Source organism: Plecotus auritus (genome assembly GCF_963455305.1).
Source record: "Plecotus auritus genome assembly, chromosome: 1".
In the NCBI taxonomy this organism is placed as follows: Eukaryota; Metazoa; Chordata; class Mammalia; order Chiroptera; family Vespertilionidae; genus Plecotus; species Plecotus auritus.
The window spans coordinates 238,680,988-238,753,076 of NC_137770.1; positions in this window are offsets into that span (position 1 = coordinate 238,680,988).

The window sequence follows — 72,089 nt, forward strand, 5'->3', positions numbered from 1 at the left end:
GATGTGAACATGGAGCTCACTTCCAGGGCCCACGCTCCTGACCACGATGCTATGCTGTCTCTTTGTGGCAATAATCGGCTATGATTTTGCTTTATGAATCATGCCTGGCCCTAAATTATGGTGGTTCTTGATGGGATAGTGAACATTTTGGACAATTCTGAAGTTAAAAGAGACCCAGGACAGTTTGGACTTGATACATTCATATCACCTCTTGGGTAGTCTGCAGTCTGAGGGAATCAGCCTGAATTTTTGAACTCAGAATTATGTTTTCATAGCCATTAATTCACTTCACAAGAAATGTGTAAGCAGGGGCTGTCTATCTGTACATTCCCAACAAGGGCAGAATGGAGCTCAAGCACAGGAGCCATATTATAAGGAAATTTATTTATCAAAACTTTGGGGTTTCTGGGGACAGATAAATAGTAATACAGCTCTCTCTCTCTCTCTCTCTCTCTCTCTCTCTCTCTCTCTCTCTCTCTCTGTGTGTGTGTGTGTGTTCTAAAAATGTTTTGGATTATCTGTACATACAACCAGAAGTGTTTTCTTTTGTTTCATTTTCCCCCAGTGGCTACTTTGATAAAATCAAGAAGGAGTAAGATAAAAATCACTATCCTTAGAAAAACTCAAACTTTGGTTCATTTCAATTCAATTTCATATACAATTGTTTAGCACCTATGTGCCGGGTTCTCTGCTGGGCAATAGGGAAAACAAGAAATACAGCACAACCCTTCCCTCAAGGATCTTAAAATCGCATAGATATAAAAAGTAACTTTTCTACTCTAACACCAATGCTGTGGCAGGATTAGAAACAGATGCTATGAAAATAAAACAGAAGCCACAGCTCATTCTGGTCGGGTGGAGGGATGGCCATTTGTTTGCTTATTAATAATTTTTCAAAGGATATTTAGAAACACATTCAGCTAACTACAATAAAGGAAAGCATGACATGCACAGGGTGGGGCAAAAGTAGGTTTATAATTGTTTGTATGGAAAATAAGACAATCTTGAGTGAAACACAGAGTTTTATACCTTATTATAAGTTATTAATTATTGTATTATTTTCCATATGAACAACTGTAAACCTACTTTTGCCCCACCCTATATAGTAGTTCCAACTGTGAGAACTCCAAAGAAGGTGTGATTAATTTTTTCCTGGAGAAGTAAGGAAAAACTTCAAGGACGCAGTGATGTTTAAGCCGAGAGTTAAGGACATATGGTGGTTTTAGGCAACAATGTGACAATGTCACTTTGAAGCAAAGGGAACTTGTGCAAAAGGTCTAAGATAAAAAATATCACAGCAAATAGAGTAACTGTGCTCTACAGAAAAAAAAAAAAGAGCTCTCATTAAGTCTTTGCTGGAAGTGGGATTTGGAGTCCAATCGTTGCATATAATTCCAAAACATTTACTGAGAATTTATTATGCACGACCACCTTGCAAAGTGACAGGGACAGAATGATACATAAGACGTGCTTCCTCTTCCTGAAGGGTTCCAGTGAATACAGGGTTGTCAGTAGGACACTTGCTCTCATAGAGGTATGATGCAGGGTACAGTAGAGCCACTCCATTCAACCTGGGGGTAAGGGATGGCTGCTCTAAAGATGTGATATTTGAACTGGGTCTTAAAGATGAACAGGAGTTGCCCATGGGACAAAAGGGAAAGATTATTTCAGACAAAAGGAGCATGCCCAGCCAGTGTGGTTCAGTGGTTGAACACTGACCCATGAACCAAGACGTTGTTGGTTCAATTCCAGGTCAGGGCACATGACCTGGTTGTGAGCTCAATTCCCAGCAGGGGGTATGCAGGAGGCAGCCAATTGTTGTTTCTCTCTCATAGATGTTTCTCTCTCCCCCTCTCTCTCTAAAATGGATAAAATGTGCAAAAATACAATGATATGAAACATTGTAACAAGTTTCTGGAAAAGTAGAGTTTAGCATTGATCAAGAGAGGAGTAAGTGGACATAAAACTGGAGAGGTATGCCAGGGTCATACAATGGAGAGCTTTATATTAAATGCATAAATGTTGTGACTTCCTTCTGTGGGCAGGGAGAGCCATGAGATTTATAAGCAGGGAGGTATCATAACCAAACTTGCTCTCCCATTAAAACAGTGTTGGAGAAAACATTGGAGATGTTAAGGTCCTATTAGGAGGTGATGGCAATGATAACTGGAGAAGAGATGGGTAGTATCAAGTAAGATTATGTGGGTTATGAGGTAGCAGAAGCTATGGAATTGAGAATATTTCAGAGGCAGAACCAACATGGAATCATGACCACCTAGGTTAGGTGAGGGCAAGGAGGTTGATAGGATGATTATTAGTTTCTGGATTGGGCCATTAGAGGAAGAGTGAGGACAGTAACCAAGACAGAGCAGATGCTGTTGAAAGAGAAAGATGATGACAGGAAGAAGTGGCGGCTGATGTTGTCAAGCAGGAATACTACAGGAGAAAGCAATCCATTCAGGCTTTTGATAATACCAATCTATCAGACAAATCTGCCATCTGTCCACATTTGCTTTGTGTTTCTTCTAAAATAAAAGAGCAATCAATCTTGACATTCACCCCAGCTCCCACGCTTGGCTATCCCTCCTACCTGGAAAGCTCATCGCAAAACTGGGTCAGATTAAAACAAATCAATCAAGTTCTGTCTGCCAAGTTAACATCTCTGTAGGAAGTTAATTGACCCTGCTTCTAACACAAGCCCACATGACAGATGAGAAATGAGGGAAGATGGGATATAGCCAGCCGTTCATGATGCAAACAATATGGACAGGGCCTCCCTTTAGAAACGGGTTTTCTGGACAGCAGGGGATCCATGGAGCAAATCTGTAGGGAAGTTCAGAGGGTCAACAGGTATCTGAGGATGAGGAGAGCAGGCTTGCAGCCACAGCTGTCATGACAACTCCAGGCAAGCAATCGCACTCAGACAAAGACAGGCAAAACCTGGAGGGAACACCCTCTCTATCCTTAGAAAAACTCAAACTTTGAAAAAGAGGAGCACAGAGAAAAAGGGGTGAAATTGCACTTGACTTGCAATCATAAGGTCTGGCTTCATGGACACTTTGCTTAACCGATCTGAAATTTGTTAACTCGTCAGTAAAAGGAGGTTATAATACCTAACACACCTTTTACCAATCAGACAATAGGAGACAAGTTACCTAATCTTTCAAAGCCTCTGTTTTGTCATCAGTAAAATGGGCTGACATCTATGTTTTCTTACAAGACTGTTCTAATAAGTAAAGATAGTAATTTAAGGGAAGGTGCTTGGCAGAATAAAAATTGGTAAACATATTCCAGGGTCAGCGGGATCTTGAATCAGCAATTAAAAGATAAAAGTTCTCATTTTAACTCTACTATGTCCTAAATTTGGGATCTATCAAATTGCTTCATTTTTCTGGACCTTAACACGAAGAGTTGGGGATAGATGGTCCTTACATTCCCTGTAGCTCAAACATTTTATGATTTAGGGATACTGGTCAGCCCACTTGGATTTTGGGGTTATCTGAGAAGTTCCTGATAGCCTAGAAGGAATGCAAGATTCAGCCATAAAATCTGAATTCAATTTCCTTTCCAGCTTCTTCGTAACCATGTGACCGTGGGAAATTTACACAATCTCTCAGAGCCTCAGCTTTCTCTTCTGTAAAATGGATCTTAAATATCATGTGTAAAAGTGTTTCATTAGACATAAAGAGCTAAATAAATATATACTACTTATTGCCATCTTGGCTGAATTGCAATCTGAATCAACCCCCACAGCCCAACAACCTTCCTCATGATCTTCAAAATCCAAATAAATAGCAAACCAGCCTCTGACAAAGTGTAAGTGGAACATACTTGCCTGGTGTTCCAACAAACCTAAAAGATGGAGCCACTGTTATAGACTGGATGTTTCTGATCCCCCAAATGCCTATATTGAAATTCTAACCCCCAATGTGATGGTATCAAGAGCTGGGGCTTCTGAGAAGTAAGCAGTGTAGATGAGGTCATGGTGAGATTCACGCCCTTCTAAGAAGAGGAAGACTCAGGAGCTCCCTCTCTCTGCCATGGGAGGACACAGGGGGAAGGTAGCCGTCTGCAAGCCAGGGAAGAGAGCCCTCACCAAAAAGTGAATCTACTTGCACCCAAACTTGGAATTCCCAGCCTCAAGAACTGTGAGAAATCACATGTGTTATTTAAGGCACCCAGTCTATGGTGTTTTGTTACAGCTGCCTGAGCTGACTGACAGCCACTGTCGGCCAGGGCAGACACCTTTTCCCAACCACAGCCCGTCAGCTACAGAAATGCTTTGTTTACAAGGAGTTTCACCTGATCTCTTATATTTAAGTATCCACCCCCCATCTTCTCTCACCTTTCATTTGATAAGGTACGAGCCTCCCTCTAATAAATGGGCCCCTTTCAAATATCTCATAAACTCCATCTTTCCCCAAAGCCTAATGCTGACCAGGAAGGTGACACTCTCTCTCCACCCTCTGGGGTTCCTGATTGCCTGGTGGATGGGCCTAAGAGATCATTCAGAGCCTGGCTCCCTCACACACCCACCATGGGAGTCGGCTGAAGCACACAGGCTTCCAGATCAGAAGAACCTAGCACAGAGCCTGCTTACACAGCCAGTGAGCCACCAACACTCATTGAATTAATGAATTAAAGACTGGCTACCACTCACTTCCTATTTGACCTTGAACTATTAATTGACTTTTCATCATTAGAGTTTGCTCATTTGCAGAAGAGATTGTTAATAGCTACTACATAGTTGTTCTGATTGAATGGACTAGAACAGCGATTTTCACCTGGTGAATTGCAAGACTTTAAAATATGCAATAATGACTACTTAGTCAGGAGCACTGACCTATCTTCCCTTAAATTGTCAATTTTTTTAAAAAAAATGACAACAGCCAACACAATAATAGCTGTCTGGTGTGAGTGAATCAAAATTATACCTATTTTTTGTGAGATTGGCAAAAAAATACATATTTTTGGTATGCCGCAGAATTTTCGTAATGAGTTTGTGTGCCATGAGATGAAAAAGGTTGAAAATTGCTGGACTAGAGTGTATCAAGTATAGCATGTTGTCTGGGACGTATTAAATGTTTGATAATTGGTAATTAGGAGTATTAGTGAAGCACATTATGCCCCAGCCAAGTTGAAAAGTTTGACATTTCTCAAGCCGGCCTCATCCTCTCAGTCCATTATTCTCCCTTGGCAATGCTGGGAGAGTGTTATGCCTCTCCACCTGTCACACCGTACTTCGTCTGAGAGCTAATTAAGCACACAGTTTCACTTCTCTGCTAAACACTCAGGCCCCATGAACGAGGCCTATGTCCATTTAATCTCTGTATCTCACTTGGTCTAGCATAGTGCCTGGCCCAACGCCAAACTTTGTGTAAATGTTTGAATGAATGGAGGAATGGATGAGCATAGATGACATCTGCTGAGGGCTGGTGTCCGTTTCAGCAAATGTCCTTAATGAACTTCTTGGGGGGAGGGGAGGGGAAGCTCCAGCACTGTCCTCTGGGTCTGACTTGGAAGGAGATAGAAACTCTGGGACCCCACACCGAGGACATGTATATGGCACCCGTGTCTGAGGCAAATTGCAAAGCAAAAGAAATGCCATGGAAGAAATCAAAGCATCCTTTGTACAAAGGAAGGGGAAAAAAGGAAAGAAAAACACGGGCAGCTGAAAAACTAGGCCGCATGGTTCTAATTCCATTTCATTAATATCTCTTTGGTTGTGCTCTTGGTAAGGTGTAAACTGTGATCTAGATAATGCAAACTGTGGCCACAGTTGCAAAATTCTGAGAGGGCTCATTCATATCACCTCCCCCCAACAAAACCTCCCACCAAGGCAGTTAAACTCATCACACCTAACAGCTTTTCCAGGCTACGTGTACACCTGCTTTTCTTCTTCATAATACTTGTTAAGAATTCATAAACACACAAAGGCTTCACTCGCAGCTCTGTAAAAAGGGTTTCTTACCCACGCCATGTTTGGAGATGCCCGGGGAAATGCAGCACTGTCCTTGGCTGCTCTCAGAGGTGTCTGCCCTCAAAAGGTCAGCATGAAATAGAAGCTGATTGGCTGGGGGCTTCAGCAGCAGCTCCGACCCAACCCGTGACTGGGAGGAGCATCACAGCTCATCCTCCTGGAATGACCCGCCTCCTCCAATCAACTTCCTGTACGCACCCAAGAACTGCCCATGTTAGCAACGTTCCCAGCCAGCTTATTTGTTACTTGACTGGAAAGCGAAATCCTTCCTCTCTCCTCCTACCGTCCAAATAACCCTTCAATCACGAAGTTTTTTCTGCTTCCTTATTGGCTTCTTACTTTCAGGCAGCCCATTGCAAAGTATACTTCATCTCCAAAGAACACCTGAGCTCTGCTCCACAGCCTTGCAAGCTGTAGCAGGCCCTTGAACTCCCAGGAGCCTACCCCAGGCCCGTTCTCACAGTGATGGCAGAAAGGCATGAGAGGGAAGAATTGTCAAAGGCCACCTGAGACAGAGACATAGAATGGCCACAGGGTACTTCTACCATATTCTTGTGGAAATAAATGAAGACCACCCAAGTGAGAGCAAGCAAAGGCTAATTGATATAGCAAGGGAGGCACTGGTCAGACTCCAAGGCAGGTAGAGGGGGAGGAAAGCATTGTAGAGGGGAAAAGGAGAGTTTCAGGTCTGTCCTCATTGGAGGCTGTTGGCATGGGAAAGCTGTGGTGGACTAACTAGAAGAGGGGAACCCCATGTGAGTGGTTAGGGGTGCATATATAGCTTTCCCTGGTTGGCCCTATTTTGGAAGTGGGAGTGAACATTAGGAAAACTGTCAGTTATTCATCAAGTCCTGGCCATTTGGGGCCACTTGTTAGCGAGGTTATGGCTTGGCTTCCCGGACTCACTGCTGCAGACCGTGGTCTGACTTCCTGGTTACCACAGGTAGTGGGCTTCCTGGGCTGGTTGCTGCAGGTTGCAGGTCAGTCTGTTTTTATGTAGAGTATGGCCATGGTCCAGTTGCATTCAGTCTCTCATTTTGTTGACAAAGCAAGTCACAACATTAGTTCATATTCAAGGCTGGGAAAATAGACTCTGTTGTTATGGAAGAAGCTACAAAGCTACATTGCAAAGGATGTGGATACAAGGGCATCATTAACTGAGTTCATTAAGGCAGTCAGCTTAAAACAAGTGTCTAGGATGTGCTGAGGGACTGGACATGAATTATGAAAAAAGGGATGAGTCATGGATGACTCCAAGTACTTTCACTCTAAGTAACTAGAAGAATAGAGTCCTAAAATATAAAGGCAGGGGGTAGACAACATTTCCATTTTGGACTTACTAGTAATACCTGCAAGGCTATTAGACAAGTGGTGATATCAACTGAATATCCAAGTCCAGAGGGAGTCTTAGTCAGTTTGGGCTGCTATAATATAGTGCCTTAGACTGGATGGCTTATCCCATATTAAATTGTCCCCTCGGGAGTTTGACCACCCAGGAATTCAGCCGCCCACTATGATGTGCACTGACCATCAAGGGGCAGCACAGAATGAAGGAAGGCCCCAGCTGGCAGCCAGCAGCCAGGGGAAGGAAGGCCCCGATTGGCCCTGAACACCGACCAGGCCTGGGGACTCTTCCCATGCACGATTTCATGCACTAGGCCTCTAGTAAATAACATGAATTTATTCATTGCAGTACTGGAAGCTGAAAATCTGAGATCAAGGTGCTAGCAAGATCAGGTTCTGGTGAGAGCCCTCTTCCCTGTTTGCAGGCTTCTCATTATATCCTCACGTGGCATTAAGAGGGCAAGAGAATTTTCTAGGGTCCCATTTATAAGAGCATTAATACCATTTATAAGGGATCCACCTTCATCAACTTAATCACCTCCCAAAGGCCCATCTCCTAATACCATCACATTCCAAGTTGGGGTTTCACATGAATTTGGGGGAGTTGGGGGCAGGACACAAGTATTTAGTCTGTTGCAGGAAGTAAAATAATTTATAGGCCTTGAAAATTAGAGAGATGCAGCGAAGCAGGCTAAGATGTGACCAGTACATCAGTAGGGATCCAAGAGAGGGTGGCATCCCAGAAACAAAGGGACCATGATCATTTAAGAAGGGCATGATTGATAGGACCAATTTGTGTCAAATGCAGAACAAGACGAGGGCAGTGAGTGACCATTGGATATGACAACATGGAGATCAATAGTGACTTTGACATTGGTGACCTCCTAAGATTGTTTCTAGACTTTACTCTTTGTCTTTACTCCCGTTACCTAGGAAGCCAATAGCCCCTTTCTCCTGGAAGATGGCAATTGACTTAGAACTGGCCTTGCAGATCTATCTTTGCCTTCCTCCCAACCACCGCCCGCACCGAAGCACAGCTAATCCTAGCTGCCGCCACCACCCCACTTAGATCCCTGTGATAGCTTCTCATTTCTTATGGAACAAAGCCCAAGCCCTTAATATCCGCTGTCTGTCTCTTCAACCCTTCACTCCACTCCCACCATAATGGCCTTCTCTTACTTCCTGGGGTGCTCTTCTCCCTGCCACTAAAACATCTTTTCATATGTCATTCCTTCTCCCTGTACCACTCTGCCTCCTCAACCCCAACACATGAGCTGTGTGTGTGCATGTATGCAGACATGCATATGCCTTAAGTCACAGCATCCTTCCTCATGTTTAAAAGGGAAGCAGCACATGAAGATCTAGACTCAGTTATGTCCCCTACTTGTCCATTTCCTCATTCCCCACATATCCTGAATTGAAGATAAAAGTTTTTGCAGAACTTTTCAACATTATTGTTACATCATTCCTCCATTTAATATCTGCCTCCCTGTACGTCTATTGGCTCCTTGAAGGCTGCTTTATCCCCTGACTCAAAACAGAGGCTAATTAATATTTTTAAATAAATAAATGAATTTTGGATGAACTCTATGTGATATACATTATTGTTCCCTTTTTCAGATGAGGAAATTAATACTTAGCATGGTCAAGATTTTGCTCAGGATTGTAACCCAGTTCTGCCAGACTGCCAAACCCTAGCTCCTACCCTCTAACTTTTCTTGTGTGTGTGTGTGTGTGTGTGTGTGTGTGTGTGTGTGTGGTGTTCACCACTAGCTGGAGTTTCTTAAGGGCAGGGTTTATATTTTATTCCTCTCTTAGTTAGAGACTATCCCTGCTTTGTTAGTACTATAGTGTCTAGAAATATTGACTAAACTGAGTTGTAGAGAATTGAATTTCAGAGATTTGAGCTGAACTAAGCAAACATACAAGCCTTGTAAAAATATGTTTAGGTTTATCTTAGGAACTTTATATTTGGTTTATAATGGCAACTTCTGCCTCCTCCTCCTCCTCCTCCTCCTCCTCCTCCTCCTCCTCCTCCTTCTCCCTTCATCACTATGGTTTCTTCAGGGAAATATTATTTTGCATCCACACTTACAGCCAGTTGCTTCTGGCAGACGTTACCTCCTGCCTTTTCTTGCTCACCTCAAGCACTCTTTGTGTGTGTCTGGTAGAGAGGAGTCAGCCCATTACAAAGCAATAGAAATTGTGTGAATGCTTTCAGCTCAAGAGTCGGTGTACTTCTGGGAAGCAGGGCTCTCAAGCTCCTGCAGACGGCAAACCACTTTGGCGAAACAGAGGATGCCCACGAACCACCAACCACCCTCATTCCCATGGGGGGCAGCCCCAAATGAAACCACACCCCAGGAAATGAAAGGCTGGTACTGCCTCTGATGAGCTGCAGATGAGACAATGTCTGCTTTTATTAAATAACATAAACAAATGACTTAATTCCAGAAACCAAACCATAGACTTAATAATGAAATAATCAAGCACTAATGCCACAGCCCACAGAGCACCTGATTCTCCAACTGTGGATTACCAGGTGGTCCCCCAAAAGACTTCAAGAATAATTAAGGTGGTCATGATGGTGATAAAAACAATAAAGAAAAATATAACAATTCACTTTGAATATGGCAGTAAAACGTATAAAGAAGCTCACATTTGCTCTCTTAGATCTCACAGAGGAATAGCGAACAGGAAATGATGACCATTCTAGCACAGGGGAGGGCTCAGAATGGTTGGGTTATAGGCCCAATGCTTCATGGTCAAGAAGTGACAAAGCCAGGACCACAAACTCTAAATGCCACTAAATCATTGACATACACTTAAAGTCATCTTGCTGGTTTGGGACTGTGGTAGACTGAATTATTGTTCCCAGTGTTTTACCTGTTATAGAATTATGCATCTGAATCCTTTACCATATCACTTTCTTCCCTCTCACTATATGTGGGCTATAATTGCCAGTTTTCTTGATGTCTGGCTGGCTATGTACTATAACTTGCTTTGGCCAATGAAATGTTCATGAACATGGAAGCAGTAGGGCTCTCTTGAACTCCTATCATTCACTGTGAGAGGAGGCCCAAGCATCTGGTGGAAAGTGTTTGAAAAGACATTTGGAATAGACTGAATTCAACCTGTATGGGTAGCCAAACCCAGATCAATTCGTCCAGGTCTACCTAAGATCAGCCAAAGACCAGACAACTTGCAGACCCATAAGGGGGAAAAAAATAAATGCTTGTTGTTTTAAGCCAATGAATTTGGGGGTTGTTTGTTATGAAGCATTATTTAAGCAAAAACTAAATAATACAGGGACTATGTGTCATTTTCTGAGAGGAAATTGGCTGAAAAGTGATGGAGCAGTCACAATGAGCAGAGAAATGACCACAGGCTTTGCAATCAAAACTCCAAGAATGAGGATTCAAATCCCAGTTCAGGAACACCTCAGCTGTGTGACTTTGAGAAAATTATCTGACAGTCTGAGCCTTCTTTTCCTAATCTACTAATTGATATATGAATATCTAGTTCATAGAGTAGCCTAATGGATAAAATGAGGCATATTATGTAAAAAACAAAAAAACAGAACAATTATGGTAACCATAATTGCCCACAATTGTTACTTTCCTTCTCAGATCTGAGTAAAACTTCTGCTTTTTTTTCTGTTTTTCTTTTTTCACAACATATGCTAGATTGTGGGCAATTTGAGGTTAGCAAAGATGTCTTTAGTTCAACATGCTACTTTTTGACACTAGGATTTAATCAGCATTTGTTTAAGTGGGGAGGGGGAGCGGAGGATAATGGAAAGAAAGGAAAAAAGAAGGAAAGAAGGGATTCACGTGCACCTAAGGTTCAGCATTCATAAATTGGTATTAATGCTTGATAATCCAATTATAAATTATGTCTCCCACAGATCAAAGGCCCTTTTGTACTTCTGTGACTGTAAAACAGATATTCAAGAAGATACCGCAATTTTCAAGTTCAAGTTCGAAAAGTCCAAAACTACCACCCTCATCCACCAAACCAGTTCTCTGTCCCTTAAATTCAGCATGTTTTTCTGCCCAAGGTCTCTGATGCTATCTCCTACGTGAACAGAAAAGCAAAGCTCTAGGCCCAGGATAGAGAAAACTATCCCAGGAGTCCAGGTCAGAATCTGCCTACTGTCTGTTATGTCCAAAATCAAAGAAGGTGACTGAAGAAGCAATGTCCAGCTAGAGTAAAAACAAACCAAAGTTAGGGAGGATGCTCAGTTCAACCAATGATCCAAAAGAAGGCAAGAGGAAGTTCCCAGTATGAAAATTCATAGGAGGGGCAATAATAATGACAATGACTGCCTTTTTAAAAATCTGTTTTTTGCATTGGGTAGTATGTTCAGTGCTTCAGTAGGGTGCCTATGAGTTTGTTCACTGCACTGTACTTAGCACATGTAAATGGCATGCAGAGCTCAGTGTATAGACTCATTCATGGCCTCTATACATTATTGTATGTTCTCTACATGCTTTACCTCATTTCATTCCTGCAACAAGCCTCTGAGGGTAGATTTTGTTGCCCTCTTTTACCCAGGTCTGGATACTATCAATGAGGTTAAATAACTTACCCATGTCTACATTATTACTAAAGAGAGGAGCCAGGATTCAAATGTGGGTCTGCCTTGCTTCCTGCTTTTCCCACCATTCCACTGTGTTTCTCCTTAATTTATTGATTGTTAGTGATGTGTTTTAGAGCAGAGAGGAAGTTGAGAAGCTTTTACAGTTTGTAGTATTCCACCAGGACTTGAGCAATTTTCCCGGAATGAAATGGGAGCTTCTAGAAGAAGACAGAACTCTTTGAGGCCAAGGCGACACCATTTAATAAACTGCTGGATTAGCCTCTGAAATGGATCAGACAATAAGAACGCTGTGATGAAAACAGTGTGAACAAGCTTCACATCCTCCCGAAGGGTCAGCCTCCTCATGAAGAGTAGTCAGACAGGGACACCCTGGTCAATTGTTAACTCAATTTCTGATAAGAATTGATTTCCCACCATGACAGTGTCAGAAATTATCACTTCCAGCTTTAATGATCAACCCATATTCACTCGGCCCCTTCATCTTATCATGAGGCTTTACTTGGATTTGAACATAAATATAATAATTAACAAAGAACCCAAGTAAAAAACCACCCAGTTATTTATTGACCATGGGAAGCAAGTTTTTTCATAAAGTGATTTAGAAGAAAATTGTAAAGGTAATGCTACAAGGCTACAAGCCTGAAAGAGAGTGAACAGAGTCAAAACCTACCCAGTTTAGCAAATTCTGGCCTCCATCACCACCTCATTCTTAGAGGCAGCTTGACCTAGGAAGAAAAACAGACTTTGGAATCTGGGACACCTGACCTTTAATCTCGCTTCTCTTTAAATTAGAATGATGATGTCTATCTCTGTTACTGTAATTTAAGGATTTATGCAAAATTACTCATAAAGGGCCCAGCACATGATGTATGGTTCATAATGTACATTCCATAAAAGTCATTTTGCTTTCCTCTGACCTCAGGTGTCTGTGAGTAGTTGGCCCTGGAAACCTGCTCTTAGAATCTCAATTTACATAAATCCATCAACACTTGATTGTAAGCAATTTGAAGGCAGTTCCTTTGGGTTATATCCAACACAAAATATACCCCCTCTGTAATAGATACTCAGTATTTGTTTAACTAAGTCATTATTTAATTAGTTGACAAGAATATATGGAGTGATTAGGGGAGGACATGTTAAATTTAAATGAGTTTTAAATCTTAATATTAAAGAGATAAAATTATAAGGTAGAATTCAGAGGTCATCTGGAAAAGAAAAGATGAAAGAACATTGGGCTTTCCCAATGTTCCACTATTTGGGAAGATGATGTCTAATTCCTCTTCTCAGGAACCATATTATTGGTCATTTAAGCCAGTGCTAGGAAAGGCTAATGTGATTAAGATGCTTATCAATTCCTTCTCTGCGTTCCCTAGAGGCAGGACTACTTACTACTGTCTGACATCATCTTCGCCTGCCAACAGTCATTATTAATTGGACCATGGAAGGATACCAACCCAAGGATCAGAGAGAGTCTGGGTTAACCAGCTACAGAATCCATATCATAACATCAAATATACTCAAGAATTAAGTCTCCCATTTTGAGATTGTCAATATTAGGGCCACATGTGCTAAGAAACAAACAGAAGGCTAGCTTTTGACAGTGGTGGTGGGGTAGGAAGAAAGAATAAATAAAATGTGCAAGGGAACAGAGATGGGTGTCCATTGATTTCTAAAGACAAGGAGAGCAATGGAATTGTTGGCTAGTTTTTGGAAGCCTTATAGTTCTCAATATCCATACTTTACAATAGTTACAGATATTTGGAGGCCAGGTTAATATCGATTTAAATGTCATGTTATAACCCTTCCCAAGAATTAGGTCAAAAAATTTCAGTTTCCTATCTTGGAAGGGTAGACTTTTGCAGAGCAAAACTAAGAGTTTTATTCATCAGCATTGCATTTGAACACCCATTCTGCACAGTAATCAGGATTCATGCCCAGGTACAGGAGATATTTTCAGATCCCCTCTATTACCCAATATGCATATTTCTTGCTTGAAAATCTACAATTATCAAACAAGAGGTATTATGGCTTACAAAGTTTCATAAAAATGAAATAATACCAGGAAAAGGGTTATAGAGATATAATACCAGTTGAAACCAATAATACCAGATTTTAGTGTAAATGCACCCACTTGTGTTACCCCTAAAGTTACTGAAGGAAAAAGAGGCTTTTAAGGAAGATGTATGGGAATTCAAATAAAAAAACACTGTTACTTCACAAATGTGTCCTACTTGGTGATGCAAGAGTTTGAAGATACTGTTTCTTCTCTGGAGCTTATAATTGCACAGGGGAGAGGGAGCCGAGTGAGATACTAGAGAGAAAGCAACCCTCAGTGTCAACCACACCCAAGGGAGCATCTTATTCCCATGGCTTTCAGGACTTGGAAGAGAGCTAACATGCAAGTCAGAGACAGAAAGAGGAAGAGAAACCAACAGGCAACTGTAGGTAGAAAAAGACTGCTTGGTTGACAGGTCTCTGATAAATTGCATCAGTGGCCCCAATTCTTGGCCCCACCCTAGTTCCATATACTTGGGTGGTGTCCACTGTAGGTGAGGGCACTCCCCACCTCTTGACTTTGGGCTCAGCTTTGCGATTTGCTTTAATCAAGGGATTGAGAAGGAAAGGTGGTGTGCTGACGTTGAATTTAGGCTTAAGTGGTCTTGTGTGCTTCCACTTGTTCTCCTGCTTCTCTGTCATTGCCATGCCAAGAACATACCTGGGCTGGCTGGAGCAGGAGGAGAGAGATGCATGGAGAAGAGCCACCAGCAGCCAAGTCCAGCCCAGACCAACCAACCCCCAATCAATTCACAGACTATGAGAAACAATGAATGGTTATTGTTTAGGATTCACTTGTTTCACACAATGTCTAACTGATACTGTCTTTACTTCAAAATGTTTTTTTGTATAATACAATCAGAGGTACAGCCCTGGATGATTTGGCTCAGTGGCTAAAGCATCGGCTCAAGGACTGAAGAGTCCCGGATTCCGTTCTCATCAAGGGCATGCACCTCCGTTGCAGGCTCAATTTCTGAGTCTGGTCAGGATACGCACAGGAGGCAACCAATGATGTATCGCTCTCACATCAATGTTTCTCTCTCTGTGTCTCTCCCCCTCCTTTCCACTCTCTCTAAAAATCAATGGAAAAAAATATTTTCAGGTGAGGATTAACAACAACAACAACAAAAATCAGAGGTACAATAAGACCCTCCAACAACACAAAAATAAAACAGGAGCAGAAAATTAAAGAGAGGTGAGAGGAGAAAGACATGGGTGAGTAGCAGACCTCTGAATTTTTCTTTGGGGTCAAATATTCTAGCCATTGCAATACAGAAGGAAAAAGGAGGCCAGAACCCACAGATATTTCCAATGTTCCAGAGAACATTCAACTGAAGTGTGGGTGCAATGGGAAGACAACAGGCCTTGGAATAAAAACATGGGTTCTCAATTGCTATGTAAATGTTCTGAGCTCTTTTTTTTCTCACCAGCTGAAACAAGAAAATGATACTCTCCTTTTTGTAGTATAGATGTGGGGATTAGAAACAATAGTGTAATAGATGAAAATAGCACTTGGCAGCTAAGCAGTAAATGATAGGTACTAGTATTAGTAATATACTAGTTAAGTATTAGCGTACTCTTTTTCCCCAAGATCTGGTTGATTTCTCTCCCTACACACCCCTATTCCCAGATCCTTTGACTTATTCCTGATCTGGTGAACACCCCAATCTGACCCTTCTCATCCTGCCTCTGACAATGACGGGAATGATGATAACATGAACGTACCTGAAATTGTAAAAATAATCACAGTTAACATTTATGGAGATGCTTACCAGGCAGGAAGCGAAGCTTTTTATTTACATTACATATTTTTCTCTGTATATTGGCCCCACCACTTTATCAGCATCTCCATTTACAGATGAAAACACTGAGAATCAGAGACACTAATTACCTTTTCCAAGATTACTGCCATGAAAGAATTTAAACCCAGGGTTTGATGATGCCTCTCCACAGCTACCCCCCTGCACCTCCCAGACCCTCAGAATGTTTCCATACCTTGTTAGGTTCACAACTGGGTACCCTCTGTCTCTATCTGAGTCACCAATTTCTCAGTGGTCAGGTGTGACACATGGATTGGGGTAGATGCTCTTGACCCCTAAACTAAGAGCCCAGTGACAGTTTCAACCCAGCTAAAGGGGACTGACAGAAAGATCCTATACTCCTTTCTTAGGGAAGTCAGTGAAGAACAATCCCCACCTCCCATTGGTTTCTCACCCCCCTCTCCCCCACAGAACCAGCCTGCATAGGGTACCTTGGGGCTGTGCACGGACATATACTCTCTGCTCTCAGGCACGTCTATCCTCTCTTCAATTAGTCAGATGACAGTTCAGCAACTCCATCAGTGCTTTCCAGGTCACACTTTGGGAAGACTAACAATGAATTAAAATTTCATTTTAGACCCTTAATGGCCCAATCAATAATTTAGGGAGCAAAGAAAACATTTTTCTGGGAAAGCATTAGCTTAAAACTGAAAAGTAGATGCTCATCTTTTGGAAATGACACAATTTTAACAAGGGTTGGGTAAAGGGAGCAGAGGCGGACAAGTGCCTTTCATATGTTCCTACTCTTCCTTCCTTCTCTCTCGCTCTTGCTCTCAACCCTCCCCTTGTTCTCTCCTTATTCCTTTTTTCTCCTCTTTCCTCTGTCCTGTCTAGTCTTCCCTTTTCTTCTCCCCTGCTACTGCTATTACTATTTCATATTTCTTCATTCTTCTCAATATTGTGCTTGTTGGTATAATAATTCATTAATACTCTAACAAATCTGTAGCTATGAATTATTTTTTTCTTGGAAACAGCTCAATACCATTACCCACTAATGTTGCTTAATTCCATTTTGAAGTATTAGTCACATTTAAAATCCAAGATCCATCTTAAGGAAATTGCTATGACTCAAATCAAAATTTTATTTTTTTTAATGTGCTTGGCTGAGTAAAAATATTTAATTTTAAAAAATGTGAAAACAGACAAAAATTCTGAGAGTTTCAAAGCTGTATTTGAGAATTCACATGGTGGTTCATAACATATCCAACTTGTTAAACCTTTGAACTGATTTCCAAGAAAGTACTTCAAAATACATTTCTCTCTCTCTCTCTCTCTCTCTCTCTCTCTCTCTCTCTCTCTCGTCTCTGTCTCTCATTTGTTGCTGATTGCAGGCACACTAAAACATGCTCAAAAAATCCATTTGGTTCTGGAACAAGCAACACTTCAAACAAAGTAACCTGACAAAGAGTGTTTCCTCAGAAGTTGTTCAACTGGGCTGATTTTTAGTGCAAAGCACACAGCCCAGGGACCCAAATGCCCCACACTTTTCCAGCTACTCAATGATGAGTCACCCAAGCAATGGAAAATAAAGACAGAAATTAAGCTTGTGAAAGAAAGTGAGCACTGTGGTAGTCCCTGATAAGAACACAGAGGGCAGAGGATGAGCAAATATTAAAGAAGAGGTCATTTGTCCCCTCTCTTCCTAGAGAAAAATAAGGCATTTGGGCAGATTGGCGATGTGAGCTGCACCACTCCCCACATCCCATCAGTACCATGGCCAACCCCTGCAAATCCCTCTAAAGCAGTGGTTCTCAACCTTTCTAATACTGCGACCCTTTAATACAGTTCCTCATGTTGTGGTGAACCCCAACCTTAAAATTATTTTCGTTGCTACTTCATAACTGTAATTTTGCTACTGTTATGAATCGTAATGTAAATATCTGTGTTTTCCGATGGTCTTAGGCGACCCTGCTAGCAGTTCTCAACTTGTGGGTCATGACCTACAGGTTGAGAACCACTGCTGTAGAGCCTAAGACCATCGGAAATTAGAGATTAGAGTTGTCACAGGAGAAAATCCCTAATTGGAACTCTGGGACTAGGTGATCTTCAACCTTTTTCAGATTTACAAAAGTCTTTAAAACTAGATTATTTGCTCAGGTTTACCTGGCAAAAATAAAGGTGGGAACCCAGTAACCTGATTTCTAGATATGCCTCTCCAGGTCCTACCCCCAATCCTTCTGCACCTTGTGGCATCCCCATGAGGAGGAGCCAGGCACACGCTCAACTGTCCCCTGCAGGCACTGCCCTAGGAGACAGTCCCATTGATGTGCCATCCACTTCTACCCAAATTCCTCGGTCCGTGTTCAGTCAGTTCCCTAGATAGTGGCTCTCCAACCTTAGCTGCATCAGAATCACCTGGATGCCCAGGAAAACACAAATGGTTCCACCCCTACCCCAGAGTTTCAGATTCAATAGGTCTAGGTGGGCCTAAGAACATGCATTTCTGACAAGTGCTGTGAGACAATTCTCCAAGAGTCTCTTGCACTTCTTCACACCTTGCAAACAGAGGCACTGGCGTCCTTTATTCTGGACTATTTTTCAAGGATGTTTGTACAGTGAAGAACTTTAGAAAATGGAGATAGTAAAAGGCAGGCTTGTTTTACTGTCCTGCATAACAAAGATACTGTCGCTCTCCAGGCAAAGTTCAGACAGACTTACTGTCCATTATAAAACATGAGGATCCCTCAAGCTCATAAATTTTTTTTTTCTAGAATGCAAACCACTGTGCGTGTGACATTACCTGGCCCTCTTGACATTGCCCTCGGAGAATTAAAGCACATAGGGACTGATGTAAGCACCTTATATATTACATATTTTAATTTTTTGTAAGGTTTTTATCTATACCTTCTTTCTAGTACATTCGTTGAGTTCTAGGACTTATACTGTCTTCACTCTTCTTTTGTTCCCAGGACTTAATAAACATTTAAGGTGCTCAATAAACATTTGTTGAACGAATGAATAAATGCAGAAGAAACAAATGAAAAATTACCCACTTAGGTTAGCACAACTTTTAATTCCATTTTATAAATGTGAAAACAGACATTGAGAGAGTCTGAGTAATTTGGCCAAAATCACAGAGCTAAGAAATTGCAAAATTGGGATTTGAACTTAAGCCTTCTGACTCTGCCACCTAAACTTGTTACACTTTATTTAGACCCCAAATGGCCCTGCCCCCAACTTATCCCCTCATTTAATTCTCCAGATCTGATCTGATTCCAACATTATTACTTTTTTTCAAAATCAAGTTGTCTCCTATCGACAAAGAATGCAACTGCTGAGGAAGTTAAAGGAAGTTGATATAAACTCTATTCATCACCCCCAGTGTAGGTTCCAAAAATAATCTTGAGCACCTTTAGAATTGGTGGCTTAATCTCTAGAAACTATTCACTTAAACAGAAACTACACTTATTTCCAATATATAAGTATCAAAAGCCAGTATCCTTAACTTAGGGTCATACCTAGGTTCTCCTTAAGGATAATGCTTTGAATAGTGACTGTCCTCTTATCTGGCAATTCTATCAGGATGCCAGCTAGCAAGAAACCTCCTGTGCCCACATCCCTTGCCAAGACAGCTCAGAGCTTATTGGAAAAACAAAGAAGGAGCTATACCTCCCACAGCAGCATTTGGACCCACGTAATTCAGATTCACAACCAGTGTAGAATCATTAAGAGAACACTGTACTGTTTACAGTTCTCAGCATTTGGGACATTCTTCTTTGTTCATTATATTCAATTAGAAACTTGAATGAAGGTTTCCATTAAGCAAACACTGATCTCTTTTCCCATGTTTATTGTGGAACAGAAGCCAACAGGACTCTTTAATTTCCTTCCAAGTTTTGTATATGAGTTGCATTGTTGAGAATGGGGTTTGGTAATATAATTGTTCTCCCTCTGTGAGTTTGGGCCCCATGGTCGCAGAGAGTATATAACTCAACCAAAACTATCTCTGGAAAAACATTATAATTTTCAATGTAATTTCTCTTAGAGTTTGGAGATACATTTGTAGAATTTTGTGAAAATCAAAATACACTTTCTGTACGTTGGCTTTATAAATCATCAAAATGTGTGGTGAATAGAACCTCACTTTGGAAAATCAAGAAATCTGGATTCCTGTCTCAGTTCCACTTACAAACTGGAGGACATAGGGGAAGCTATTTAACTTCTCTGAGATGAGGTTTTCTCACGAGTGAGAAATGGATTTATAATAGTGGTGCTAACTCCCTCCTAAAATATTATCAATATCAAATAAGATGATATTAATAAAAATGCTGGTAATGTTTATTATGTAGCAATAACAGTCACTAAGCAAGTCTCACTGAAGGTAATCTTCAAAGACACACCTAATTTATAATCTGACGCTCCAGAAACGCTTCATTACAATAGTCTAATGTCTCATTGGAACATTTAATCCATCAACAAAGAGCATAACAGGGACAGTTTCTATTTAATCATGTGAGAAATAATGGTAATAAGAAGGTTACACTGGAAACATCCGCTCTTGGGGTGGGAGGAGGGGCGTACTATGCTTTAGTTTTTAAATTCACAGCAATGGATTCTTCCCTCTTGTGTGGCATTTCACAATGTTTCTGCCCTGGGAAAGGGGCCGGGCAGGGGCTGCCGAAAGAGGGACAAATTGGAAAGGTCTCATTTCTTTTCAATTACAATAGCCAGACTCCAAGGACATTATTCACAATGGGAAGTACACAGAGACACTCCCCCCAGAAACACTTTAATTATGGGCTGCTGGCATGTGTCCAAGAGGGAGCTGGCCATGGGAGGCCTGGAGGTTGGAGCAAGGCTTTCAACCAGCCAGATTCAGAAAAGGGAATACCCGGGTGGGGTGGGAGGATGGGGGGGAGGGGGGGGGAGGGGAAGGGCCACAAAGTAATTACCATCATCAAGAGCAATTGCCACCAGGCTGTGGAGTTGGGCTCCGTGGTTCACAAACAGGCAATTCCTTTTGTGCAGACACTCGTGTTGACCCCCTCGCACAGAAGCTCCGGAGGAAGAAAGCAGGGGATAACCTTTTCCTCCTTAATCATCAACATTTAGCAGGGTAAATGTCACCTGCCGTCTGACTTTTCATTAACAGCATAAAATCCTGGGATGCAGTCCTGCGCTTAGAGACGAACTTAAAAAAAAAAAAAAATGATTCCCTCTCCTCCTTTCCTTTTTTTGTTTTAAAAATCATTTCATTTACACACACACACACACACACACACACACACACATGCACACACACATCCACCCTCCCCAGGGGGGATTGCTAGAGGTGGCAAGCCAGCGACCTCCTCATCAGACATTTCTTAAGGTAGAATTATTGGGAGAAAATTGGGTAACCACACTAACGAGGAGACTCCACTGAACTATCGTTGGGAGATTTTAAAATAGCTTATCAGAGATTGAACGTGAAGGAAAGACCCTGAGGATTGTCATTTAAGAAGCCGCAGGTTAAACGGAATGGGGAAGATTTCCTTGGGCTCATTAGGACTTGAAATCACAAGTGTTTAAGGATCTGAGACGCACACCAAGGGAACAAGCCTGCCTTTGGTTCTGCCGGAGAGGGATTAGCTGGAATTAACAAGAGCACCACTAGGGATTTCTCTCCAGCTCAACTCAAATGACAGAGTTACCCTGACACCCAAATCTTAGGGAACAGTTAACCTGGTTTTGCCACCCCGTACGCCTGCCACAGAGGAGCGTGTACGTCTGGCATTTTCTCTCCGCAGAGCAGAATGTCACTAGGAGATTACTGAGATGAAAACACATCCTCCCTGCACCTGTCACAGAATCATGTCGTGGTGAGAAAAATTACCTGGTGGTACCTGGTTCTGAGGATGTCTCCATTTTATTCCCCAGCCTGCCAGTCACTTATTTGTAGCTCCAGGAGCAAATTCCCCCAGGCCGGGTTAATGGTTGGGGGTGGGGGTGGGAAGCCATCAGTCTACTATTAGCTTCAGCACGCGTTTCAGCAGGCTGATTCAGTCTGTCTAAGTTGACAGTCACACAGCTTAAGACAAGGACCAGGTCCAAACTCCAGTCTTAAGTGGTCCTTATGTGAGGCTGGGTGAGAGCTTTACAATGCACTAGACACACTCATCAGTAGATGGTATTAAAGAGAAAAAGGGCTCTCCACGAACTGGTATGCTGAGGGGAATGAATGGCCCTGATTAAACAAAATTTCAAGCCTTGGTTTCAATTTTGCAGAGTTGTAGATTTGGCATTGGGGTTTGCCATTAGGAAACCTGGCTTTGAATCCTAGCTCCACCACAAACTGCAGGACTCTGGCCCAGTCTCCCAAGCTCTGGAACTCCGTCTCTCAGTAATGGAGATGATTGAGGACCCACCTCTTAGGATGAGGATAGGCACCAGCCTACATGTATTTCAAACACACCGGAGGATACGCAGACAAAGGTATTTCACTGAATGAACACTCAAAGCAAGATTACCCTGATGGCAGTTTATTAAATAACAATAATGCTTAAGTAAAATCGGGGAATGGAATTTTCTTTTTCTCATCAGTTAATCCTCTATTCAAAATGAACATAGTGGAGAAAATGCATGTTTTGATTCATTAAATATCCCCAGTAGTTGGGCTACAGTTTACTCTAGGTAATCCTATTAGAGAGTAGAGTGTATCTAATCTGTATTCTCTGCAGAAAGCAACCGGCTATCTTCAAAAATAAATAAATAAATAAATAAATAAATAAATAAATAAATAAATAAATAAAAAGATGCATTCAAACTTTATCAAGGGAGCACAGAATTGAAGAGGTTTAAGAAGCCAAACTTCAGATGTGGCTGGTGAGTGACAAAGACTCTCTCCTTGATCAAACTTTTATAAGGTTCCTCTGAGCTCCATCACCAACAAGGCCTGGACCTTGGTTCCTGGCCTGCCTTTGGCCTGCTTAGCCCAGTTTGGGCAAAAATCCTGCTAAATCAATTTGTGAGAATCCTCCACCTTGACATCCGGTCACCCTTGACTTCAAGTTCCTCCCCCTTCATCTTTGATGTAGAAGTCCTTGGCCTGCCTTCAGCTAGAATCCTGCTAGGTCAGTTTTATCTCCCTTCACTTGATCCCCATAACCTCCTGGGAACATGAAGTGTTATTATGCCCATGCTACAGATGAGGAAACTGGGGCTCAGGTAAGCCCAGGGCCTTTCTCAAGGATTATGCATCTTCTAAGTGGTGAGACTCATGTCTGGCTTGATCTTTTCATGCCATTCAGCTGGCTCTCTTGTAAACTGGGAATCCTGCTAGGTCAGTTTAGCAAAAAAAATCCCTATCCTTAATGTCACCTCTTATGAATATTCTCTCCACTGACCCCCTCTTGGCTATAAATCCCCAGCTGTCCTTGTATTCAGAGTTGAGCCCCATGTCTCTCTCCTACTGTAGTAGTCATGAACCCTAAACAATAATCTTGAATAAAGTCTTCCTCATCCTTTTAACAAGTATCTGGACAGTTTTTCTCTAACATGTGAAAGAAGGAAGCTTCACAGGATCAAGAACACAAACACCTTTTTTCCAAAATCATCTATTCTGCCACCTGAGTACCACCATGACATCCTGGATGTCTCTCAGGTTCTCCTGGTCTTTACAACACTTGCTCCCAATTCCATGTCCTGGATGGAAGCATCAGATTATCTTGGATTAGGTTACCTGCCCAATCCCCAGGTACCAAGTGATGGAAGGAGGGCCAATATTCCTTCTAGATTCCATGGGCAGAGATAAATGTGTGGGGTGCTTCCCAAAATAGAAAGGAGGATTAGATTCTGAGCAGCAGAAATATCAATTCTCTACTGTGACTAGCTACTGGGTGCAGTCCATGTGTGGGATACATTTTATATCTCCTTTCATTTGATCCTCATAACCACCTTGGGAAGATGAGGTATTATCACGCCCATACTAAAACTCTCCAGGGAGGGCACAGAACTCTTTTAGGTTGGCATCACCCTCGGGTCAAACCAATCTCCACTGGTGCTTGGCAAATAGGAATCATAAATATTCATGGAGGACGCTGGGTCTCAGGTAAATGCAGGGCCTTTCTCAAGGATTATGCATCTTCTAAGTGGTGAGGCCCTGTCTGGCTTGATCTTTACATTCCATAGCTGGTTCCCTTGTAAATTGGGTTAACCATAGGGCCCAGGGCTAAACGGAATAGCTTATCAGAAAAGAAACTTGTGAACCAATACCAGAGGAAAAGAGAGTGATGAGAAATAAAATCGGGGTCTTCTTTTTCCTCTGTGAATACAAGGCAGGGTGCCTCCTCTGCTTCTGTGTGCCCCATACAGAGCAAAAGCGTTGTCTCCTGTGGGCATGCATGCTCTGGTGACTCATTGCCCACAGCTGCAGAAGCTGCACCCTGCCCCTGAATGAGGAGGCTGTGCCTTATGGTCTCTGTGCTGTTGAACCTCACTGCCCTGGAGATGCTCAAGCTCCCCGCACCATGAATATTTATGATTCCTATTTGCCAAGCACCAATGGAGATCGGTTTGACCTGAGGGCGATGCCAATCTAAAAGGGCTCTGCCCCCTCCCTGGAGAGTTTTCTTTCCTGCCAGCTGATGACATTAAAAAACAATAATGGAAATTACTGATTGTGAACTTTATTTCTTAACATTTTAACCATTTTTATTCATATGGGGCTAGACAATTATAGTTTGAATTTCACATCTAAAAATCTTTCATACACCATTATAAAAAAAAATGTTTCCTCAACCCTCTGGGCAGGGTAAAATAGTAAAGCATAAAGATTAAAAATAAAAGCCGGGCTAGAATCTGTGGCTGCCTATTAACTGAGTATCTCAGAGAAAATTACTTAATCTCTGTGTGCCTCATTTTCTCCATCTGTAAAATGGGAATAGTGAAAGTATTGGCTTCATGGGGCTATTATGAGAACTTTGCACAGTACCTGCCCTCAGATAAGCACTAAATAAAGGGGAGTTATTATCATTTTTATTTTACAAATGAGAACTTGGGGAAATTAAGTAGCTTGCCAAGATCATAGACAGAAACAAAGGCTGAAACCTGGTCTTTTGATTCCTAACACAGGACATTTCCCATCACATCTTATATTACCTACCCAACTTCCTGCTGGATTTTACACACACATACTGCCTTGCTGATTCATGTTTATTCTTGCATCCACTATGGATTATTATTATTTTTATGTTTTTATTGATTTGAGAGAGAGAGAAAGGAGGAGGAATAGAGAGAAACATTGATTGGCTGACTCCTGTATGTCCACTACTGGGGATCAAGCCCATAACCCAAGCATGTGCCCTGACTGAGAATTGAACCAGTAGACCTCTTGGTTCATGGATCCACACTCAACCATTGTGCCACACTGGCTGGGTTCCATTATGATTATTAAAGACTAGAGGCCCAGTGCACGAAATTCGTGCACTCGGGGGGGGGGGGTGGGTCCCTCAGCCTGGTCTGCACCCTCTCGCAGTCCAGGAACCCTCGGGGGATGTCCCTCTGATGACTTAGGCCTGCTCCGCACATGTGCTCCCACAAGGAGCGGGCCTAAGACGTCAGCCAAAATCTTTAGCGCTGCCACGAAGGCTTGTGGCCCAGCAGCACTCCCCTGTGGGAGCACACTGACCACCACAGGGGCAACGCCTGCGATGAGCATCTGCCCCCTGGTGGTCAGTGCACATCATAGCGACAGGTTGTTCTACAGTTCCATCTATTTGCCTATTAGCTTTTTATTATATAGGATAATAAGAAATTCTGCTCTGGGCCCCACAGGATTACAACCACTGGACAGACATAGGTGTTGTCTTTCATTGAGAGCCACCTTAGCTGGGCACGTCTCCAACATCTCTCCTTTTCCTTAGTGCTCTATTAATAATGTGTATTCCCAGGTCTGCATTCAAGAATTTCTATTTTTGTGTGGCCTTATTAATGCATTCTTAACATTTACCCACTGGGCAAAGTAGGACTTCCTTGCTTGAGGGGTGCTGTCACTCAATATAGGATTCTTTATCCAAGTACAAAATATCACCGTGATCCATAGATTCATGAAAATAACTTAGGAAAAGAAGCTCAGAGAAAAGACACAAATGCAATGCCTGAGAAATGGGAGATGCTTACATCTTCCTGTAGGAAAAAAATCCAATTACCAGCAAAGGCCAAAAGATGGGCAATTTCTAAGCTGCATCAGAAAGAGTTTAGAAATAAAGGAGTGAGATATTATCCTCCCTTTGTACGCCACACCGAAGTCCAGCTACATCCAGTATGTGCCCTGAGAAAACTAGGTAACTTTATCAAATTGTCAAAATTATTAGCTCATTGATTTTAATTCTTATTTTTTTATATACATAAGGAAAATAAGTTCATAATGTGACTGTACTTTCCCTCTAGAATGCAGCAGTGATGCCCACCCATGCAGGACTGGAGCTCAGATACAGAGGGCTCAGCTCCACCTCCCGATGTTTCCTTTTGAGGCTGAATAATATCATGGAAAGAGCATGAGCCTTGAGGTCAGGCATACCTAGACTTCATTCCTGACTCAGCCGTTCAGTAGCTGCCATGGGTTGCTTCTTCTGTCAGAGCCTCTGTTTTACCATCTGTAAAAGGGAACTAATTATGCCTATCTCATAGGATTGTATAGATTAAATGAGCAGTAACCAACTTTGAATCCATAAATGTTAGTTTTATTCCAAATATTAGAACTTGTAGCAGATGTATTCTGTATTTATGAAATGCATTATCTTTTCCCAAAATCCTTTAATTATTTTACTGTATGATCACAACCCCAGGAGTAAAGTAAGTAAGATTGAACCTATTTAGTATGGAATCACTATGACAGAGAGGTTATGCAGAGCTGCCCATGGTCACAATGCAGCTGGTGACAAAGCTGAACTAGATTCACATCCTTTGATGCCCTGTTCATTGTCCTGTCAGCATCCTATATGTCTTCCTGGTGTTGAACTTGGATATGATTCCACCCAGATAAATCTCCTGGGTACTCAGAACCCACTTGTCTTCTCTTCCATTTTCTTTTTCTCATTCACAACTTGATTCTTCCTTGTGCATCTATTACCTCCTCTTCATTATTTATTTAGAGGGAAATGATTAATATGTGTTAATTTGAATTTCTATTTTCACTCAATATATCTCCCATCTCATGATTCCTTCCAAGAAATGCTTCAAGTATTAAGAATATGTAAAACTAGACAACCATATGTTAAAAGGTGTTCATCACTATCTTGGCATGGGTCTACTCTCAGAGATTTATTTCAAGCTGGAAAATTTTAGGTGTTAAAATAACTTTGATAAAGCTAATTAGTAAACACATATATCTAGTATTTTAATTGCTTTTGATTTCACCAGAATAGTAATTAAATTAAACAACTTTGCTCAAAACTAAAGTAAAAGTTTTTATGGTAAGGGAATATTTTAAAGGTAATTTTAGAATCATATGGACTTTTGGCCAAATTATACATTATATGTCAATTATGGCTCCTTACAAAGCTGAACAAGATGTCCCACTGGTCACAACTAAAAGTAATAACGAGATGACATAATGATAACACTATTTACCATATAGATTACTGAAAGTTTCTTCTTTGTGAAGTGCAGCACTAAGCAATTTACAGTACACTATTCTTTCAAAAGTGCACCATACAAAATAAATATTTAAAAATGCGTAATAGCAGTATTCTTGTGCCCATTTTAAATAGAAAAAAAACTGAGTCATAGGGAGCTTAAGTTATTGGTTAAGGGTGTGGGTCTCACATCAAGTAATTGGTAAAACAGGGGACTGAAGCCCATGTCTGTCTATTTTAAAAAGCACATACTCTTAACTGAATTTATTCAATAATTCCATCCACATGCATTTATTGAGACCTCCGAAGGGCTGGTGACTTTGAAGATTCTGGACATACAGGAGTAAACAAGAAAGGCAAAACCTCCGCCCTCCTCCACCTTTCTTGTTAGAGCAGATGGAAATCAGTACATGAACTAATGAACAAGATCATTGCAGGTGATGATAAGTGCTACAAAGAACAGACTGATGGGCCAAAGAGTAGGGGAGAGGGGCAGCTGACAAACCCATGCATAGTTCTTGAGGGCCTCCCGGGGAGGTGACATTGGAACCAGGTCCTGAACCACAAGAAGCCTTCTGACAGAAGGGGCCTGCAGGAGGGGACCAACCCAGAAGACCTGCTGGGAGGTCAGAGGAACAGAATGAAAGCCAGGGCAGCTGCAGGGCAGTGTGAGGAGAGAGTGGGAGAGGCTGAGGTTGGAGACAGGCAGCACTGCATCTGATGACAACATACCATCATGTAAAAAGTAAAACAGGAACATAACATCCCACTATCCTAATGCACACACTGCCAAAAGGCGTTTACATCAAATATCTTCTAAAGGAAAGATTTAGCCTGACTATCAATATAATGATTACTTTCTATATATAGATAGGAAAAATTCCACTTCAACATTATACATTAGTTTTGGGTTGAGCTATTAGTTATGGTGGGGGGAGGTTAAAAATTTAAAGTATCTCCTTGCTCCCACCCCCCCCAACTCTAATCCTATCTAATAAAAAAGTAATATGCAAATTGACCATAGCTCCGACACACAAGATGGCTGCCCACCTGTGGACACAAGATGGCTGCCACAAGATGGCCAGCAGAGGAGGGCAGTTGGGGGGTGATCAAGCCTGCAGCGGAGGGCAGTTAGGGGTGACTAGGCTGGCAGAGGAGGGAAGTTGGGGGTGACCGGGCCTGCAGGGAAGGGCAATTGGGGGGGACCCAGGCCTACAGGGGAGGGCAGTTAGGAGTGACCAGGCCTGAAGGGGAGGGCAGTTAAACAGGATGGCAGGGGAGCAGTTAGGCATCAATCAGGCTGTCAGGGGAGTGGCTAGAGGGTGATCAGGCTGGCAGGCAGAAGCGGTTAGGGGCAATCAGGAAAGCAGGCAGGCGAGCAGTTGGGAGCTGGCAATCTTGGATTGTGAGAGGGATGTCCGACTGCCCATTTAGGTAGGATCGGGCCTAAACGGGCAGTTGGACATCCCTCGAGGGGTCCCAGATTGGAGAGGGTGCAGGCTGGGCTGAGGAACACACACCCCCGTGCATGAATTTCGTGCACTGGGCCTCTAGTGAGATATAGTTGACATATAATATTGTATAACTTTAAAGTATACAAGGTGTTGATTTGATGCACTTATATATTACAACATAATTACCATGATAGTGGTAACACAATACTGATGCCTCATTATTTATTTTTCAAGTTCTTTTAGTGAAAGTTCACAAACCAAGGGCACAATTTTGAACTGTTTGTTTTTATCTTTGTCATTTCCAAGCACACAATAAAAGCATTCACTGGCCCTTAAAAATCATTCACCCTTTAGCCCTGACTGGTTTGGCTCAGTGGATAGAGCGTCGGCCTGTGGACTGAAGGTTCCCGGGTTCAATTCCGGTCAAGGGCATGTACCTTGGTTGCGGGCACATCCCCAGTGGGAGGTGTGCAGGAGGCAGCTGATAGATGTTTCTCTCTCATCGATGTTTCCAACTCTCTATCCCACTCCCTTTCTCTCTATAAAAAATCAATAAAATATATTTTTAAAAAAAATCATTCACCCTTTAAAGTATAGTAACAGGTGGATTTGAGTGTTTTCACAAAATTGTGCAACTGTAACCACTACCAAGCCTGGTAGGCAGAGTAAGAAGTTTGGATTTTGCTCTAAGGGTAATGAGAGGCCACTGGAGGACATTAAACAGAATGTTTTCATGTTTTACAGTATCCTCCTGACCACACGTTCTTTCCTTCCCCTCCAAGCTCCATCACTCACAGGCTGAGTGAGCCAACCAGTGACCAAATGACTTAATTTCCCACTGGCCTGGCTGACACTTCTCTCTCATATGCTGCCTTTCAATTATATAAGACTGTACTCAGTTCTCCTTTACATGGCGGCCCTTCTGGCCTATGGCCTTCGCACATGCTGGTCACTCTGCCTAGAGCACCATTCTACCTCCTACCTCTTTTAGTCCCACTAGGCAAGTCCTACCCTCTGCAATTCTGACTGAATGCCATCTCTGTCCTGATACTCTGAGGTCCAATTATTTCATTCTGCACTTTGAGATTTTTTTTAAATCCTCACCAAAGGATTTTTTTTTCCATTGATTTTTTTTTTTTTTTTTTTTTTTTTTTTTTTTTTTTTTAGAGAGAGAAAGAGAAGAAGAAACATCTACATGTGAGAGTCACACTGATTGATTGCCTCCCCGACATGTCCCAAACGGGGGCTGGGAATCAAGCCCGCAACCGAGGTACATGCCCTTAACCGGGGAGTCAAACCCGAGACCCTTTGTTCCACGGGCAGATGCTGTAACCACTGAGAAAAACTGGCCAGGGCAGCACTTTGAGATTTTTAATTTTAATTGTGTTCATTTTTATTATAAAAGTTTTCTAACCTCATGAAAAATTAATGGAAAATGAAATAACAGAAACCTCCTACTACTCTAATGCAAATACTACTTTCTTTAAATTAAAGTGAAGTTAATATTTTTGCATAGGACTATTTCCCAAAGCATTGTTTGAGGAGAGAGCCCCAGGAGAGGAAATATCGTGCCAACACATAAATACAAATAGTTTCCCAAAGTGCAAGATATTTACTGGTACACTACAGCCTGCAGGGGATAAGCAACTCGGCTCCTGCCTCTTCTCATACTTTTAAAATACTTTATTTATTAGTGAGATGTCATGCACATATCATTAAAATGTGCTTTTTTACAGTGTATAGTCAGTGGTTTTTTAGTATTTTCACAAAGTATGCAACTGTTGGTTCATAAACTGGCCCCCATGCATAGGGTTCTTAAACTGGACCGGAGGGCCGGAACAAAAGCATGGATGGAGTGTTTGTGTGAACTAATATAAATTCAAAGTAAAGGAGCGGAGGGGAGAGCAAGAGAACTGGATAGAACAGCCGGATCCAGCCCGCGGGCCGTAGTTTGCCCAAGGCTGGGCTAGAGGGTGATCAGGCTGGCAGGCAGAAGCGGTTAGGGGCAATCAGGAAAGCAGGCAGGCGAGCAATGGAGGACAAGGACAGACCAAAGGAAGAGGCAGGCCACTCTGTTTAGTGGATGGCAGGTTACTAAGCAAGGGAACCTACCACTGAGCTAGTAAATCTCTGTGCCCGCCCATAGAATCTCAACGTTTATCGCTGGGCTGAGGGTGGGTTCAGTCACGTATACTATCCAGGAGATTTCAGCAACACATCGCTCTCTCAAGGCTGTGTCCTTGAAATGGCTCTCACCATGGGAACAGTGGGCAGGATGTATACTCCAAGGACGGGGAAGGTGGTGAGGAGACTCCAGTTGCCCGGGTCCAGCTCACAGGTCAACAGGGAGTCACACACTCTCCCTGACCTTCTCCCACAGCAACCATCACGCTATGTAATCCCAGGACATTTTCATCATGTCAAAAGGAAACCTAGTGCCCAAAGTAATCACTCCCTATTCCCATCTCACCCCAGCTCCTGGCAACCACTACTCTCTTTTATGTTTCTAGGGATTTGCGTTTTCTGGACACTTCATGTCAGTGGGATCATATACCACATGGCCTTTTGTGTCTGACTTCTTCCACAGGGCAGAGAGTTTTCAAGGTTCGCCCATGCTCTGGCACGAACCAGCACGTCATCTTTCCGTGGTGAATAACATCCATTGTATGGATAGGCCACAATGTACTTTTTTTTCACCAGTGGATAGGAATTTGGCTTGTTTCCACATTTTGGCTACTATGAAAAATGCTGCTAGGTACAAATTCTTGTGTGAATATATTGTTTTATGTCTCTTAGATATATACCTAAGAGTGGAATTGCTGGATCAAAGGGTAACTCTATGTTTAACTTTTTAAGAAACTGAAAAACTTTTCTAAAATGGCTGGACCATTTTACATCTTCACAAGCAATACGAGAAGATTCAAATTTCTCCACATTCTCACTGACACTGCCATTGTCCATTATTGTTATTGTAGCGATTATAGTATGTGTGAAGTGGTATCTTATTATTTCGGTTGGCATTTTCTTAATGACTAATGATATAGAGCATCGTTTTATGTACTTATGCTTAGTGCTTGTATTACCAGGTTTTAATAATTTGTGTTTATGTCTGTCTCTCCCCCAGACTGTGAATTCCATAGAGTAGATATGGTGTCACTTGTCTTTACATCTCCAGAACCAAAAATAAATAAATGAATGAATAAGTGAACAAACTAAAAAAAGAACGTAAGACTTGAGGAATTATAAAAGGCCACATTGCATATAATAATAATAATCATTTATAAAGGAAAAATAAAGAAAACAAAAAGAGGTAATATAATGGTAAGGATTTAGACAAAGGAGGGAAAGCTGTTAGGATTGGATCATCTAAACATGTAACATTTTGACTGAGATTTCAAAGAGCAGTAGGAGATAGCTAAGAAAATAACTGAGGGAAAGAGAATTCCAAGCATAGGGAACAGCTGATGAAAATGCTTAACACATAACAAGCGACATGAATGATGAACACAGATGAAATCCAAAAAGTAAAAAACATCAAATCAAACACACCTTGCTCAATGTTCATAGAGGTTTACGTCTGCGGTGATCATCTAGAATGCTCACAATGTTTTGGTTCTCTCATATAGTGAAATGTGACATGATACTCTTTTCTACCCAGCTGAATGCAAGTAAGGCCATATTACTTGCTCAGACCAATAAAAGCCCAGAAGCCAAAGAAATGAGTTACTTCCCAGAAAAATGGGTCACAGAAGCTTGAAGAGCCAGCAGCCTTGGATTCACTGTCTGCTTGCCTTGCCTCTGTGATTATGGAAGCCTAGGATAAAATAGAGCCTCCATCAGCCTAGGTCCTTAGTGCCTTGGACAAGAGGAGCTCCTATCTATAATAATAAAAGGGTAATATGCTAATTAGACCAGACGTCATTTCAGACATCCTTCCTGACGAAGCCAGGGCCTGAGGGAAGCCAGCCCAGGTCCTGGGTGCCAGAGGGAAGCTGGTGCCAGCAGCCAGGGGTAGGAAGGCCTACTCTTGCATGAATTTTTGTGCATCAGGCCTCTAGTACAGACTATATTAAACTGCTAGGGCTGCCATAACATAAAATACCATAGACTGAGGAACTGAAACAATAAATATGTATTTTTCATCATTCCAGAGGCTGCAAAGTCTAAGATCAAGGTTCCTACTGATTCAGTTCCTTGTGAGGACTCTCTTCCTGCCTTGTAGATGACTACTTTCTCACCATGTCCTCACATGGTCGGGAGAGAGAAAGTAAGCTATCTGATATCTCTTCCTGTAAGACCACTACTCTCATCCTGGGGACCCCATACTCAGACCTCTTCTAAACCTAATGACCTCTCTAAGCTCCCATCTCCAAACACCATCACTTTGGGGTTAGGGCTCCAATATGTGAACTTCAAGGGAACACAATTCAGTCTATAATACAGACTGTCAATGGATAAGCAACATGCAAAAAATAAATAAACATTTTTTTGTCATCCCACAAGATTAACCCATCTTGACTAATGTGCTATTTTATTCTACATTCTTTGAAAAAACATTGGTAACATTTCATCAGGGCATGACCTGATATAATTTACGCTTTTGAGTATGTGTGCACCGTTTGAAAGGGCAAGGAATGGCAGCAGAGGGAAAGAGAACTGTTCAAAGAGTCGTTGCAGGTGTTCAGAGTTAACAGTGGCTTAAACTATAATGACACAAGGAGAACTATGCATACATCATTATAACTTCCAATAGATGAATGTGGGAAGTAAGAAAAAAGTCAGTTACTATCTTTGTGTTCATACACTTCTACCAGCTCAGAACTGAAGAGAGGATCAATAAAGCTTATTAACACATCACACTCTCAGGGTTCAGTCAAGCTCCCATCCTCCTTTCCCCTCTCCCTCCACCATCATTACTGCCACTCTGTTCCAGGGCTAACATCAATAATTACATTTTCTTCTTCAAATCGTACTATTGTCTCATCCTTAGGGGGCAGGGGGGGGCAGAGTAGGAGAACCTGAGTCACCCATCACAAAACGTGGCTCACCGCATCTTTTTCCCTGAGCTGGCTCACAAATTCAATTTCTGTTTACCTCTCCTCCACCATGCGCTGTGCCTATGGCTAAGCATAAATGATGCACTAGGCACAATGAAGCAGCTCGACAGGGAAGAAAAATCAAATGGGAGTTGTTCACAGTGCTATTGAGGCAGCTCTCTCACTTGTAATTACCCCTGACAGCCAGAAATTTGTGGGAAGAGAAGATGTTTGGATTATGTTGTTTCAGTAGGCTTGTGATCACTTCACTTCGGTGAAGGGAATTGGATGTCCCTTCTTTTTATAATAACCACAAACATTTCTTTAGGAGAACGATCCACTTTTCCTGTAAATACTGTTCAGCTTAGAATTGTGTTTGCCTAATTGTGTACTGTAGCAGCAAGGTGGAAAATGATATCCTTGCTTTTGCCATGAAAGATCCAGTGATTGAGAGCAGGTTTAGGGCAACAAGACTGTAATTGTGGACGTCAGGCATCGACCTTTTACTGGATGGGAGTGGGCAAGAGAAATATTTCCTCCACAAAATATTTCGGAGTTCAGTGCCTTGCTGATAAGAGCATATTATTTCTGGAAGCATTTTTAGGAGCTGATGCCCAGTAATCTAACGTAGCTTTTACACTGCATGTGCATTATAAGAAAGCGTGCTTCTCACTTGTAATAAGGTTAGGCAGCCTCAGCAGAGTAAAGATAGGAGTTGGGTATTTGAACAGATAAAGTGGGAGAGAGCACTCCCCAGTCCCCTTCAGCACTGTCTCTCTCCTTCCCATGCCATCATCACACAGTCACATGAGCTTTTAAGTGCCCACATACCAAATTGGGAGGGAGAAGAGAAAGAACTGAATCTCTGAAGGGAGATGAGAAGTCCTGGATGAGAATTAAACTGAGTAGTTTATCAAAAAAGGGGCAGAAAATGGGAGCTATCTGTAATACTATCAACAATAAAAAATGTATTTCAAAATGAAGGGGAATAAAAGGCTGAGAAAAGCCTAGAACAGATAGTTAAAATTGCCTCCTTTTTCTAACAGTGGAGAGGGAACTCATGAACAAGATGTAGACATTTATGGGCAATAAAGAAAGCAAAATTTGCCCTAACCGGTTTGGCTCAGTGGATAGAGCGTCGGCCTGCAGACTGAAGGGTCCCGGGTTCGATTCCAGTCAAGGGCATGTGCCTGGGTTGCGGGTGCATCCCCAGTAGGGGGCGTGCAGGAGGCAGCTGATCGATGTCTCTCTCTCATCGATGTTTCTGACTCTCTATCCCTCTCTCTTCCTCTCTGTGAAAAATCAATAAAATATATTTTGAAAAAAAAAAAAAGAAAGAAAGAAAGAAAGAAAGCAAAATTTCTTTCGCACTACCGCATTACAGGATAATGCTCCCCTCCCAAATACACATCTTTGAATCCCAGAACCTGTGCATCTTACATGGCAAAGAGAAATTAAGGCTGCAGACGGAGTCAAGGTTGACAATCAACTGGCCTGGAAATACAGAAATTACCTTGAATGATCCCGGTGGGCCAATGTAATCACAAGGGTCCGTACAAGTGGAAGAGCCACGGAATGAGGACACTAAGGCTCACAGTGTTTAATTTGCCCAAGGACTCACAGTGAATGGCAAATCCAGGAATTTTTTTTTTTTTTATCCAGCTGGAATCTCTCTGCTGTCACTCCAGCTCTCAAATAAAACCTGGATTTTCTTGTATTCTCTCTCCTTCGATGACACCTTGTTTTAAGTCCTTATACCCAAAGCAGTGTGCAATTTTCCTAGCAGATGACTCCGTGGTCTTTGACCAAATATGCAGTAGAGATTCTTATTTCCAAATAAATATCAAAAGAGGAGTAGTGTATCTAGATTAAAAGAAGCAGAGGGAAAAGGGAAAAGGGAAAAGAAGTATCTGCCTAGGGCACTGCCTCTACCTGGAGCACAGTGGAGGGCAACAGGGCATTCTGTTTCCGCCTTCTCTGCTAAAGCAACTCGAGATATTCCCGGGCTAACAGATCCACTGATTGTGAATACAATGCATGGCAACGTCTGTGGTTTGCACATTGTTGAACTAAACAGGCTCTAAGGCATCGGAGCAGAGGCCAAGCAACCAGTATCCATGGCAACGTCGTGTTTAGTTTCAGCCGACAGTTGTGGAGAGTATTCAGTCAGATTCTTAGATTTGTCTAAATGGCACGCGATAAATACTTCCCATACCCAACATTTTTGTCTTTGCTTGGAAACAAAGGAAAAGGAGACCTGTGTGTGTGTGTGTGTGTGTGTGTGTGTGTGTTTCGGGGAGGGGGGTGGGGGGAGACGGGAGAAGAATTCACCACAAAGGGACTAACTTCAGGAAAGTTAAAACTGAAAAAGAATGGAGGAAATTGTAATAGGTAGGCATATAGAAGTGAATATATGTCCTCGGGGAGTGCAGGGAGCAAAATAAATATACCTGGCCTTAATTTTATCATCAAAAAGTGATTTTTAAAAAGTCACGAAATCTAGTTGTGTTTACAAATTAAAAGTCCGCCATTGTTTATTGTGTGTCTATTCAGGCATTATGCTAGGCCCTTTGCAAACAACATCTCTAATCCTCACACACATCCTACAAGAAAGCTCTTATTATCTGGGTTTACACTGAAGGAAGCTGCAGGGTAGAAAATTTAAACTTACTGTTATAGATTGCATCTGTGAGAGATTTGAACTTAGGGCTACCTAATTTGATTTAAAAGTCCTTGCCTTTTCCAATGCTTCACATTCTGAAGGGACCAAGGAATACTAATTTTTAAGAATAATCCCATTCTCGCCCTAGCTGGTTTGCTCAATGTTTAGAGCGTCCGCCTCAGACTGAAGGGTCTTGGGTTCGATTCTGGTCAAGGGCACATAGCTCATGGCATGCAACCAATCCATGTGTCTCACATTGATGTTTCTCTCTCTGTGTGTCTCTCCTCCTCCTTTCCACCCTCTCTAAAAAAAAAAAAAAAAAAAAAAAAAAAAAAAAAAAAAGCAATGGGGAAAACATATCCTCAAGTGAGGATTAAAAAATATAATTTTTAAAAATCTCATTTTTGTTTTAATAAATGCTTCAATAATAAGAGATTATTCTGGCAAGTAACAAATCTCAAATTCAAATCTGAGAATTTTATCACTGCAATAAACATAGCTTTTCAAAAACTAAACAACCCAATATTTCACTGGAAAATAATTAAATGTGTGAACATTCTTTATTTGCATGTGATTTACATATGTTCATTCTAGGTCAACAAGGGGTAGAAACTGGGAGGTGAGATCCAGTCATCAAGATGCTGGGAACATGAGAATGTGGGTACCCAAACTGTCCTGAGCAGAAAATTGGACCAGAGAAGCTGCCTCTCTCCACAAACACATCTAAAACTGACCTTCCCCTCACCTTTTGGAGCTTGCTAGCATCACCGAAATGAATTCCTGAGTTGCCTTTGTGTCGATCAAAACATCTCAAATGCCTGCAAATTTAAATATGATACCAACTCTAACTCCAGAAGAGAAGACTTTGTACTAAGATGAAATGAAAGCATAAACAGCCAGCTCTGTAATATGAATGGGTTAAGCAAGTAGGATAAGAAAGCAAACAGCTTCCTTGAGGTATAATTCACATATAATATACTGCACATTTAAAGTGTACAACTTGATAAGTTTTAACCCATGTGTTTATCTGTAAAACCATCACCACAACCAAGATAATGAACATACTTATCTGCCCCCTAAGTATTCTCATGACTCTTTGAAATCCTTCCTTCCACTCTTTCCCTGCCTACCCACCACCACCCCCAGACAGCCACTGATCCTCTCTCTATCCCCATGAGATAGTTTGCATCTCCCAGAATTGAAGGTGTACTTCTAAATGCCCCTGGCACCGAGTTAAACCACAGGAACCATACAAAGAGTCACCAGAGCTCCCTACTACTCCATATGGGAGTCCCTCCGAGCCCCATGTTGAAAGCCCATTTTGAATCTGTACTCTTATCAGCTTCTGTCTACCTTGGTCATGGGTGGTGTTTGACAACTTCATTCCACACCAGCTACCCCTGTCTGGTCTGTAGCAGCATCTGGTCTTAACCACATCTCATTGTTCCCTCTCAACCTGACGTCCACCTCCCTGCCTGCCAAAGAGGATGCCAAAGAGGGTGCCATCATGCCTCCTGGCCACCACTCGCCCACAAAGTGGGGCTGACTCTACTAAATGCCCTAGATACAGCCGTGGGCAAACTACGGCCCATGGGCCGGATCTGGCCCGTTCGGCTGTCCTATCCGGCCTGCGGAGCCGAAAGAGCGGAGGGTTCTCTTGCTCTCCCCTCCGCTCCTTTACTTTGAATTTATATTAGTTCACACAAACACTCCATCCATGCTTTTATTCCGGCCCTCTGGTCCAGTTTAAGAACCCATTGTGGCCCTTGAGTCAAAAAGTTTGCCCACCCTTGGTCTAGAATAACAAGCTATGGCTTGTGGAAACACAAACAGTTCTCAGTCCTGTGTGAGCTCAGAAATGTTTCAGTGTATTGCTTCCCAGTGGTTCTTTCCCTAGCTTGTCATATATGTACCTAGTAGTACTTAGTCAAAGATGAGAGAGATCCCAGCAGTCTGTTTCAAACAGCAAAGAAACAACCCTAGGCTTGTGTACCCTAGGATGTGAGAGATCAGTGTCAACAAATGAAACCAAATTTACATTCCCTCAGCTCAAACCCAGGTATGATTTCCTCTAAATCATTTGAAACCCATAACGAGGCATAAGTTAAACAACTGAAAATAAAACAAACTTAAAAATCTAAAACATAGAGTTGAGGATTGCTCCATCTTTGTTTTGTAGCAACAAATTCCTTTTAATCTAAACAGTTTTCTACAAATCTTCACCTGTAAAAGTCAGGCAGCTCCCGACACAGTTCTTTGGAACCCCAGGGCTTTGAAGAGCCCAGTTTGAAAACACTGCTTTGGCCTATTGCCTTGTTTTAGAATGAGGAATGTGGGTCCAAGGAGAAAAAAGAAATGCTGTCATGGGATCACACAGCCAGGTGGTAAGAAAGCCAAGGATTAGAATCAACTTCCTCCTAACCTCCAGCTCAGCACACCTGCCTCACCCTGAACTCAAACACTTGTGATAACCAGGTTCCTGTCCAATCCAGAGCAGGTGTACATAGACTGTGGGAGGCTTATATCCTTCTGACAACCCTCAATTGGTTATTTTATCTCCAAGTTGTTTCACGCACATAGAGCAATATATTCTCCAGCTGAGAAAATGAACCCACTCCACCCGGGAGAGAGGAAAATCTCAAAAGCTACTACACCCAGATGCAAGTTCAAAGCCAAACATGTTTATTGAATGTGAATGTGGACAATAGAATAGAGAATGTGGACAAAATTTATGACCTTCTCAAGTCTATTGAAAAATAAGCAACGTGTGAATACGCCCTGGCGGTGTAAGAGTTGACTTCCAAGAAGTGGAAGAAAATTGAACTCTTGAATCTGACCCAAATGTTGTTTTTTTCAAAGTGTTAGAAAAATGCAAGTTCAAGTTAGTCCAAGCAATTGACTTCAGGTCTGATTTCTAAAGACCTAGAAATCTCACACATCAAATGGCTCTTTTTAAATTTCACAAAGACACGAAGCTGAATTCAATTTTCCCCTGAAGAACATATGGGCTTTCAAAAAGACAAGGGAGGAGGTAGTGGGCAAAATATGTTTTCAGTTTTAACAAAAATGTTTTTGACAGAACAAAATAAAACAAAAAATTATGGCTGGATTTGCCCCGGTCTGTAATAATAACCGCTTTTCCTGTCACTGTCTTAATACTATTAAGTTTTTCTGATTATTTTATATGAAATAATCATTCCTTGTACTAATAGTACTTGAGAAGCTGCAGGAAATGGGCTGGTGTTACAAGGCAGGCCTCAGAAAAAAAGCAGCAAATCATCTGAAATAAAGACTATTTCCAGAAAAAGACAGAGGCCATTCTAGATTAAACACCAAGATATCAATTCTAAACCTTAACAGAGAATTTTGGTTTAACTAAGAAGAAGGGAGAGGGGGAAGAGAGAAGGAAGAGGAAGAGGGAGATAAGGGAAAAAAAACAAGGGAAGAAATTCTAAAAATATTATACCACATCAATGCATTATTGAGTGAAAAAAATGGCCCTGTAAGGCCCTGTAGACTCTGGTATCAGAAAGATTCAGTTTGGTTATAGAATTCATAGTTTCTCCCAAAGTGTGTTGGCATTTTTTTTTACTAGAGGGAATTTACCAGAACACAAAGTGATCCGCAGTTAACCATAATTTTTCAAGCATATATACCAAAGAGTTGTAAAAATAAGTCTTCCTATGTCTGCCATAGTCTCAGCAAACATTTAGCCCAATCTCCTCCATGTTTTGGAGAGATGGATTGCATAGACTTAGATCAGGATCTTGCCCCCAGGTGGCAACAAGGGGGATATGCACATGGCTGAAATTTGGAGGTGATCAAGTGAGTGAATGGTGGGGAAGAAGGAAGGAGGAAGTCCTTCCAACTGGACTGGGATGAAGGGGCTGAGACCAGGGCTGCCCATTATGAAAGGAGCCTATAATGTTTGCCATGATCCAACCCCTACCTAACTCTCCAGACCACTCATTCCAGCAGTACACTCCTACAGTCCCCGCCCTCCCCTGGGGAACTTTCTGGGGCAGACCCCTCTGGCTCCCTGAATGTGCTATGCTCTTCTGTGCATCCAACTTGGGATAAGTTCCCTCTCTCTGTTCCTTTCTCCCAGACCTTCTGTTCTTTGTTTGAAGACATCAACTCTAGTGCTATCTTTGCCAAAATGAATTAGTCCACCCTAATACTAACAAAAATGCTAGCCAATGTTTACTATTAAAATTGCATGGCACAACATACTATTCTAGAAAGTTTATTTAACTTACAATAACAAACCTGTGAGATAATTACAGTGATGATTCTCATTTCATAGTCAAAGAAAGAATGAAAAGGCAACTTGATTGATGAGGAGAAAGGCTGAGTGAGCCCCAACATGATATGAATTCGATCCTCCAAGTGAGTTCAGTACTAGTCATTCCATCATTATGACATCCTTCCTTTGATACTTCTCCACTTGCTAATGTCTGAACATTTGTGTTCCCCCTAAAGCTCATATGTTGAATCTTAATCACGAAAGTGATGATACTAAGAGGTCAGGTCTTTGGGAGGTGATTAGGTTGTGACAAAGCCATCATGATCGGGATTAGTGCCCTTATTAAAGAAAGGACCTAGAAAACTCCCTTGCCACTACCACCCTGTGAGCACAAGGTAGCAAGAAGAAAGCCATCTGGGAAGAAAGACCTTGCCAGATACGGAATCTTTTGATGCCATGAACTTGGACTTTCCAGCCTCCAGAACCATAAGTATGTACTTGTTATTTACTAACCACCCAGTTAGTGTTATTTTGTATTAGCAGCCCAAACAGACTAAGACACCATCATCAAGTATCTCAGTAAACTGTAAAGATATCAGGTGTGTTGATCAGAGCTTTTAGTCAAAGACAACTGAATCCACTCCCGTTAGTTTAAGCATAAAGAAATTTAATCAAAGATATGACGTGTTCATACAATCTCTGTGAGACCCAAATTACCAGATTGATTCCACATAATCCAGGGTAGATGCAGCTAGGTAAAATGCATCTTCTAGACATAGCCTTCAAGCCCACCATGGGACCACGCCGGAGAAACCACCACTGCTCTCCTATGTCTATCACATCCTGGACTGGATGCTGGAAATACACCACAGCTGCCTCAACACCTCCCACCACACTTGTCAGAAATGTTGGTCTCTCTGGGGCATTCTGCCCTTCCCAAGGCTTATTTTCCCCTCCATATATGGGAGCCTTTTCACTCTCAGATCTGATTGGTCATGTGTCTACGTGCGAACTCCAAAGTAGCTGAAGCAAAGTCATTTTGGCTCCCTAGGCTCTGTAATATAGGAAAGCAGTTTCCAAGTAGACCAGAATGAGATTTTCTAAATTAAATTTATCAGGGTGACATTGGTTAATAAAATTATATAGGTTTCAAGTGTACAGTTCTATGATATATCATCTGTATATTGCATTGTGTGTTTTGACACGACAAACATACAACTTTTGGTCTTTAGTAGTTAGAAGGAAATAGGGATAAAAATTAAGAAGGCCTGAAACAGGGGCTTGACTGACTTCTAAGGCAGCAAAAGGGGTAAAAGAGAAGAATTTCCACCAAATAGAGAGGGCTTCAAAGATGGTGCCATTCAAAAGATAATAACAAGGCCATTCTCCTGGCTGGCGGTGGTGTCCTAGGAGAAGAGAGGATGTCCAACTTGAAGACAGGCTAGAGTGACAGTAGCCAGTTCTAGACAGCATACCTACTTTGTTTAATGTATGTCCATTTTTACACTGGACAGTCCAACGTATCTCTCCACAAACTATTTCCAGCCATTCATACACAAGCTGAGGCAATCTTAAAAAATGGAAAATCCAATCAGAGATGTAAGGTAAGTGAAGAAATAAGCAGCTGTAGGCTGGATAGAAAATGCTTTGGGAAACAGAAACCCACACTACTGTTTATAATATTCTTGATGTTAATGGCATGAAGAACAGCTAAAATTCACAATACTCAGGAAACTATCCTAAAAATATAATATTTGGTGACCTTGGAGAAACATGAAACGTTTTGACGTTGATAGGTACATGATTAAAACAAGTTTTTGACAAGTTGATATTTTAACACACTGGTCATTTGAAGAATTAATGTTTGCCCAGTTGTTCTTAGGAAATGGTTATTAGCCTATTTGACCTAGAACCTTTAGCCCCAATGTTTCCTCCTCAGAGAGGACTCTCCAGGTCGGCGGAGCTCTAATGACCCCCTCCCAGCCCCTGGCAACCACATCACTGTCACATTTATTTCACGGTACTTATCTGAAATTACTTTGTCCATCTACTGGTTTGGGGGTATATTGTCACCAGAAAGTAAGTTCCATAAAAATCATGTCAGTGTCTTACCCCGACTATCTAGAACAGTTCCCCATACATAGTTGGTGCTTAATAAAGGTTGTGCCCTAACAATAAGTAGTAATGCCTGCCTCATAGAGTTGTTAGGAAGGTGAAATTGATCAGTCTCTGTCAAACACTTTGATGACTACTGCATATAATAAAACCTCAATAAATACTATTATCACTTACGTTGAAACAATGCTCATCTTCTTCACATTCGCATTAGTAATGAATATTCTTTCTAAAGAGTTTTGTTTAGTGTACCTGGATCCTAAATCTGGATGTCAGTCGAAGGACCAATGGTGTTTCCTCAGCAGCTCCATGTGGTCCACAGCCTGGTCTTTGCAACATTAATGTTTAATGTAGTGTAATAATATACATTTGCATCTGCCACAGATTAATAATTAACATGTGATATTTAATACAAACCAGAACTCAAATCCTTAGTGCATCTTCAAAAATGTTGCCATCTGGCTCCCAAGTCCTGGGGAATATTGTGCAGCGAGAAACCAGAAGTGGGAGGCTTGCGATCCAAGGGATTTCTCTGCTTCTCTGCCCCCTCCCAACAGCAAGTAATTAATAAAGGTTTAAGATGTCAGCAGCAGATGGAGCTGGCCCCCTAGATGCCTTTGCAAACTTATAATTAAAGACTGCTCTGTGTGTTTGTCCACCGAACGTGGCAATTCTAGCATATTGCACTGGAAGGAACTCCAGAGATCACCTGGGCCCAGCCTCATTGTCCAGATGAAGGAAGAGAGCAATAAAGTGACTCAATCAAAGACACAGAGACTATTTTTCTAAGAGTGGGCACTAGAACTCAGGTTATTTCTAACATAATATAATTTCTAGTTTGCCCAAGTTTCTGCTTGGATATGTATGCCTGGGTTTTCAGAAACAGAATTCATGAGGTTTTTTTTAAAGAATTTACTCCTTACCTTTTCAGAGAATAATTGTCCCATCTCCTTTGTGTTCTGCCTTTTGGTTTCCTGGGGGACTTGGGGGGAGGGGGCTTATACATTGGATTTTTTTGTTTATTTGGGCATGCCATTATTCAAACCCGAAGAGAACAGGGAATAGGAAAGACACCTCCATGCACACAGTGTCAGGTCCTTCTCAGAAGTTTATTAAATGTTGGTGGATTTAAACAAAATAATTTCTATATCAGTTAGAATTTAAGAGCTTAATGAGGAATAACATTGAAATTATTACCTAAGATGGGAAGACTTAGGTTTTAATTAAGCATTCCATTCACACAAGTGAAGAAGACAGGATATTGTGTTAGCTAAAAGGACTACTCGCTTCTAAATTAGCCCAAGTTAAGTCTGAATTCCTGCTCCACCGTGAGTATCAGAGGAAGTCACTAGGGTTTTGAGAAGTGACCTGTTTTCAGACAACAACTGGCAGCTGTGAAGTGAAAGAATCAGACAAACAGAGTTGGGAGGCAAGGAAACAGGTAAAGAGACCATGGCAACTGGCTGGGCGAGAGATGATAAGCGATCACGTCATTCCTTCCTGTTAGCTAGGATTACCAAATACTGGAAATGACTGGTGTGCCAAATCAGTCCTACCCCAGAAGGTTGAAATACATACATACATACATACATACATAACATACACACATGCATACACGTATACATATATACATGCATATGTAGGAAAGCAGGAGAGCAACGGGGAGAGGAAGAGGGAGGGATGGAAGGAAGGAAGGAAGGAAGGAAGGAAGGAAGGAAGGAAGGAAGGAAGGAAGGAAGGAGGGAGGGAGGGAGGGAGGGAGGGAGGGAGGGAGGGAGAGAGGGAGGGAGGGAGGGAGGAAAGGAAGGAAGGGTCATTTTTTTTCCAATCACCCTCAGTATATTTTGCTCAATGGATTTTGTAAATTTCAATGTGGCTCACTACTGGCAGCAGAAGCATCGCCTGAGAGACAAATTCTTGTGTCCTACACAAGGTCAACTAAATCAGAATCTCTTGCTGATAGTGGAACCCAGCAATCTGTGTTCTAACAAGCCATCTAGGTAATTCTGATTCACACTCGTATTTGAAAACTGGTATGTGTGTCTGTGTGTGAGTGTGTGAGTGTGTGTGTGTATCCTATAAGGATAAGGTGTATATAAAGTCCTGCTTCAGTTTGAATAGTAAACAAATTATGTCTGTGTAACATATAAAATAATTTGCAAGATAAACAGAGAATATTATTCAATATTTAAATAAACTGTTAGCTTGTTTTAATATTTTTACTCCATTTTTTAGGTAATAAACCCTATGTATAATAGTGGCTAAATCAAAATGAATCCTAGATGATGGCAGAATTGTTGAAAATTGACATTTCAATATTTTAAATCTGTGTAAATCCTCTCTCTGTCACATTTTGCAGATTGCTTACATCCTATGTAGGAGTAAACTTATTACAAATTCAAACTACATAAGAACTTTATGGAAACCTTCATATATAATATAAATTTATGTTTATAATAAATGCATACATATATATTTACTAGAGGCCCGGTGCACACAATTCATGCACGGGGGTTGGGGTGGGGGGGATCCTCAGCCCAGCCTGCTCCCTCTCCAATCTGGGACCCCTTGGGGGATATCTGACTGCTGGTTTAGATCCGATGCTGGGGATTGGGCCTAAACCAGCAATTGGACATGCCTCTCACAATCCTGGACTGCTAGCTCCTAATTGCTCACCTGCCTGCCTGCCTGCCTGGTCACCCCCAACTGCCCCCCTCTGCTGGCCTGGTCACCCCTAACTGCCCCCCTGCCAGCCTGGTCGCCCCCAACTGCCCTCCCCCCTGCCGGCCTGGTTGCCCCATGCAGCCTGCTTGTTCAGTCGTTTGGTCATCCCTCAATAACCCCCCTGCCGTCCTGGTCATAGGCAACCATCTTGTGAGGGCATGAGGGTCAATTTGCATATCACCTCTTTATTATATTGGATAATTAGGTAATATATAAAAAATGTTCAAAGTAGCTGTTCCTCATGATGTATTTTGTGCAACAGATCAACGATGATTTTATGAGTGTAGGAGCCTTGGTTACAGCAAAATTTATTTATTCCTTATTCCCAGGACATACCTTTGATTTTCCCTACCTTGGCTCATGTGTTTTCCCTGTCCTGAAATGTCCTTCCCACTTTCTTTATAGATTTATGGATCCAATTCCAATAGAGGAGGGCATATTTCTGCACAACAACAATTAATTCTCCACATATCAGCTGAGTTTCCTACAATGCAGCTCAATTCTGACTTTATTCACCCAGAAATAAAATCAGATACCACAGGATAAGAATTCAGTCCTTAAGGATATACCCCTATGCACACATACTTCAATCATCAATGACAACTGACCGATATCAGAGGTTCCCGTAACCCCCCCTCTTCAGGTTCAATTAATTTGCTAGAGCAACTCACAGAACTCAGAGTAACATTTCACTTACTAGATCACTGTTTTTACTGTGAAAGGATAGAACTCAGGAACAGTCCAATGGAAGAGATGTGGCAAGGTGTGCAGGAAGAGGCAGACCTTCCATGTCCTCTCCAGGTGCACCACTCCTCTAGCACCTCCACCTGTTCACCAACCCAGACGCTCTCTGGATCCTGTCCTTTTGGGTTTTTTGAAGGCTTCATTACTTAAGCTTGATTGATTAAATCATTGGCCATTGGCAATGACTCAATCTCCAACCTCTCTCCACTCCCTTGAGGTCCGGGGGTGGGACTCGAGGTTCCAACCTTCTGTTGGAGGAGGTCATTGAGAGGGCAAGCCTGCCAGTTGACCCACAATCAGGCTCTTCATCCCCTCCCCTGTTCTTGGGCTTGTATGTTCCCCCCACCATTCCCACACTAGGGTTCAACCTTGAGAAAGTAAGGAATTACGGAGACCTTCTGGACTGAATACTGACTGAACCCAGTTAAGACCTCTATATAAACATTTAAGATTCTGGCAAGTAGGTATGGAGATCAACTTGTCTGTGGCCACCCAGAACAAGCCTTGCTTATTAAAACTGCTACCTACCCTTGCCCTCAGTGTATGGGGAGCCAGTTTCAGATTTCATGAGGGGAATTTCCGAAGTTGTAAGCCAACACCTTCTAATCACAGTATTGTTTTTCCTAGCAATCAGTTCCTAGCCTTAGGCCCCAAAACCACCTCATTAACATAACAAAAGACAGCTTTATACCTCATCACTTAGGAAATTCTAAGGGTTTTCGGAACTTTGTGTCTGAAATGAGGAGTAAGATATACACTAGGGGCCCAGTGCACAAATTCGTGCATCTTGAAAGGAACTGTGGGCCCTGAGGATGTGGTGGGCACAGGGGCGGGTCTCGACCCATCCTCCACAGCCCCGCCTGGCTTCTCCCGCCACAGCCACCAGTCCCCTGGCTGCCTACAGCTCCATTCCTGCCTCCACTGGTCCCACACACTGACGGTGCCAGCCTCACTTGCACCTGCTGACGGAGCGGAGCGATTGGGTATGAGCGGGGTCATTGCCGGCAGTGGGTGTGAGAGGCAGCTGCCAGCCCAGATCACCCCTCAGGAGCAGGGGTGGTGGAGAAGCCCTGAGGGGCGTTTGGAGCCAGCAGCCACCGCTACACCTGCTGACAGTGCCAAGTGATCAGGGCCAGCACCAGGCACAGGCAGCGGGTGTGAGCGGGGCCAGGGCCGGCACTAGCAGCAGGTGCGAGTGCCAGGTGGGACTGCGGCGCACAGGAGCAAAAAATTTTCAGTAACCACCAGAGGTTTGCCCCATTGACAGCAACCGGCACCCCACCTTGGTCTGGCACCCCCGCTCACCTGCTCCACCATCCCGCTGTGGCTGATGCCCGCCATGTTCCGCAAGCACCCCGTGGTGGTCAGTGCATACATCATAGCAACCAGCTGTTCAGTTGTTTGGTTTTTCTGCTGTTCAGTCTATTTGCATATTAGGGTTTTATATATAGACATTTCTTATTATATGTCACAATATGGCACACTCCTTTCCAACATCTATCTGTCTGCCCTGGGAAAGCTTTTCATGACCACCTATTTGAAAATCCAAGTACTAGACCTAACTTTCTTAAGCCCATCAGCTACTGGCAGTGGGGGTTCTTAAGCAAACCATATCTTAGCTCTCTGAGATCCATAAGGAGAGAGTTGAGCTATAGGGGGGAATTTTTATGCTCCAGGACAGATGAGAGGCTGAATGTCTGTTCTGAGGTGAAGAGCCTACAGGATAAATTCTGGAAAGTGCCTGGCCTGGAAGATCTAGGATCCTTGGGCAAAGAAGCTGGGTGTACCTTGGGGACCAGATGTTCCCTCTCATTCTTTTGACCTGCAGGAGCCAAACCACTGGGATACAGGGTCATCTCTGATCCTGAAGCTGGGTGAGTAAGATTCGTAGCTCTTGCACATGAAGAACAAGAGAAGAGATAAACTTCTTCCTGACTTATTGACAGGGGTCCTTATACTACCAAGTGGGTCTAACACCACTGTCTCTCAGGATAATGGGGCTCTGCCATATAATGTATCCCAGCAGCTGTACCTCAGACCCAAATAGCAGGTGATGGAAGTATATGATTCCCAAAAATCCAGAGCTGAGGAATGAACAGAATCTATCCAAATAGAACAGCTGGAGGAACAAAAATGTTCTAAGGGTGTATTGAAGAGGCTTTAGACTCTACTGCAATGGGATCCGGTTTGTTTCCTTGTTTTGTCTGGTTCTGTTTCTTTCTGGACAGAGTTGAGGCAATCAAACTTGTCAGTTCCTGGTATATTGTCATTATTAGTACTTGATTCACTCCTCTCTTATATTTGATTAGTATTTTTTCCTGTTTACAAAGTTCACTCCTTTCTCCTCCTATCCACATAAGCAACCATTCTAACATGCCTGTGACATTTTGGCAAAAGCTCACCCTCCCTCACCTCAAAAAAGGCTAAAAGTGTCAGTGTGGCCAGTGTCTTCCATCCTACAGGTAAAATCCTCATCTAAGATTCAAATCACTTGAGTAGGAGCTTTGGGGTGATAAGTGGTATTGAAGGGCACAGTTTTGTTTGAAAGCTGTGGGTTTAATAGGACATTATTAAACCATTTAATCTCTCCTGCAGAGACATTTCATGCTGTCCCCTCAGGGAGCTTTCCCTGCAGGAGGTCCTGGAGTCAGCCTGTGGCCAAGTTGGTGGCAGTTCAAGAAGTTCATCCTGCTCTAATTTCAACTCAGCGGCAAAAGCACTCACAGCAGGAAATTCAAATTTGAAAATCTCAAGGAAAAATACACACTGCCTTTCCTTTTCCGCCACCCAGGATATTAAACCCAGATGACCATGGGAAAGACAAATTGCAGAAATAAGCGCTGCGATTCTAAGTCACCAGGTCATTTCCAGTGACAAATGGACCCATTTTATTTCTAGGGAATACACCACCCTCCCTAAAGACAAGAGAAGCATGCCCTCGGAAGCTACTTCATCAAGAAAATAGCATTATCAGACGAAACCAATGGTTTCGCAGAAATTAAAGCTCAGCGTTGTGCATGCAGTGGTGTTGGTTTGGAAGCCGGCACTGTTAGGTCGCTCCAGCACCTTGCTGCTCAGACCCCAGGAAGACCTTCGCATTGTGTCTCCTCTCTCTGGCGCTCACAATACACCTGCCAACCTCTGCTCTTCTGCCATCTGCAAGAGGCCAGGGATCAAACAGGGGCAGAGCTTTGGAGGAAGAGAAACCTGGGCTCAAATCCCAGCCCAGCCCAACTCAGCCCTCATTCCCTGTATGACTTTGGGGAAGTGGAAATCCCTTTCCAGGCATCCATTTCCGCATTTTAGGATTAGGGAAAACAATACCAATGGGGAACATTCAGCAGTTTTGACTCTAGCCAGATTGTGAGGCTAAAGTCATGCAGGCATTTTTTTGTTTTTTTAATCTCTAAGAAGGCTACTACTTGGGAGTCCGGGTGCTGCTGTATGTTTCTTTAAGATCAGCAGAGCCAGCATTTCCTCTACTGTTGGAAGAGCTAGCTGCTGCTTCATTTAAGGACCAGATGAAGCCGTTGGCTTGCATTCGAGGGCCCTGTTGAATGGGAACTGTTTAGATTTAAACATTAGAATTGCATTCAGCACAGCCGATAGTAACAAAATGAGCGTTTGAAACGGAGACCATTTCTGGGAATAACGGTTTCATGTGCCCATCGCAGGTTACTCCAAGCCAAACACCGATTAGTAGAGCTGACCAGAATTGAATGCACTATTTAAATACAGGCCGTGCAAACTCCTTCCTTTCTCCTCTTACCTCCCCCTTGTTTTCCTCCTCTTTCTCTTTTCCTCTTCCCATTCTCCCTCTTCCTCTCCTCCCACTTGAGTGTAAATGCACCCAAGTTAAATGCATGTAGAATTGAATGATGCAATTCTTCTCCACCTACCGTGTGTCGTGGTATTAAATGTGATAAAATGTATAACGAAGTAGCCCAGGGCCTGGTGCTTTCCTTGGTAGTAGCTGATGTTTAAGACTAAGGCGTGGTTGGCTCTGTCAGTCACTCATACACTCACCTCCACTTCCTCCTCACCAACAGTGACTCATGTATTTCAAGACCTGAATTTATTTTATGTGGCTTCCTCCCAGAACTTCATTGTTAGATAACGTTTATTCCTGTCCTGCTGAAAGACTAGAAATGTATACATAGTCACCTCACATTCTTGCAGTTTAGAAAAAGGTGTGCAGAACCAAATTAATATGCACTAGAGTTTCACAGTGAAGAAAAAAACAAGAGGGAAAAAGAACTTCCCGGAAGTCAAAATGAGACAATGAGAGAAGACAATGTACCTCAGTTAGAAACGCCTCTCTCTAATTTTACCTTCGGCAGTTTACGGAATTTCCCTGAGCCTCAGTTTCTCCAAATATAAAACTTGATCTTCTCAGCAGTTACTAGAGCAATGAGGTTTATGCTCTACTTAGCATACTAGAGAGAGAAAAGCCAAGAAGTGATCTGTATTGCTTGGGGTGCAGAAGGGAAAATAAATAGCACCCTAAATATTTCAACAAAGACAATTTAATATAGGGAATTGTTTAAACAGGTTGGAGGGTTAGAAGTGCAGAAAGGACACCCTAAGAGCACAGAGGTAGTACATGTAGGACTGGGGATAAAAGGAAAGAGGTCTAGAAATTCAGAACCTCGCAGCTCAGAGGAGGAGCCCATCAGCTGGGACTTAGACCTCTAAGAAGGTGCTGCCAGCCAGAATCCAGTCAGGAACCTAGGAGGGACACAGGAGGGGGCGGTGTCCTACTGGCACTGAGACCTCTGAGAGGGACCACTGAGGCTGCTTCTGGGATTGTTGGAAGAAGCCGTGGACTGGAGCCTAAGTGCCTTTTGGGGGCAATGCTAATTGGAAAAGAATGTGAAGAGTGAGAAGTGTGTCCCTTTCTCTCCTCCATCCTTCTTGTCTTCCTCTGGGTCCTCCAATAGTAGAACCGTACAGGGATCCAGCTGGCAAAGGAGAACTGAAATTAGCAGAGTCCTGGCATAGCAGCAGGTAGTTGAGCACAATCAGGGTGTGGAGCCAAAAGACAATAACTTAATGAGCAACAGCAGCGTTCCTCCCAAACCACACAAGACAGCGCATGTGAGCTATAGCATTGACTTTCTAACCTTATATTCCAAACCAAATAACTAACCATTATTAAGCAATCCCACTTCTGGTAATATATCCTAAGAATCCAAAAACACCAATCAGAAGGAACATGTGCAGCCCTATATTCATAGCAGCATTATTTACAATTAGAGGCCCAGTGCACAAATTTGTGTACGGGTGAGGTCCCTCTGCCTGGCTGGCGACTGGGGCCGATCGGGGCCATCTCACCCAGTTTCAACTGGGGCCAATTGGGGCTGGCCGGCCGGGGGGAGGGACCATGGGAGGTTGGCCGGCCGCAGGAGGTTTGCTGTGGGAGCGCACTGACCACCAGGGGGCAGCGCCTGCGTTAAGCGTCATAGTGCACTTCATAGCTACCAGCTGGTCGTCTGATCGTCTGGTTGTAACGGTCGCTTAGGCTTTTTTATATAGATAGATAGATAACTGTGATCTGGAAACAGCCCAAGTGCCCATCAGCAGACGAGTGGATGAAAAATTGTGGAACATTTACACAATGGAATACTACTTGCCTGTAAAAAAGAAGGATGTCTTACCCTTTGCGACAACATGGACGGACCTGGAGAGTATTATGCTAACTGAAATAAGCCCATAAGAGAAAGATAAATACCATATGATCTCACTAACATATGGAATCTCATGAACAACATAAACTGACAAACAATATGGAACCAGAAGCAGGGATGCGTGGAACAGACTGGCTGGTGCCCAAGGGAAGAGAATGGGGGTGACTAGAAAAAGAAGGTGAGGAAATGGCTGAAGAACACATATGCGTGCTCCATGGACACAGACAATAATTTGGTAAAGGTCAAGGAAGGGGTTGGTGGGGTAGGGTGGAGGTGTGCAAAGGTCGGGGGGAGAGACTCCTGCAATAATGTCAACATGAAAAATTTTTTTATTAAAAATAAACAATGGTGCTAAAAACATTGATGGTTATTTCCTGAAAACATGGTATTGCAGTTAGTATAAAAATACTATACAAGACACAAAATTCCTTAACACATCCTGGTGCCAAGGAGAACTTTTTTTTAAGATTTCCTTTTCAGTGAGGGTGTAGCCCTCCAAGCGTCCCTGGACTAATACAGGGGTCTCAGTTCCAACTTTTTACATTTCACAGACCCAAGGCCTCCTCACCAGCACTTGAGTGGCAATTAAAATATGTCTATTGTGAGTTTGATTGCTGTTTCTTTGTAGGCAGTCTGTCTTTTCTCTGTCGTGGCTTTAAGATTCTCCCTTCTCACTCATATTTTGCAGTTTCCCTACAATAAGAAAACAGTGTTAAACACAGAATGAGTTCCCGGTACTGTCTTTAATTCATAAATTCTCACTTTGTGTCCAGTCCAGAGATGATTTTCTTAGAAAGTAAGACTTATCCCCCACTGCTCAGGTATCTATATGGAGGACTGTCCATGAGAAAGTGACATTCCTTTCCTTGCTCCATCCCTGCACACTCCTCCCACCAGATGGCTGGGGGACAGCCATTACTTCACAGCCTTTGATTGGAAGGAGCTAATTCATTATAAAAGCTTTAAACTCTGGAAATTCAGTCTCTTTCTCCTTCTGCATTCTGCACTGGTGTGAGCCAGCAATTCTGTATGTGTCTGCCATCCCCAAATTTTCCATGGGACGGATCCAGACTGCAGTGTAGGGATAAGCTAGAGGTGGGGCAGGAAATATCAGCAAACGTGTTTGGCACTTGGTTGAATAGTTTGACCTCATCCTCCAACACAGCTTTTGTATCAGTGATAAAACTCACTTTTTACTTTTTAAAAATTGAGATATAATTCACATACCATAATATTCACCCCTTTATAGTGCACTATTTGGCTCTAGCCAGGTGGCTCAGTGGGTTGGAGCATTGTCCCATACACCAAAATGTTGTGGGTTCCATTTCCATCACGGCACACGCCAGGTTTCAGGTTCGATCCCTGGTTGGAGCCCAGGGGAGAGGCAACCAATTGATGTTCCTCTCTCTCCTCAGGTGAGTATCCTATATAATACAAGGCTAATATGCAAATGACCGAATGGTGGAATGACCGGTCACTATGGTGTGCACTGACCACTAGGGGGCAGACACTCAATGCAGGAGCTGCCCCCTGGTGGTCAGTGTGCTCCCACAGGGGGAGCGCTGCTCAGCCAGAAGTCGAGCTCACAGCTGGCGAGCACGGCGGCAGTGGTGGGAGCCTCTCCCGCCTTCGTGGCAATGCTAAGGATGTCTGACTGATGGCTTCGTGGGCCTAAGCCGTCAGTCAGAAATCCCCCCAGGGCTCCTGGACTGCGAGAGGGCACAGGCCAGGCTGAGGGACCCCCCTCCCCCAAGTGCATGAATTTTGTGCACCGGGCCTCTAGTAAAATATATAAAAACAAAGTGTACTATTTATTCGTTTTTAGCCACAAAGTTGTGCAACCACACTACTTAGTTCCAGAACATGTTCATTACGCCAAAAACAAACCTTGAAATTATTAGCTGTCACACCTCATCCTATCCCACCCCAGCCCCTGGAAACCACTAATCTACTTTCTGTCTCTGTGGATTTGACTATTCTGGTCATTTATTTAAAATGAAATTATTAAAGATGTGGGCTTTCTAGAGCAAAGAATATCCTTACATGATATTATTCTACAATGTTATTATAATTTTAGATATTTTACAACAGCATATTGTACAATTATCCCAAACAAACTTACAAACTAATTCTTGGAATGTTTGACAGCAATTTAAAAAATAAATAAAATAAAATAAAGAGGACATGAAAGGACTTAATCCCTTTCGGAAGGAATTAAGGCACTGGGAAGGCACCTGAGCATTCTATATTGGCCCCTCTTGCCTTTTGTGCCAAGAGGGACCCTCTTCTCACAATCCAATTGCCCTCAGCTGTTGCCTGAGCTTTCTTTTCATGTTGAGCTTGAAGCCTCGTGATGGCTGGTACCATGGATCTGTCTCTCGCCCAATTGTGTGAGCTGGGCCCTCCCTGGAGAAGAAACCTGAGTTCCCCGAGATATGTGATCAGTTCTGGGGCCCCGCCAGCAGGCCAGGGGATCCCAAGGCAGGTGCTGGGCGTGGAGGCCACGGGGGCATAGGCTACCAAGGAGACAGAACTGAACTTCACATCACCCTGCTTGGCCCCGGAGGATGACTGGTTAGCCGGAGACGGGTAAGATTCCTCAGGGAAGGAACAACCTAAGACAGGCACAGTCGCAGAGGGGCCATCAGGAGACAACTTGGAGATCATCAGAGGTGGGGCACAGACCCCCACCCTCCCAACCTTACATGGGCCTGAACCCTCGCCCCGTCTGAGGGAGGTCTCCTGCTCCCATGGCTGCTTTGCTTCCCAAGCCCAGCTCAGTTCGGGACACAGGTGACAGACAGAGACTTGGCCCAGCTCAGATTGGGAACCAGGTAACAGACAGAGACTTGGCCGACAGCAGCTGCCCTATATCTAAATCCAGCCTAGCACCAGGAATGCTCAGGGCCTACTCAAGAATGCAAATAATCCTTTCCACTAATATTTACAGGGTAAACTAAGATTGTTGGTAGAGTATTAAATTTGACAGTAAAATAATAATCAAGTTTTCAGATTACATTAAATAGGCTAATTCAAATAAGTGAATATTCAAGAAAATTTAATTGTACTGGACAAAAAGCTGTTCCTAAAGTGCTAACTAAAATTTCTATTGGTAGTTCATCTCATGGTAAAATTCCTGAACATGCAATGAAACTAAAGCAGCCATATTTTTGTGCAAAAAATTAAAATTTAAAGTTATCAAGACTGCATTATAAAATTTACAAAAGCCTCCATTAATCAAAAAAAAGGGGGGATAGTAGGGTAATATCATGTAAGGAAAAATATCCTATAAGTAAATTACATCTAGAAAATTTTAACTTTACAAGATTAATTTTTTACTTGTAATGACAACAGCAAAACACCCATGAAAAACACACAAGGTGTCTAAATAAGACAAAGGAAAATGGTTTGGGCAAAAATAAAAAGGATCCCAAATCAATTATATAGAAAAGATTCCTTTATTAACTTTTGGTCGAGAATATGTTTGTATATTTTCAGAAAACAACTCCAAGACCATGTGGATTCCTGCAGCAGAGAGGAATTGACAGGTCTGCTCCAACCAGGAAGACAAGAGGAGAAATAGTCCAGAGATGGAAGACGCTGACGACGCCTTGCCACGCTAGCAGTCAGAAGCTGTGCGACGCAGCAGGTTGCCTAGGACCAAACCAGAGAGGGTCGGACCTGCATTGCCACCATGTGCCCACCATCCAGATATCATTGCTGACATGTACACATAAGGAACTGTTTGACATTGAAACGGGGACTCAGAACTGTTGGACATTGAAATTGGGACTCAAACATTTTTTGTAATTATATGTTTATTCCTAGTCTGCAGAGGCAAGATTCTTTAAAGGAAAGAAAAGGGGAAAAAATAGATACAGAAGCAAAGAAGCATTGAACAGACTGTCGGGCTACAGCGGGAAGGCAGAGGAGGTTTTGGGGGGGGGGGGCTGTAAGAGATCAACTGAAGGACTTGTGCGCATGCATATAAGCATAACCAATGGATAAAAGACACTGGGGGGGGTAGGTAAAGGCATGTACTGGGGGGAAGGGGAGGCTGGGGGGAGGTCAATGGGGAAAAAAAATGAGACATATGTACTATTTGTAATACTTCAAACAATTAAAAAAAATTTAAAAGAAAAAAAATAAAGATGTGGGCTTTCTTTCTCTGGCTTCTTCACTTCAATAAAGCTCACTTTACCCTCTATCTATCTGTATTTTGAATTGCTCTCAACTGGTTTCAAATTCATTGGTATAAAGAAGGGTGTTATCTATGGAACCACAAAACCCCACATAATTTTTGACTTCTTAGTCAGTTTGTGATTATACTTTTAATTCCCAACATTTACTTATAAAGTCATGTGTTCTTATTTCTGCCTTGCTTTATTATTTTTTCCATTTTAAAATAAACACTTTTTATTATAACATACATGCAGAAAAAACATAAATTATAAGTACATATACCTTCATGAATTATTAGTACCTCATTATGAATAAAATGATATTATCATTTCAAAGTCCCTCAAATGTTCCTGCATACATACCCCTTGTACCCTTTCTCTCCCTTCTCCTAAAATAACACTATCCTTATCGTGACTTCTAAAACCACAAGTTTTACCAGTTTTTAAACTTTATAAAATGGAAATTATATGGTACCATTTTATTCTCAGGTTCTTTGACTCCTCGTGTCTGTAACACTCCATTGTTAATAGAAGGTACATCCATTTATTTGTTTTGAATGTCTTAAATACACTTACACAAAAGTCTTTGTCATATTGGTTTCTGAAAAATAATTTCATCTGGATTGACTCATGTTCTGATATTTTTAAATTTTATTCACTGCATTAATTTTTCATGAGTTTGAGAATTCCGTTTCCAAGCTTGTTTTGAGTGGATAGATTGTTTTAATGCTATCTTTGTATATGCGTTGTTTTCATTTTGCACATCATATCTTTTCTGTCGAAGTTTGTAGTTATTTCCGCCCCTCAGCCTGGTCTCCAAGTCCAGGTTCAGGCCGGTTCCACTATGAGAATGGCACTGTTCCAGGTACAAAGCCAGCTGGCAGCTGGAACCTAGGTCCTATCCATGAGACGCTGTTTCTGTCCCTCCTGAATTCCTGCTTCCACCTCCACTTTCCAAACTCCTCCCCACTTCACAACCCAAAGCTTTTGTTGTTGTTTTTTAAATGTGTTGTGGTTGTTTTATTATTATTATTATTATTATTATTATTGATTTCAGAGAGAGGGAGGAAGAGAGAGAAAGAAATAGAAACATCAATGATGAGAGAATCATTGATCAGCTGCCTCCGGCATAAACCCTTCTTCTAGTGACCAAGCCCGCAACTCAGGCATGTGCCCTGACCAGGAATCAAACTGTGACCTCCTGGTTCATGGGTCGATACTCAACCACTGAGCCACACCAGCTGGGCAGCCCACAGTTTGTTGGTGCTTTTTTGAAGCCAATCAGCAATTACATGTCACGAGGCACTGTTTACCCTACTCTCCTTCTCAGAGGAGAGCCCGGGCAGCTTTAGTCAATGGCATGGCTCTGCTCCCCTGTCCAGGAGGAGCATGTTTGCAGAAACTCAGCTCCCACATCCACTCCCTACTTCAGAATAGACAGCCCGGAAGGTCTGGGCTGCAGCTGTCACCAACACTGTGTTTTTACTGGCCTTGCATTTAGAACCTCCCACTAAGTCTTTTATATCCTTTTTTTACTTTTTCAAATCTGTTATTGTGCACTGAAACAACAAAAGGTATTTACACAGCATGAACTCATTGTCCCATCTCCAACAGATGTCCCAGCTATTTTCCTCAGCCCTTACAAGCTTGTTCAAGGCAACAACGCTCTCCAAAAGGGTTCTCTTACATGATCCTCTAGCTACTTCACCTGAGAGATACTGGCCTTCTCAGCCTTTACCCTTGTTGACCTTGGGACATCTCATAATGGGCACATCCCTCGGTCTGAGAAGCTCTCACCTCACCTATTTCCCATCATCCTGTGTCTTCCTGATTACCTCCCTTCCTCTGTAACTGCTCCTTCTCTGGTTCATACGCTCGTTGAGCTCCCACTCCCTAGATGTATGAATTCCCCCAAATAAATCTCTGACTCTGTCCCTCTTTTCCTCCTCTCTACACTCTTTCCTTAGGTGACTCACTGAACCTTTAGCAAGCAGTTCCACACTTGAGTGACTCCCAATTCTCAGCTCAAGCTGCTGACATTCCTTCCTAGTTTCACTCCCCCATTTCCCGTTGTTTTCTGGGTATCTCCAGCTTCTCCACGGCCAGCCTCTGATGTGTATTCCTCCCAACTTCCACTGTTGCCTCCACCAGATCCGTTCTTCCTCCTCAGCATCACCCCTTTTCCAGGCACTTGGATAAAAAATGCTAAGGTAACTTCTACCTCTTTCTTTCCCTGCCCTCCAACCATGAGTCAATCATGAGATCCCATAGGTTTGACCCCTATCACCTTCTCATGGTTACTCAGCTACTTCTCTAGTCTGAACTTCAGTCACCTCCTACCTGCACCCTGTGCTCAAGCTCGTTGCCCTGACTCTAGTCCCCCTGCTCCCCAGTCCTCCTGACATTCAGCCCCCATCGTCATCTTCCTGTAGTACAGTTTGATCATGTCATTTCCTTGCTTAAAAACTTGCTTGAAAACTGCCTGGGCCTCCTCAGTTCCTGCAGAGTAGCACACAACATATATTGGCTGCCTTTCAAAAGACTCAGTGACCTGGCCAACATTCGCTTTACATATCCTTCAAACCAGGCTTCCAACCAGTCTCCCTGCTAATCATGTCCTATGGTGCAGCCACACCTAACTTCTCCATGTCCCCTTTGTATACCCTCATTTTCTCACATTATACTGCTCACTAAAATTTCTTTCTTTCCAATCCTGCAAACTCAACCCTTACTACACTTCTTGATGCCTCAGCTGAAAAGCCACTTTCTTCAATACTATTTTTATTCCAACAGCCAAAAGTAATCTCCCCTACCTACCCTCTCACTCCCCTAGCATTCTATCACCAGTTCTATTAAGCTACCTGTCCCAGTCTGTCAGCTAGTATACTTTAAACATGTAGCATAATTGCTATGAGACTATGAGGGCAAAGCATATCTTCTCATCTCTGAGCCTTTCACAAAACCTGGCACAGTCCCTGAATCGCTGTAGGCATTTAATGTGTTTCCCAGCTAAGTGGATTCATTCAAGACATGTCAGAAGAGGCTTGTGCCTTGGGTTGGAGGCTAAATGAGTTAAAAAATTCTTCTCCTCCCAGGATCAATAATCTTCTGACTTTCCAATAATCTTCTGATTCTTTTGATTATGACAAATCAAAATAGTATATTATCATAGAAATGTGTGTGATTTTCATTAATAGTAGGCAAAATTAATAGCATAACCAGCAACCTTTGGGAATGTGTAGGCATAGTTTATATCTCATCTTACATGACCAATAAGCTCAAGACTCTGAAAGGAAAGACTTAGAAACTGAAAAAAAAAAAAAATACTTAACTTGCCTGGCCAGCATGGTTCAGTGGTTGCATGTCAACCTATGAATCAGGAGGTCATGGTTCAATTTCTGGTCAGGGCACATGCCCAGGTTGCAGGCTCGATCCCCAGTGGGGAGGCATGCAGGAGGCAGCCAACCAATGATTCTCTCTCATCATTGATGTTTCTATATCTCTCGCCCTCTCCCTTCCTCTCTGAAATCAATAAAAAATATATATTTTTAAAAAACACCTTAACTCTCCATCTGGCCACCAGTAGCTCAGTGAAGTGGAGATCTCACTCCATAGCTCAGACTCCAAGCATGTGGTTATCAAACTCTTTCATCAGCATTGAGCGGGTCACTGGCCTAGCATGAGGCATAGTCTCTGGTGGTGAAACAAGAATATTTGAACCTAGGCTGAAATGTTTACACCTCTATCTCACAGGCAAGAGTAAAGGAAGTTTTTCATAATGAAGTCAGCAGACACAATTTGAAACTTTAGTAGAAAATTCAGTCTAGTATCATGAATGGGTAGAACAGCAGGGATCACTCCCCAATATTCTAAGATGATGTAGAGCCAGATCAGGAATTGTAACCCCCACCCCAAATTCGATTTACAGTTAATATCTTGGCACTGTTTTCAGAATGTAACCACACATTTCCAGTAAAATCAGAGCAGAAATTGTAAATTTGCCTCCACGCATGTAAATGTTATTGCATAATTAACTGAGTCAGGCATTAATGTGACTAAATTCACAAAAATAATCCCAATTAGGGAGCTGTATTTTGAGAGATTCCTTTTTAACCCCAAAACCCACAGATTTCAGTTTCATCTCTGTTGTGACATCTAAGATTTCCTCTACAGTAAAGGCTCAAGATTTCAAAACACCACGGGCTTGAATGAAAAAGGAGCTTGAGGCACCTTAAAAGATGCTTCACGGAGCACATTACCAAGATTCCCTCCAGCTCAAAGGAATATTTGGGCAACTGTGTTCCTGGTGTGATGCACTCCTATCTTTGGGGAAGATGCTTTCTCTATAAAATATCTGATCAATTTGACAGTATTTAAAGTAACCACAGACATTCAGAAGTCATTACATCTTTATGGGGTGATATAAAGTTAATATGTAATTTTTCCTACCACCAATACTAACTCTTTAACCTCCCAGGCCTAAACTCTTATCACACTAAAGTGAAGGGCATTTCAATGCCTATATATTAGTCTCATATATGAATCCTACATCTTATTCTTTGTCTTCTATTTCTCTCCCTCATGGCTTGGTTTTAAGAGCTATTAAGTTATATTTAGCAAAAGACAGACATATCTATTTAGTTTCGCACATCACACATAACATCTAGGAAAGTGCTCTGTTTGAGGCATTATTTTTATTTTCTCAAGTCGGTATTTATCCCAGCAGATAATGGCAGTGCCTACTAAAATGTTTCTTATAGAGCTGTGCTCTTGGGTTCTGCTCTGGGAGATTATAACTCTATTGAACTCTTCACACAAATGGTACCAGAAAGCTAAGAAGATGACAGGGGATATTTGAAGGGCCAGTATAGACACCACAGCCTGCGATGAGAAAAAGTCTCCTTTTGTGCTTATTCTTTCCACCATTCAAATACCAAGTCTCTTGCTACAATTCTTAAACTCTTCAAAAATAATTTAATTCCAAGGAAAGTTCTTCAAGATCCCCAAATTTACTTTTGCCTTGTTTCTAAAGTAGTTGATGGATCATGAAATTTGACTTCTACTAATACCACTTACTATTACTACTAATAATAGTAATATTTTGGGTTGAATGCTATTTTTAAAAATGCAATTTAAATTACCATAAGTAAGCCAAAAGATTTCACTGACTCCCATGGCTAAGAGGCGTAATTTTTAGTAACTCGCAAGATTAAAGGAAGAGCTATAAGAATGAAGGCCTTCCTGACTTGGGGCTGCAAGAACTCTCTTGGTCTCCTTGATCTCTGCTTGCCTCTACTTTTTGCCTCATTCTCTCCCATACCTAGATTTCCATCCTATTACTAAGGAATATGGACATTGACCCCTCTAGGCCTACATCAGAGCAGTTGAGCAACACGAATGAGGAGAGGTAGTCTAATTCCACTGAGACTCATACATTGATCCATAGAAAGAACCTGATTAGCCCTACCTCACTCAAATACCTACCACTTATAGGGGGAACCGATTGGACAGACCTGGCCAAAGGGCAAAGGTATGTTACCAGAAGCAAAGAGATAACCAGGCTCTTAGAAAAAGATTTTTTAAAAAATAACTTCCAAGACCCATTAAAAATGATATTTTAAGGTTACACAAGGAAACCCACAGATAAACAAATGTGTTTTGCTTGTCTTTTAAAAGTTGTTAGTATCAATATTTTAAAGTCCTGAGAATCCCTTCCAAAAATCCTTATTTCTAGGTTTGCTTCAAAAAAGGGAAGATCTAATCACATTCCCAAATGTTAATAAACCCATACCCTTCCTCATTCACACTAACCTCTCTCATTCACTTCTGTCCCTGGCCTAGCCCTACAGGCATTTGAGAGTCTGACCCCGGACTGATACAGCCCTTCGACTTTATGGGCACTGTTGCTTTTAATCTTCTCAGCAACACTTTGACACTGGCATTACTGTACCCCTATGGAAGCTGAACTCAGAGAGTTTTCATGACATGCCCACGGTCACATGGAGGAGCTGAGACTTGTAATACACAGCTCAAATCCATGGTTTTAAGGTAGAAGTTCTCAACTTTACTTTTAAGCAGTGAAACACTTCTGGTCAAATAAAAACTTGGGTGTATCCCTCATATGTCAGATAATGGAAGCTGAGCCCTGTAGCTGCAGTGGGTGCATGGTTAGGAACTCAGGTCAGAGTCCCACAAGGCTTGGAGCAACCCCCCCTCACTTTTTTATCCCATAACCACCCCTCCTCTCACCCCACCCTTCCCCCACCCATTGATTGACTCCTAAGACATTGTTACAGAGCAAAGTGAGAGACCTTCTTGTCACAAGGTCACTAACATGATAGGTATTAAGTATCTAGTACTCTGGGAACTCAACCCTTCAGGAGGGTGAGAGAAATAAGATACTTATAAGACATAATATATTATGAATTATAATATATAATTATACAAAGAATTATTCTATATATTTTAATATTCACATATGTAGTTTTAAATGATGTTTACAATCTTATATAATAAAAGGGTAATATGCAAATTGACCCTAACAGCAGAACAACTGGGAACGACCGGTCGCTATGACGTGCACTGACCACCAGGGGGCAGACACTCAATGCAGGAGCTGCCCCCTGGTGGTCAGTGCGCTTCCACAGGGAGAGCACTGCTCAGCCAGAAGCCGGCTCATGGCTGGCCAGCGCAGTGGCGGTGGCAGGAGCCTCTCCTGCCTCCACGGCAGCGCTAAGAATGTCGACTAACGGCTTAGGCCTGATCCCCCGGAAAGCAGGCCTAAGCCGGCAGGTGGACATCCCCCAAGGGGTCCCAGACTGCGAAAGGACACAGGCCGGACTGAGGGACCCCCCAACCCCCTCCCCGCCCCAAGTGCGCGAATTTTCATGCACCTGGCCTCTAGTGTAAAATAATATACTTTCGTGGCTATATGAATAGTATTATATGAAAACCTTAGAAAGGAGTCACAGAGATGCAAAGTTGACAACAAGCCATCCAAACAGGTCACCTTTGGAACAAGTTAAATGTGGCAAAGAAAATAATACATTCGTCATCTCACTGCATACTAACTGAGGCTTGTCTGGGCTTCTGCCTTCAGTTTCCACGGTACCTCGTGGTTTTCCTCTCCTTTGTTGAGATGGAGGATGAAAGGTTAAGGTTAAAGAGAATGGAATTGGACCAAGGATTGTCAAATTCAGGACCAGTAGACACACATTAAGGCAGGAAGTATAAGTGGTACATACACTGAAATTGACATCTAGTATAAGAAGACAAACAGCTACCTGGGGACTTGGTAGGATGGAACTCTTGGCAAGTGTGCACTTGTGGAAGCATAAAGTCTTCAAAACACAGATGTATTATAACGAAGGCTGGAGTCACATGGGTTAGCAGAGGCTACCAGTTTCCTGCCATCACCATTGGCTCAGGATAAAAATTTAAACTACTGAACCATGGCTGGCAAGGCCAGTCTCCTCTCACACCTGCCTGTCTCTCCGGCCTTGACCCTGTCTTCTTTCCCCGGACTCCCCGCCCTCCGCCATCTGCAAATCGGTAAACCCTCCCTGGTCAATCTGGAACACCCTCCCTGCCTCCTGCTCTCGACCTTGCCTTCCCAATGGGAATCCCTTGTCATCACTTCCCCAAGGAATCCCCGATCCGGGCCTCCTAAGTGACGTTTTCTCGGAGCACCGTGGATGTTCAAGAAATAGAGGCGTTGCTTTCAGGTGCAGGGGTTAGGAAAATGTTAGTTGCAGAGGTGCCATTTTAGAATAGGGTTTATGTGATGGACAGGCTTTTGAAAGGCTAAGGTAAAAGAAGGAAAAAGTATATATATATTGGAAACCGAAACATCATGTGCAAAGGCCCAAAGGTGAGAAATGTGCTATTTATTTGACAAACAGCAAGTGGCCCTGCTTGGTTTTAGCAGCGGGTACACACAGAAGACAGCCATGCTAGGGAGAGCTCTAACTGTTTGACCAATGACCTGCAGTTAAAAATCATTTACTGAGAAGCTTCTACCTGCAGGACCTTCTGCTAGAGTCAGTAGTTGTCAAGTCGAAGGTACAGTCCCTATCCTTAGAGGAACTCAAGTCTACCAGGAGAAACAGACATGCAATGGATGTCTCAATATGTTTGCGGCAAACATTGTGATACAGATATGCATAACATGCTCCAGGGGCCCATGATAATGATTACACTCTTGTTTACTAGATGCATTAGGCACTTTGTACACATTTTTTCACTTAAGATTCATCGCACCCCTTGAAGGTAGGTAGTTTTATCTCTAAGTTACATGATGAGAAAACTGAGATCCAGAGAGTTTGCTTAAACTGGACCCTGTCCAAGGTCACACAGATAACATAGCAGCATTTTTTCCACTACATCATGCTAAAGGAAGTTTACTTAACTAGGTGGACAATGAGGTGTCACTGAAGGTTTTTGAGCAGAGAAATGACATATTTGGAGCTCTGCCTTCAGAGGATTAATGTGGTAGTGATGTAACGGATGGGAGGACAGCAGAGGCAGAATCAGAAAGCTATTGCAGGTCCAGGCTTTAAATGATGATGCTCAGAAGTGGCTGCTTTGAAAAAAGAAAAAGTTCTCATTATGCTTGTTGTGTGTGGTAGTCATTAGTGCTGTTCGCCAAATATTCTGTTTCTCCCCCTTCTGGGTATATGATAGGACTGCACCTCCTTGCCTCGTAGAGTTAGGTGTGGTCGCATGGCAGGCTTTGGCCCGTGAAATGGGAGTAGAGATGACAGGATTCATCACATTGTCTGTTTTCCTTCCTTCCTGCCACAGCAATGAAAACTGACCCGGAGAGCACGGGCCTGTATGCCTGGGAACTGGAGTGAGAATGATGTAGAACAGTGTCCACTCTGGTCCACAGTGAATGACGTAAAACTTGTTTCTTTTAAGCCGCTAGGATTTGGGGCTTGTTTGTTACCGCAGCGTAACCCAGCTTACCCCAATTGATAGCACATCTCTTCCTGAGACTCTTCTACCTGCAGAACCTTCATGTAGGACTCCTTCCAAACACCTAATGTGCACTCTACTACATGGAGATATAGTTAAAATATAGATTCCGGTTCAGTAGATCTGGGTGATACTACACTTCTGACAGTCTCCCAATCCTGGGTGGCATGGATGCTGCTGGTTGACACTGGCAGCATTGCGGGAGTCTTAAGCTGCACTGCCCACGATTATAGCAAATAGCTACATGTGGCTATTTCCATGTCAATTAACTGAAATGAAATAAAAGGTAAAATCTAGCTCCAGGGTCTTACCAGCCACATTTCATGTGCTCTAAAGCCACATGAGGCCAGTGGCTCTGGGTTTAATAGGCAAGAACTGTTCAAACATTTACATCATCACAAAACATTTCAGTGGACAGTGCTGTTCTAGAATCTCCAGACACATAATGTGACAGTTAGCCCTGCAGCTTAAGGGATGGAATTGGTCAGGATACAGGTGAGCAGAGTTGCTGGTATCAACCAGCAATCCAGTGGAGGGCAGAGGGCTTTGAGTGCCAGGACACGAAGCTGAGACGGACGTGAAATGTGACATTCAAGCTGAGTACAGGACAAATCCCTGCCCGGCCTGATCGTTGTCTTTCCCTTGTGGATCACTTTGAGAGATCCCATTCCAGGCAGCCTTCTCTCTCTCTGCTCTGATCTTGTCTGTCCAATTCGGCTAATTTATTTACTTCCCCCAGAAAACACACGACACCAAGTATAACACTTGTTTTTGATCTCCTTTCCCCAAGAAATCAATAGCACTCGGAGAGAGCGTGCCTGAAAGCACTGCCAAAAGAGCTCTAGAATTACACAGTACAGCGGGCATGTGGCTAAGATTGGATGCTAGCTGCTGCCTGCTGCCAGTGATGCTGTACACGCTGGTGCCCACGAACTTCTCTCCCTTCCTTTCCCTTCACTGGTAATGCAGACAAGAGAGAACTTCCTGCTCGTCTCATCCTCTCTCTCCTGCCTCAATTTACCCTGAAAATAGTAGATCTCGTTTCTTAAACGTAGGCCTTGGACATAGGTTATTACCCTGAGATCCGTGAACACAATGGAATTGTATGTAAAAGCTTGGAGTATGTTACATGATCCCCAATGCCCCCCAAGAGTAACAGGGAAGTGAGGAAGTAACAGGTTAGTTGGCTCCAGATTCTAAGTGACCCAGTGGAGCAGAGATTAGAGAAGGAGCAAAAAGAACCTAAAAGGAACAAAATGATCAGAATAGAGAAAGGGAAGAACAGACGGAAGTGAGAGACCTGCTGGAGAAACCACCGAAGACCAGGAGGAAATCAAGCACGTGTCATCTAGGATAACAACCCAGACCATATGTCCCACTAAACATTTACTTTCCACCCTTCCCCATATTACCAAGGCCTGAGTCACATTCCCAGGGAATAATCCTAAATGGTTAAGTCCCCCAGCCTGGCAGCAAAGAAGATCATTACCTGCCACTCTCTTGCTCATTCCAGAAACCTGAGGCAGACCCCCAAATGGCCAACACCATCAGGTCAAGTTCTTGGAAGTCTGTGCTCTGTCTTTAAACATTGAGTATTTACTCTGTAATCTAGCCATGCTCCTTTAAATATAAAACTCATGATTTTTACCATAGATCTTCAAATACCCAGAAGGTTAGGTCACAATTAACCTGTGGATTCAGCTGCTTCCTGTCACACCAGCACAAGCTCCCAGATCTGTGACTGTATGAGAAGCAGGACAGATTTTGCTTATCCCTTGGACACGCTGTGTATGTCTCCCATGTGCGTAGCCCTTGCCAGATGCTCATGCTACAGTGATATAGAAAACCTGTGTTAAAGGAAGTCACAGTCTAGAAGGGACCTATGACTAGTCATAATCCTGTGCATGGAGATGCCACAGCAGAGGAAAAAAACAGAGCGCAGGAGACCAGCCAAGGGCAATAGGAACTATTGAAAGGGTGCCGAGATAATCTAGACACAATTCTTCCAGAGGTGTGACTCCCTTTAAAGGAGGAACAAGAGAACTCCTTGGGTTTCCCTGCATCCCAGGACCCCATCAGAAGAGTGAGGCTTCGTTGGATGTGCAGGTAGAGATCTGCGCCCTAGGTCCACCTCCTCTGCTAAGCCATGATGGTCCCTGCCTGGGAAGGCGGTTCTCTGGGTTATGATGTCACCCACCCCACACACACACCCTCATAACATGGAGGAGGGTACAGAAGGGTAGCTGATGAGCAAACAGAACCATCTGCGACCACACATCTTTCCTCGGAGGGTGAATATAAGCTCGGTCGACTGGAAACACAAAATGGGCCCTTGAGCAAGTCTCTGGGAAATTTAGGATGGATCAATGAAGAAATCCATATCCCTCCAGTGCACGGGTCAGCTAACTTCTTCTATTAAAGGCTAGACAGTAAACATCACGCCTGGTCTATGTCACAACTACTCAACTCTGCTCTTGCAGCAGGAAAGCGGCCCTTAAAAACCCTCTACAAATGGGCCTGGTCGTGTTCCAGTAAAACTTTATGAATGGGCATTGAAATTTCAATTTTATCTAATTTTTCCTTCCGAGAAATACTATTTTTTTTCTTTTGACTCCCTCTACCCACCATTTAAAAATGTAAAAACTGTTCTTAGCTTGAGGGCTGTACCAACGCAGGTCATTGGCCCACTCCTGCTGTCTTAGCAAAGTGCTGCTCTCCACTCATGGTGGCAAGTTGGGTTGAAGAAAACCCTGCCATCATGGGCCGCATTATGCATGAGTCCACATGGCCACCGGGCCATGAGGACTAAAAACTTCTTGAGGCTATGGAGATGAATCTGAGTGCACAAAAGATTCCTTTCATACTGAAAAATCTTTTCAATTTGTTGGATAGATACCGCAGGAAGTCTGGTTGCCAGGAGGTAAAGGTTTTTGTGTTTTTATTGTTTGCAACAAACAAAGAGGAGAAGGAATTGAATGATTTCACCAAATAAAGAACAGAGCACAGGCAGCAGCCTCTCAACAATAAGACAAAGGTCAGGGTCAGAGCAGGCTGGACCTGCCCGGGCTCCTGTGCCCCAGGCTAGGGGCAAGCTGCTTGGTTGGACAAGTGTGGCCCCTGGTGCCACCTCCCACTGTGGCCTCCCACACTGCCTCCCACTGCTGGGATTTGCGGGATTCATGGGTTTGTATTCCTGTGAATAAGACAAAGTCTCCCGGCAGCACACGCTACAGATACACATCAATTCCAGGAAATGTTATCGCCAAACACTGCCTGCGTCATGAGCCATGAGCGGGGCCAGCTGCTCAGGAGTGGAATTTTCTATGTGTTGAAGAGTTCTCGGCAATGCAAAGTGCTGTTGAGCTCCTTGGAGACCCAAATTGAATTTCTCTTTTTTTTCTCTCTCTCTCTCTGTTTTTTTCCCAACTTCAGGGAGCAACTTGGGTAGCAATTTGGGTATTTGTTTGAGGGCCTAGGAAGAGAACTGATCATTAGGTACTTCCTGCAAACCCTCTTCCTGCCCCTGTGCCTATTGTCTCACACACATAATAAACCTTTAGAAATTCAATTCCACCTAATTCTAATTCACTTAATATTTGCCAAGTCCCCTCTAGTGTCCTACACTAAGCTAGTTGTTGGAAATAGGCAATAAACTAGACAGACTTAGTTGGCTAGCAGTGAAAACAGACATTCAGATGGTAATTCATGTATGATAGATATTACTGGAATAGACACCCACTGCTTTGAATGCCTCTGGAAAGGAAATCAACCTCCTCCTGGATGTAAGGAAGGCCTCCCTTGGAAAAGGACCCAAAGCTGATGGCTAGCGGAAGAGGAAGAGATTTCCCAAAGAGGGAGTAACGTGTGTGAAGAACCCAGAGTAGAGAGAATGTGGTGCAGTCACAGAAGGGAACTACAACACTCCAAAAGGCTGGGAAGAAGCAAGGGCAGGGACTGTGTCCTTGTTCGACTATGCTCCTAGCACAGGGCTTGGCACAAGCGTTCAGTGACGGTCAGCAGCAATTTTCAGAGCCGACCTCTCCCTTTTTTCCTACCTTCTATAGACAATGTATTTTGCATACAGATCAATTATTTGTTTACAGTACATTTTCCCATTTAACCTGGTAAGCACCCAGTCACTCACCGGTGACTGACACTATACTTTCCATTCAGGCTGGGCGCTTAATGTGCTAAACCAGAAGTGGATCTTACTTACTTAGCATTCTTAGTGCCTAATAAAATATGTGGGTTCAATAGTGAAAGTAGCTAAAAGAAGAAAAGAAGAAAGAAAGATAAAGGCAAAGAAAATAAACTAGAAAAGGACTTCACTGAATTAAGGTAAACATTATTGTGGTTGATTAATTTCTTCCCTTGGCAACCAGACGGGTGGCAGAAATATGACCTTCTGGGCATGGGAGGTTGAGGAGCCAATCTCTTTTCCACCGTTTGACTCTTGTTTCTCCACTTTTTAAGTGCCCACTTACAGTAATCAGCTATTGCTGCAGTAATAGTGTATGACTAACCACCCCAAAATAGTGAGCTTTATTTCTTGCTCACAGGTTTTAGTCCAACTGCAAATTGTGGGCCAAGCTAAACTTGTGGGACCCAGGCTCCAGCCTAAGGTTTGGAGTCAGGTTTCCTCCACACTGTTTGCTCAGTTTCACCCAGCTCTTACCCTCCTGTGAGCTCCATGGAATCTCTCCCCATTGGGGCTGGTAACATATTCACAATTGGTTGAAAGTCAGTCAACTAACCATTTCTAGATCAGGTTGTCTCAGTCAAAATGTTCAATCCATCATCCTATGGCAAGAGAGAGAAATAGAATTGATTTTTCAGAATAGACAATATTTGCATCTTATTTTATACTGAAAGGAAATGGCCAGCAGAGAGGGAAGTGTTAATGAGTCAGGAAAGAAACTAATTAATTGATGAAGCAAGAGCCTGGAAAGGCAAGAGGGGAGAGGATCAAGGGCATAGGTGGAGGGATTGACCTTAAACAGGAGGAAGGGGAAGAGGCAAGAAATCACTTCCTTTCAAACAAGAAGGAAACACTGAAGATAAGAATTGATAGAGAAAAAGGAGGCATGGTGGTGAGGAATATGTTCATAAGGCCTCTGTTTTCTCTTCTCTGTGTGCAGTTAATCATCAGAAAGAGAAAGAGAGAGAGATAGAGAGAGAGAGAGAGAGAGAGAGAGAGAGAGAGAGAGAGGAAGTGGTAGGAAGAGAACCTGAGGAAGAAACTATACAGGTGAAAGAGCTTCCCTGGGAACAAGAAAAAGCACTGGTGAAATGTACATAAGAGAAGTCAGCATAGTTAGTCCCAGATAAAGATGGAAATCAAGAGCATAGTTAGTCCCAAATAAAGATGGAAATCAAGAGTTTATTGGGTCATCACCTCTGCCAATATGTGATTTTTCTACAAAGGTTTCTGCCACTAGAATGTAACAACAGAAAAAGCTAGTTGTTGTTTAGATCCAAGATTGTGTGTCTACTGAGCAAGCCAAGGAACCCAAAGAGTGGAAGATGCTGAAAGAGAGTGGTCAAATTGATGATTCCTGGAGTACAGGTGGAGTAGAGAGAGAAGTGAGATGGGCAAAGCAGTAAAAGACAAGTCAAATCACTCAGGACTATGAGCTAAGTCTCATATCCAACCCACCTCTTATTAACAGAAATCAATAAATCTATTCCTAGATGTCTTATCATTTTCTGCCTATTCTGTGAAAGTCTCACAACCAGGCTCACTCCTATCTGTCCTGGAACCCTCAAATCTGTCCTTTACAATGACACCAAATCATCCAGTATTTGAATGAATGCATGAATGAATGGTAGATAGATAAATGGATGATGAGGGTCTGAACTAAAACAGAAATAGTAATTACTGAATAGCAAACTAAAATATAAAAGGATCGCATGGGGAGTGTCTGTTGGAGAGTTATACTCCAGGAGAAGGTGGAGGACTGCTGGACGGGGGTCCCCTGACCAGGCAGCCCTCACTGCTGCTGGGTTCCCTCCCAGAGCCATCAGCTTGGACACAGAGACTGCGCCATCTTGAAGGGAAAGTGGATGTTATCTGAAGCCTGAAAATCTACAACTGCGGCACCCACCAAACAGCTGCGAACCCCAGAGCACCGGTAACCAATTGGCGCAAACACACAGATTCAGAGGAGCTCTACACTCCACCACAGAAAGGTTAGATTTCGCCTGGGATAAGGTGAGGTCTCTGGTCCCGGCAGGACAGAGAAACGCATGCACTGCAGGAGCTGGAGGACCGGAGGAAGTCTGCGCCTAGAAAAACCTGTGGCTGTTGGGGTTGGCGTGATCCATGAATGTGGAAGGGGTTCCTCAGAGCGGCTAACAGAGGGGAATCTCTGAAAAGCAACCCATTTTGATCTGATGCAGAAGGACAGCCTAAAATTTTTGGAAGTGTGCCGGCTGCTTGGACACAAGGGGGAAAAGGGGATTGCGCAGGCTTGCGCGCAGACCCGGAGTTCGCACACTTGCGCTTTTTCCTCTTTGAATCCTTGCTTCTGATTACTGAGCCCAATACATAGGATCACCCAGTTGGGGACACGCTAGGAGACTTCAAGGGAAAGTTGTTTTTCTGGAATCTGGGGATCAGAGCGGGGAGTGACCGTCGGAGAACCAGCTCTGGGGCAGCCCACTCCCACAGACCAGTATTGAATGCCACAGGGAAAGCAGGATCTAAGCACAGGCTAGAGAGGACCTATAGACCCGAAGGTCAATCCAGAAACACTGCCACCCAGGGGCTGAATCACAAATTGACTCTTGTGTAATCACAAATTAAGGAATATGAGAAAGTAAGACACACTGCCTGCTTAAAAATCAGGACTGGCTTACAACACTGAAGAGCAGTGGAACGCAGGGAACTGCGATACTGTCCTGACTG